This window comes from Centropristis striata, chromosome 3, assembly GCF_030273125.1.
Source record: "Centropristis striata isolate RG_2023a ecotype Rhode Island chromosome 3, C.striata_1.0, whole genome shotgun sequence".
Lineage (NCBI taxonomy): Eukaryota > Metazoa > Chordata > Actinopteri > Perciformes > Serranidae > Centropristis > Centropristis striata.
This window is the reverse complement of record NC_081519.1, coordinates 44469412-44530359: the sequence shown is the minus strand read 5'-3', so window position 1 is coordinate 44530359 and position 60948 is coordinate 44469412. Positions and strand designations below refer to the sequence as shown.

At 37.6% G+C, this 60948-nt stretch overlaps 5 protein-coding genes and 1 long non-coding RNA gene across 6 annotated transcripts; 2 read left to right on the top strand and 4 right to left on the bottom strand.

The window, feature by feature from the left end:
• Positions 1-1819: 1819 nt before the first annotated feature.
• On the bottom strand, positions 1820-3417 carry LOC131968140 (nuclear factor 7, ovary-like). The gene has a single exon (XM_059328883.1). The coding sequence runs from the start codon at positions 3242-3244 to the stop codon at positions 1820-1822; it is 1425 nt and encodes a 474-aa protein (XP_059184866.1). The 5' UTR covers positions 3245-3417.
• Positions 3418-6733: 3316 nt separating this feature from the next.
• LOC131968139 (E3 ubiquitin-protein ligase TRIM39-like) lies at positions 6734-8179 on the bottom strand. The gene has a single exon (XM_059328882.1). It carries the CDS (start codon positions 8156-8158, stop codon positions 6734-6736), a length of 1425 nt encoding a protein of 474 aa, XP_059184865.1. The 5' UTR covers positions 8159-8179.
• Positions 8180-12647: 4468 nt separating this feature from the next.
• On the top strand, positions 12648-15448 carry LOC131968856 (uncharacterized). The gene is made up of 3 exons (XR_009394069.1): positions 12648-12785; positions 13869-14001; positions 15126-15448. It is a non-coding gene; the product is annotated as an uncharacterized LOC131968856 (long non-coding RNA).
• A 4447-nt stretch (positions 15449-19895) lies between these two features.
• LOC131968849 (nuclear factor 7, ovary-like) lies at positions 19896-21415 on the bottom strand. The gene has a single exon (XM_059329895.1). The coding sequence runs from the start codon at positions 21327-21329 to the stop codon at positions 19920-19922; it is 1410 nt and encodes a 469-aa protein (XP_059185878.1). The 5' UTR covers positions 21330-21415; the 3' UTR covers positions 19896-19919.
• Positions 21416-26739: 5324 nt separating this feature from the next.
• LOC131968138 (nuclear factor 7, ovary-like) lies at positions 26740-28253 on the bottom strand. The gene has a single exon (XM_059328881.1). The coding sequence runs from the start codon at positions 28156-28158 to the stop codon at positions 26740-26742; it is 1419 nt and encodes a 472-aa protein (XP_059184864.1). The 5' UTR covers positions 28159-28253.
• A 7052-nt stretch (positions 28254-35305) lies between these two features.
• hgh1 (HGH1 homolog (S. cerevisiae)) lies at positions 35306-47670 on the top strand. Its single transcript, XM_059329896.1, has 10 exons — positions 35306-35440; positions 37122-37243; positions 38823-38961; positions 40950-41087; positions 42204-42355; positions 42938-43038; positions 43590-43688; positions 44640-44731; positions 45334-45456; positions 47156-47670. Exons 2-10 carry the CDS (start codon positions 37134-37136, stop codon positions 47351-47353), a joined length of 1152 nt encoding a protein of 383 aa, XP_059185879.1. The 5' UTR covers positions 35306-35440; positions 37122-37133; the 3' UTR covers positions 47354-47670.
• The last annotated feature ends 13278 nt before the right edge of the window (positions 47671-60948 follow it).

Genomic DNA, 60948 nt, shown 5'->3' with positions numbered 1-60948 from the left:
ACTTCCATCTACGAAACATCAATCGCCTCCGCCCCTCCCTTACCCCCCACACTGCTGCCATCCTTGTCCACAGCCTCGTCACTTCCCGTCTGGATTACTGCAACTCTCTCCTGTTTGGCCTCCCTCACAAATCACTCCATAAGCTTCAACTGGTCCAGAATTCAGCTGCCCGCATCATCACAAGAACCGCCTCTATCCACCACATCACCCCTGTCCTCCAACAGCTCCACTGGCTCCCGGTTCAGTTCCGGATTCAATACAAAGTCCTCCTGGTAACTTTCAAGGCTATATATAACCCCATATCTGTCCGACCTCCTTCATGTTCCCACTCCCTCCCGCTCCCTCAGATCCTCTTCCTCAATACACCTGTCTGTCCCCTCCGCCCGTCTCACCACCATGGGGAGCAGAGCATTCAGCCTCTGGAACTCACTACCACCCCAAATCAGGAACATTGACTCACTCCCCCATTTCAAATCACAACTCAAAACACATCGGTTTAAAACTGCTTATTCCCTCTGATCACAATTACCCTGTCCAATCTATCTTTTGTATTGTATTGTTATTAATTCTGTGTATTTTATTGTATTTTATTGCTGAATCTTTTCTATCTTTTTTGTACGGTGTCCTTGAGTGCCAAGAAAGGCGCCTCCAAATAAAATGTATTATTATTATTATTATTATTAACTACAAATAATTTAGTTTTAACTCAACCTGTGGACACATTTTCATCAGAAAAATGTTTTGACAAACACCATTTTATTTCTAATTATCAAACCTTTATTATTTTTTTAGATTTCCAGAACAACAATTAAGAATCATCTCCAGTAGGTTTCAGAATACAAAGAGAAGATAACATGTAATCAGTTATATACAGTTTACACATCTGCTTTTCCCTGACAGAGTAACTTACAGTGAATTAAAAAATAAACCTGAAGTCTTCACTGTTTAAAATGAAGTTCTGTTACAAATTGACTAACAGTGCAGAATAAAATCAAAACTCTGAACAATAAAAGTAGCAATTGCCCATAAAACAAGATTAAAAATATACAATTGTCTAAAATGAATTATATTCCCTTAAATCAAGCGGCTAAACATACATGTACATAATGTAAGGAAGAAAATAACATTCATGCTAATAATGGTATCCCTATTATCAGAATCATCATCATCGTCTTCTTCCTTATTTTCTTCCCATCAGTTCCTGATTGACACATTTCACATTTTACTTTTTTCAGAGTAACTCAGTTAAAACAGAACATAGATAATAAAACCTCCACCTTTGCCTCATTATCATCACATTATTTCCCCCCATTATCAACATAGTTGTTATTGTTACAGTGCAGATACTCTGAACAGTTAAAAAACTGAAATTATTCAATATTTAGACGAGAAAATCTAAAATAAACAACAAAAAACATCTAGCTGTTTAGTACATTTTAAAAAGTCAATTTGATGTGTGTTGTTGCTAGTTGTTGCTGTTATTTGCTGTTAGTATAAAACAGTGAAGGCTGTTCATTTCTTGTGTACTAACTGCAGAAACAGTTTACCATGAAGATTAATATATAGCACACACTGTTTACAATTAGTTTGTAGTTATACTATAATTGTGACATATCAACACAAAATGATCCCAAAAAGAAAAAAAGACAACAAAGAACCTGTAAGAAATCATATTACAGATTGTTGACCTTTCCTGTGGCAGAAACCCATATATATATATATTTTGTGCATATAATTCTATGTATGGTATCACTGAGATGCCAAATGATGACATTTCTGAGAAGTTTTACTCACATGAAATAAAATGCTGCATTCCCAGCTAAAACCAACGCCATGAGCTTGATGAAGGGACTGTGTGCTGTCCCACTGTGACAGAGACCGTCTCTGGTAATATCTTCATTGAGAGTTTATTCTCAGTGACAATATGTGGAAACAGTCTCTCAGTGAAAGTGTGTGTGAAGGTGTGTATGTGTGTGTTTGTATCAGAATCAAAGAATGACAGTTTTCCTTTGTCAAAGTCCAGATGAACTCTGATCCTCTGTGGCCTCTTCGTCACTGAGAGGACTTTTTTAAAGTGTGGTGGGGAGGCTGCTGTGTATTTTCCATCAAAGAAGTAAATCTCCCAGAAGCCAGTTGGTATTTTACCCTTTCTCCAGACAGACTCCTTCATCACACCTATGGCCCAGACTTTATCAGGTGTAACCTCAACGTCCCAGCTGTGAGTCCCAGAGTTAAAGCCCTCAGAGCTCAGGACAGCGGGGTGGTAATTAAACCTCTCTGGATTGTCAGGAAGTTTCTGTTTCTCTCCAAATCTCACGCTGGTCAGATCTTCAGACAGGATGTATACTGGATGAGCAGTGTTTGGATCCAGAATCAGAGGAGTGTAGGAGACCATCTCCTTCATCTTGTTCCAGATGTTGAAGGCCAGGTTGCCCAGGTGTTTGGCCACATCTATCAGAGCTCCTGAGAGCAGCTGTGGATCCTCCAGCAGGAGGCGCTGCTGGACTCTTTCCACTGCAGCCTTGTAGTTCTGCAGGAATGAGACGTGTTCAGCTCTTAGCTCCTCCTCTGTGGCTCTGATTGTGTCTGAAAGAGCTGCTATCTCTCTGCTCAGAGCATCAATCTTCTCCTTCATCATCTGACTCTTCTGCTCCTCTTCCTCCCTCAGAGCAGAGATCCTGGCCTCCTCTTCCTCTTGTAGAAACTGGTGAAGCTTCTTAAACTGCTCCTTAATCTGCCTCTCTGTGTGTCGGGCCTGGACCTTAATGTGTTCTGCTGTTTGATCACAGTTTCCTTTAACTTGTCCACAGAGCTTCAGTTTCTCCTGTAAGGGCTTCAGGGATTTCTGGAGCTCCTCTTTGTGATCCTGTGCAGCTTCATCGATGGGTCTGAATCTGTGGTTGTTGTGTGTCTTTGAGTCTCTGCAGACGAGACAAACTGGCTGCTGATGGTCCAGACAGAAGACTTTGAGTTTCTCAGAGTGCAGACTGCAGAGAGGCTCTGAAGCTCTCTGATCTCTCTCCAGTAAGAACGCCTCACACAGGTTCTTTAACGCCAGGTTACGAGGTGGTTCATCCTTTGACGATTTTCTCTTACAAACTGGACACTCATGTATCGGTTTCTCTGTCCACCATTCCTGCAAACAGTCTTTACAGAAGCTGTGGCTACACGACAGAACAACAGGGTTCTTAAAGATCTCCTGACAAATAGGACAAGTGAGATCCTCCTCTGATCTGGAAGCCATTTTCTCTCTGAGTGAAGCTGAAAACACAGCACACAAACAAGGGAGTTGGTCTGTCAAGAAAGTTAAAAGATTTACTTTCACTTTGAGTCGTAGCTCCTCTAATTGTCCTGTTTATAATGTGAAATCAGCAGCAGTTGAAGTGGTGATAATCCAGAACGCCAGTAATCCCAGTGTTCCCAGTATTTCCTTCTTTCTCGTCTTCTATCTGTGGTGTCTGATGTTGTGGTGCATGTTCATTGGGCACAAACTGCAAGAGTGTACTATGACTCATGTTACTCCACGCCCAAATCTGTTGAATGAGGAAATCAGACAGCACACACCTTTATCTGTGTGTGTTTACTCAATATGTAAGCACAGTGAAGGTAAAAACACCTTGTCATAACTTGAATCAATTCATTCCCGATCACCAGAAAACAATAGAAATACACTAAATATAAGCCACAGTATCTACTGTGACTTCTAGACTTCTATTCTAGATTTTTTTTTCCACTCGTTAGTCTGTCTCTAGATACTTTCTGACTTCCCTGTTTGTGGCCAAAAGCTTATTTCAGGGGTCATCGACTGCATTTGTCCCAGAGTACTTATACTTAGTTTGCTCATCATTGTTTGATATTTTAACTTTCTGACTGAATTCATGCTATTTTTATTTGCCTATATCAGTGTCAACCAAGCTGCAATCTCGGGTCCGGAGCTGTGAAGCCTATGCGGAAGTACCAAAAACTGCAATTCCTCGACTCGCCGCTTGAGGCTGGCTGCAGAAGGGAGCAAGTTAGATTGACCCTCATGTCAAAATGTCGGATTTCACAGTAGAAATAGACGTGTTTACAGCCTGGTTAAAACGATGCTTCTACTCTCAAAAGCTGATTTCCCCTTCCATGACAACTCTGAGAGGGGGTGAATTATTTTATGTCACTCGTTTAATTTTAGAAAATTCTGCATAATGAAGCATATATATATATATATATATATATATATATATATAATTCTACTGATACTGTAACTTACATTTTTCATTGTATGTCTTGTTTATATACTGAATGCCTGTATTTCCTTCATCGCTAAAAAAAAGCTAACTACTAGCTGCCTTGAGCCGCTAGCTAGCCGCCAGCTGCCTCGAGCCGCTAGCTAGCCACCAGCTGCCTTGAGCCGCTAGCTGCCCCGAGCCGCTAGCTAGTCGTTAGCTGCCTCGAGCCGCTAGCTAGCCGCCGGCTGCCTCGAGCCGCTAGCTAGTCGCCGGCTGCCTCGAGCCGCTAGCAAGCCGTCAGCTGCCTCGAGCCGCTAGCTAGCCGTCGGCTGCCTCGAGCCGCTAGCTAGCCGCTAGCTGCCTCGAGCCTCTAGCACTGCATCTTATTCACTGGAAACTTTACCTGTCAGCTGTCGGGAGTTTTACAGGCAAACATCGGACTAATACCACCACCTGCTTCATGGTGAGCTGTACCACTGCTCCACAAGAAGCCCAGACTCCAGTTGTTGGTGAGTGTTATTCTCGTTTAATTTCATTTATAAATTATCAATTATTAGCATTCACAGTAGTGTGTTAGCCAGCTAATGCTGCCTTCGATGCTAACGGGAGTGAATTAAAGAAGATATTATTAAACCAGTATGGTGACTGAAGTCATCAGTAATACAGAAGTGTTATCATTTATTTTGTAGTACTTGGAATCAATAGGCGTCTGTGTGATTGGAAAATAAAGCTTCACCATGTTAGTATGGTAACATGCAATGTTATACACTCGGCCCAATTTAACGTGTTCATATGTGTGTAAGTACAATAATGTCTGTGTAATTAAAAAGCATCACATTTCAGCATGGCTCAGAAATAACAGAGTTTGTTATTAATGCTCAGACTGTAAAATATTCGGTAAAATTTGACGGCGCACGACCCCAGACTTTATCTTTTTTATTTAATATCATTATCAAAGCAGGCATTTGAATATTAAAACACTTCAGAAACCGACTGATTGTGATCGACTTTAGTTAACACATAACGTTAAGCTGCATTTCAGGAGGAACTGTGCAAAGCATGATAACGTTTGCTAAAATGCTATATTGAGAGTAGTTAATACTGTTGAAAATACTAGTGTGTGACATATGAAGGATAAAATGGAGGAAGGTACCTGCACCTCAAAAATACAAAACATTCTTCTTCAAATTAATTTATTTTTTAGTCCTTTGAAGACAGAATCTGTGATTATGATGTCAGCTGTCTAAAATCAAGATACCAAGACTGGAAGTTAAATTTATTGACAAATGTACTGAAAGAAAGAAATGTCATCTTCTGTGGCAGCATACTAGCAACAAACATTTAAACTGGACTTAACTACAAATAATTGAGTTTTAACTCAACCTGTGGACACATTTTCATAAGAAAAAAAGTTTTGACAAACACCATTTTATTTCTAATCATCAAACCTTTATTAGTTTTTATATTTTCAAACAACAAATATGAATCATCTCCAGTAGGTTTCAGAATACAAAGAGAAGATAACATGTAATCAGTTATATACAGTTTACACATCTGCTTTTCCCTGACAGAGTAACTTACAGTGAATTAAAAAATAAACCTGAAGTCTTCACTGTTTAAAATGAAGTTCTGTTACAAATTGACTAATAGTGCAGAATAAAATCAAAACTCTGAACAATAAAAGTAGCAATTGCCCATAAAACAAGATTAAAAATATACAATTGTCTAAAATGAATTATATTCCCTTAAATCAAACGGCTAAACATACATGTACATAATGTAAGGAAGAAAATAATATTCATGCTAATAATGGTATCCCTATTATCAGAATCATCATCATCGTCTTCTTCCTTATTTTCTTCCCATCAGTTCCTGATTGACACATTTCACATTTTACTTTTTATACAGTAACTCATTTAAAACAGAACATAGATAAGAAAACTTCCACCTTTGCCTCATTATCATCACATTATTTTCCCCCATTATCAACATAGTTGTTATTGTTACAGTGCAGATACTCTGAACAGTTAAAAAACTGAAATTATTCAATATTTAGACTAGAAAATTATTAAAAACAAAAACAAAAAACATCTAGCTGTTTAGTACATTTAAAAAAGTCAATTTGATGTGTGTTGTTGCTAGTTGTTGCTGTTATTTGCTGTTAGTATAAAACAGTGAAGGCTGTTCATTTCTTGTGTACTAACTGCAGAAACAGTTTACCATGAAGATTAATATATAGCACACACTGTTTACAATTAGTTTGTAGTTATACTATAATTGTGACATATCAACACAAAATGATCCCAAAAAGAAAAAAAGACAACAAAGAACCTGTAAGAAATCATATTACAGATTGTTGACCTTTCCTGTGGCAGAAACCCATATATATATATATATATATATATATATATATATATATATATATATATTGTGCATATAATTCTATGTATAGTATCACTGAGATGCCAAATAATGACATTTCTGAGAAGTTTTACTCCACATGAAATAAAATGCTGCATTCCCAGCTAAAACCAAAGCCATGAGCTTGATGAAGGGACTGTGTGCTGTCCCACTGTGACAGAGACCGTCTCTGGTAATATCTTCATGGAGAGTTTATTCTCAGTGACAACATATGGAAACAGTCTCTCAGTGAAAGTGTGTGTGAAGGTGTGCATGTGTGTGTTTGTATCAGAATCAAAGAATGACAGTTTTCCTTTGTCAAAGTCCAGATGAACTCTGATCCTCTGTGGCCTCTTCTTCACTGAGAGGACTTTATGAAAGAGTGGTGGGGAACCTGCCATGTGTTTTCCATCAAAGAAGGAAATCACCCAGAAGCCAGTTGGTATTTCACCCTTTCTCAAGCCAGACTCCTTTATTACACCTATGGCCCAGAGTTTATCATATGTAACCTCAAAGTCCCAGCTGTGAGTCCCAGAGTTAAAGCCCTCAGAGCTCAGGACAGCGGGGTGGTAATCAAACCTCTCTGGATTGTCAGGAAGTTTCTGTTTCTCACCACATCTCACACTGGTCAGATCTTCAGACAGGATGAGTTCTGGATTAGCAGTGTTTGGATCCAGAATCAGAGGAGTGTAGGAGACCATCTCCTTCATCTTGTTCCAGATGTTGAAGGCCAGGTTGCCCAGGTGTTTGGCCACATCTATCAGAGCTCCTGAGAGCAGCTGTGGATCCTCCAGCAGGAGGATCCAGTGGACTCTTTCCACTGCAGCCTTGTAGTTCTGCAGGAATGAGACGTGTTCAGCTCTCAGCTTATCCTCTGTGGCTCTGATTGTGTCTGAAAGAGCTGCTATCTCTCTGTTCAGAGCCTCAATCTTCTCCTTCATAATCTGACTCTTCTGCTCCTCTTCCTCCCTCAGAGCAGAGATCCTGGCCTCCTCTTCGTCTTGTAGAAACTGGTGAAGCTTCTTAAACTGCTCCTTAATCTGCCTCTCTGTGTGTCGGGTCTGGACCTTAATGTGTTCTGCTGTTTGATCACAGTTTCCTTTAACTTGTTCAAAGAGCTTCAGTTTCTCCTGTAAGGTCTTCAGGGATTTCTGGAGCTCCTCTTTATGATCCTGTGCAGCTTCATCGATGGGTCTGAATCTGTGGTTGTTGTGTGTCTTTGAGTCTCTGCAGACGAGACACACTGGCTTCTGATGGTCCAGACAGAAGACTTTAAGTTTCTCAGAGTGCAGACTGCAGAGAGGCTCTGAAGCTCTCTGATCTCTCTCCAGTAAGAACGCCTCACACAGGTTCTTTAACGCCAGGTTACGAGATGTATCACTAAATAAATGTATTTCCTTACAAATCGGACACTCGTGTATCAGTTTCTCTGTCCACCATTCCTGCAAACAGTCTTTACAGAAGCTGTGGCTACACGACAGAACAACAGGGTTCTTAAAGATCTCCTGACAAACAGGACAAGTGAGATCCTCCTCTGATCTGGAAGCCATTTTCTCTCTGAGTGAAGCTGAAAACACAGCACACAAACAAGGGAGTTGGTCCGTCAAGAAAGTTGAAAGTTTTACTGTCACTTTGAGTCGTAGCTCCTCTAATTGTCCCGTTTATAATGTGAAATCAGCAGCAGTTGAAGTGGTGATAATCCAGAACGCCAGTAATCCCAGTGTTCCCAGTATTTCCTTCTTTCTCGTCTTCTATCTGTGGTGTCTGATCTAGTGGTGCATGTTCATTGGGCACAAACTGCAAGAGTGTACTATGTTACTTCACACCCAAATCTGTTGAATGAGGAAAACAGACAGCACACGCCCTTTTCTGTGGGTGTTTATTCAATATGTAAGTGTGGAGGGGGCATGGTGCATCAGCTGCAGGAGAGAGGTGTGGAGAGGGCTCAGGAGAGCAGCGCCAGGTGAGAGTAATTGACACACCTGAGTCTTGTTAGTTACTCACTCTCTCCTTTTTAACACAGTAGCGTGCTGGACCTGGAAGGAAGACTGTTGACAACACGGAGACTGGGACACGAACGCCTAGCAGCGTAACACCTGAAAGGTGCCTGTGAGCAGCTTTGTGTGTAATTAAATGTGCTGTGAATCAATAAAATATATGTAGATCATCTCCGCACTCTGTCATCACTGCTGAGGAACCCACAGTGGCATCAAAGAATGCCACATTGGCGCCCAACGTGATTCAGCAGCAAAAAGGAAGAAGAGGATGACAGAGTCACAGCAACCAGTGACCACGCTTGTGGGAGCGGGGAATATACTCGGGTTGGCTGAGTGTCTAAATTATGACCGGGTTACTTAATGACAGGACTGGGTCATTTAAGGATAGGAAACGTATGTTGGGGGAGAAGCAGAATAAGGAGGGGGGGGACAGGATGTGGAGGCTTCAGCAGGCAACAGACACACACATAAAGTTTGAAAGGTCAGTGAGATGTTAAATCTCCAGATGCTCGGTTAAGGGGTGGTAACCAAGGCATCTCACAAACAAATTGACCAATTGCATTAAAGAGCCCACCCATTGTACGGGGTTTCGCCAAAACCCGAGAAGATATATGTAAAGTTAAGGAAGTTTGTAATCACTCGGTCTTGTGGTGCCATCGAGGTCACATTGCAGAGTCCAGCGCTGAGCATTGCATTTGGCTATTATTCTTTCAATAAATGGTTGACTTTATTCATTTATGAGTGTTTTGTAAGACCAAGTTTAGGAAAAAGAACCCGGGTGAGAGTTGGAAGCTGTAAAAGCTTACGCTCTAACGCTGGCACAGATGTTGGCGGAGGTTGCTGCAATGAGCCGGGACCAGGCTGCGCTCAACAGACAGCAGCTGGCGGCGCTCCAGTTCCAGGCAGAGAGACAGGCCGAGCTGCTGGAGGTGATGGTGGAGATGGTGGAATTTAGGAAATATTTTGGATTCCACAGTTTCTCTCTCCTGAGCCCCATTGCATCAAACCATCTATTTAAACCATCCTGCCAGGATTCTGTTTTTAATGAATGGCACAGGAAGGGTATCATGCGCTTTAAAGACCTGTTCATAGACAACAGCTTGGCGTCTTTTGAGCAGCTAAGTGAAAAATTCAGTCTCCCAAAGTCTAATTTTTTCAGATATCTTCAAGCAAGGCATTTTGTTCTTTCTCATTTATTTGGCTCTTCAATATCAACAGATCTCACCATTGTTGATAGAGTCCTCTCTATAAATCCACTTAAAAAAAAGTTAATTTCAGCTCTTTACAACATGGTATTGGATCTTCGGCGCGCCTCCACGGACAGGCTTAGAACAGCATGGGAGGAAGACTTGGGTCTCCCTTTATCAGAACACACTTGGACTTCCATACTCAAACTGGTTAACTCAACCTCCCTCTGTGCACGTCACAGCTTAATTCAGTTCAAAGTGGTGCACAGGGCTCATATCTCAAAAGCAAAACTATCCTCTATGTACCCTGATATCAGCCCACATTGTATCAAATGCGGTTTTGCTGAGGCTTCACTCATTCACATGTACTGGTCCTGTTCGAGCCTTACCAACTATTGGAGGGAAATTTTCCATACACTCTCTCGGGTGTTAGGCATCAGGTTGGAACCAAACCCGTTGATCGCTATTTTTGGGTTCGTGGAGGCAGAGGTGGAGTTATCCAAAGAAAAACAACGTACTATATCCTTTGTCTCCCTGCTAGCTAGACGACTGATCCTGCTCAGGTGGAGAGATGCCTCCTCTCCAACTCATGCACAATGGCTAGAAGAAATCATGTCCTGCTTAAAATTGGAGAAGGTTAGATACTCGCTAAAGCAATCAAGTGGGAGATTTCAGAAAACGTGGGGTCCTTTTCTTAATGCGTTCCAGACTCTGTGAAGACTGCCATTAGGTGCAGCTTAGCAAAGCTAAGTACTCTGCTTATTTTTAGCGCAGGCTTTAGATGTGGCAATGTGCTCATATTATTGTAGTGTATTGGCAGTGACTAGGGAGGGGTTATTTTACATTTGAAGATTTTATTTCCTTCTTTTCGGTAAATCGTTACATTTGTTTGTTTGTTTTTTTTTTTTTGTTTCTATCTGGACACATTGGTGCTAATTGTTGTACTCATGTCTACCCCATGTCTTTGTAATTACCATTCAGCATTGCACTTTTGTTAAACTGAAAATCCTTCAATAAACAGATTTTGATTTAAAGTCGCAGCGACCAGGTGGCTGCAACCGGGGAACTCTGCGGGCGAGGGGCGGCTGCAGGAAAAAGTCGTCTTGGAGCAGATCGTGGAGGGACTCCCAGCTGCCACCTCAGACTGGGTGCGCTGCCACCGCCCGGTGGACCTGGCGGCTGCCATAACCCTGGCGGAGGACCATCTGGCTGTTCTCTCCTGGGGCTGGGCACATGAGGGTCGACCAGCCTCTCCAGTCTGTCCCACGCCGGCGCCCCGCAAGAGACCGGTGCCGGGTCCCCCGCCCTCCACACCCGCTAGACCCTCTCCTCACCCTCGCACTAATCCTCCTTCTTTTTTTTTTGTCCTCCCCAGGCTCCAGCCGCTACGGCCGCTGCTCTCGACCCACAGAGGGTGCCTCAGGCGGCAGGGCAGGAGTGCTGGAGGTGTGGACAACCCGGACACTTCCGCCGAGAGTGTCCACTCATGGAGGTCGGTCAAGTGGTCAGGGTTGTCGGCCCTCCAGTACCCTCCCTCAGTCCAGGAGGGACGTACATCGTTCTGGTAAGGATCCAGGGAGGTACACATCAGGCAATGGTGGACTCAGGCTGCACGCAGTCCATAGTTCACCAGGATCTGATTCGACCCTAGGCATTGATAGAGGCGGGCTGGGTGGATATTAGGTGTGTGCATGGGGACATCCACAGATACCCTATGGAAATTCGGTTTAAGGGAAAAAAACATAGTTTGAAGGCTGCGGTTAGTTCCCACCTGACACGCACCCTGATTCTGGGTACTGATTGGCCGGGTTTTGATAGATTAGTGGGACAGTGTGTGGGGGTGTGTTCACGACCATCGGGGACATGGGATATGTGCACTGTGCTCAGTGGTGACGCGAGGTTGTCCAACGCTGCAGACGGGGAGGGGGAGCTGGCGTTGCCCGTGTTTGACTCCATGGAAGATTTTCCACTGGAGCAGTCTTGTGATGATACTCTGCGCTTTGCCTTCGACCAAGTGATAAAAAGTGATGGTCACATGGTTCGCCCTGACGTAGTGTTAAAGTAGCCACACTTCTCATTGCACAGGGACAGACTATACAGAGTGAGTCGTGACACTCAGACAGGTGAAATAATTACCCAGTTGTTGGTACCAAAAAGCTGCCGGGAAATAGTTTTCCAGGCGGCTCATTTTAACCCGTTGGCTGGGCATATGGGGTGTGAAAAGACACTTTACCGTGTAATGGCCCAATTCTATTGGCCAGGCATTCGGGCTGACGTGCACCACTGGTGTGCGTCTTGCCCTGAATGCCAGTTGGTTAACCAACTGGCCGTCCCGAGAGCACCCTTGCGCCCATTATCGCTAATTGAGGTCCCATTCGAGCGTATTGGGATGGACCTCATTGGGCCATTTCCCTGGAGCACATGGGGATATCGCTTTGTGTTAGTTCTCGTGGAATACGTCGACACCAAGCGGCAAGCTCCGGTCCAGAGCTGGGAAGCCTATGCGGAAGTACCAAAAACTGCAGTTCCTCGACTCGCCGCTTGAGGCAGGCTGCAGAAGGGAGCAAGTTACGTTGACTCTCATGTTAAAATGTCCGATTTCACAGTAGAAATAAACTTGTTTACAGCCTGGTTCAAACAATGGCTCTAGTTTCAAGAGCTGATTTCTCTTTTCATGACAGCTCTGGGGGGGGTGAATTATTTTATATCTCACTCATTTAAGTTTTGAAAATGCTGCATAATTGAGGGCGCTCCGCTTTGAGTGACAGCTCGGTGCTCTGCGTCATCGCCGCTAGCTGGGAGCTAGCCGCTTGGCCCCTCTACTTAGCTCATGACTCATCTGAATCAGTCACTGAACTTGTCGTTCGCCGTGTGTGTGTGTCATCGTCCTGTTTTTCTGATATTTTCTGCAAACATTGGACTGACATAATGTCTTGCTGTGCTGTTGATTGTACTAACAGACCGTCCAAGAATTCTGTGTTCCAGTTTTTTCGGTGAGTGAAATTCTATAATTACTTAATTTATATGTTAGTAGTAATTATCAGGTATTCGCGCCGGTTCGCGCTAGCTTAGCTCGTTAACTAACGAGCTAATTAACCAGCTAATGCTAGCTTCGGTAAGCATTTAGGTCTTATTCAGCAAGGTTTTTAAAGCTTATGCTTGCCAGTTATTGAATCGGTATGCACCATAGTCGAAATGAAATATAGAAGTTATAATTTACTGTGATTATTACCTTATTTATACAGTCTATGGATAGTAGTTCTTGAACAAATCAAGTTTGTGTGAGTGGAAAATAAGGTACATCACGTTAAGTTAACATTATGCAATATTAACATTTAATTAATTTAATTTCAGCACTATTACAGAAATACGGTTAACCTACCGGTTGCAATATGTTATTGTGTGAGCTGGAGTTGGTTAGGAACGTAAAAATCAGTATATCAGACGGTCTAATCCAACATTATTTTCATATTTATATTTATATTATTACAAAAAAAAACATGCATTCAGACTATAACACTACAGAAGCCGGGCTTTTATGGTAGCGTGCCGGCTGAGACATTGACATTTACCTGTTTCAGGAGCAGTTGTGCCGTGAGAAGCGTGCTGTTTACTCTATGCGTTAATTAATATTAATAATAGATAAATACATTGCTTAACAATATCTGCATTGAGTTAGATGACAGGAGACTGAGTGAACACATAAACAGGGAAAATTATACTGAAAATAAAACACATGTTGACATAGAATCTGTAAGGTAAATTGGAAAATAAAACTCAACACAGTTAACACAGTATTTGTTTTAATTGTTGTAATTATGTTTGGCTCAGGTGAAATTAAATTTGTACATTACATTATTTTTTTCTTCCCATTATTGTCGAAATCATTCCAAATATTTCTAACATAAGTGCATTTGGCACAAAATAAATTTAATTGAGTGTCCCATGAAATAAATAAATAAATAAGTGTAGGAAATATGCCTGCCACTACACAAGAATAGACTGTATGTTTAAAAAAAAGTCTGAAGAAGGTAATCTTACACATATATCCACTGAATCTATTTTTCTGAATGAAGTTTTCCTCTAGGTGATCCAGAGAGGCTGGACCAGTGGGTGCGCAACATTGGAAGACAGAACTGGACTCCGAACAAGGCTTCTCGTCTGTGCAGTGACCACTTTGAGAGACATCACCTCAGCACTGACTCCAGGGTACAGAGACCTTTTTCCCCCTATACCTTACAAAGAATCAGGCAACTAACTGGTTTAACCCATTAAGGCCTAAAGCGCCTGGGAAAAAATGCCTGTAAAACCTCTGGGCGATTTCCAAATGACCCCCTTAAACCTGAAGTTTTTCTGGAAATTCAACACCTACGTAATAATAGATTTTTCAGCCTCTGTAGCAGATAAAAATGAAATTCAAAAAGTATTTGAGAGCTTATACCCGTGGCTTTCATACGAAGTTGAGTTTATTTGTCCAAACCTTCAATAAAGTTTTTTAAAAAATCAACAAACTCAGCAAATGTTACATTTGTCTGAATAAAAAATCCTATGCATAATACTAATACATGCCCATTAGCAAGATGCAAACATGATATGACCACTGGAAGAACAAGTAATAGTTCTCATAAGCCTACTGTAATAAAAAAAAATATATATCATAATAATAATAAATAATAATAATACATTTTATATATTGCACTTTTCAGGGTACTCAACGACGCATAAAGTAATATAAGACATAAACAGTCATGATTTCTTATATCATCATCACAATCAATTATTATTATTATTATTATTATTAATATTAATATATTATTAATAATATTATTATTATCTCCAGATGGCCACAAATCTGTCTGTTCTTCTGTGTAAATGATCCAGTCAGTTCATCTACAGTTACTTTTCATGTAGTTAGTTCTGGATTTGTTCGTCTGAGGTAAGTGCAGTTCAGTAAAAAAAAAAAAAAACATTAAAAAAATGTTCGTTTCATTCACATTCACACAATCATTTTTCATTATCAGTAAAGTTTTGTTTTTTTGTCAGACTGTTCTATTATTTATCGATGGTCATCACATTCACATTACTAGTGATTATCAAACATTTGGCATATTTTTTTTTGTCCCAATTGCTCACCCTCTGAATAGGTTCTCCACTGTCATATTTTCATTTATTTCTCCTTATGTCTTGTGCCCATACGTTTTAGTTTCTTGTATGTTTGTCTCGTGTTATATGTTCCCACTCCTGGCCTGCACCTTGCCGTGGTGAGAGGGCTTTCAACCAAGACAGGCTCTGCTGAATTTTTCAACTTCTTTTCTTATCTTTCTCTCATGTAGGACGCTTGAGGATACGCCTACAACACATAGGCCATAGTGTGATGTGTTCTCCATTGTTAAGATGTTGAAGGCATCAGTACATCAACAAATTATGTTTTTACCAAATTATGACACTGGGGTTGTTATCCAAGTTATATCCTCAGAATTATAATTACAACTATTGCACATATAAGTGTACTTGAACCATAAAAACCCAACTTGTAAATGTGTAACCCTTAAAATGTATTTTCAAGAATGCAAGACTTAAAATTGTTAAACTGTTACTTGTGTACTGGGTGTGATTCTTTTGTCATATATAATATAAAAAAGGCACCTTCTTCAAAGCTGGCATTCATCTGTTTCCTATATTAATTAGAAATTGTCATCCTAACCTTTAACATAATGCAATAGTTCATAATTCTCAATGTTATTATTAGGATTGGATTTGTTTGTTAACATTGACCAGATTTTAGGTCTTCAGAGTAAAAAGAATGGAAAAGCTAGTATTTGCTGGTAAAATATGCATCTATTGTGAAAAAATGTTTTTAGCTGCACACTGAATTGTCTTAAAGCCTGCTATTTTTTCTTAATGTTTTATTAATATGTTTTTGTATAGTACTGTGTGATTTGCTTGTCTTTTCAATTGACATATTTTCTGTCAGCAGTAAGGAGAACTGGAGAACATATAAACATTTATTAATACAAAATATAACATTTATAACAATATATACATATAACACAAGGGCCCAGAGAGCAGCAGACCATACAGTGTGTTGGGGGAAGGGGATAAAGGGTGGAATAGAGGAAGAGCAACAGAACAGGAAACAGTGTTATGGCTACATTTGTTGTGTTTTTTTTACTTTTTAACAAATGTCAACATTAGCCATGACAGTCTGGGCTATTTTAATGCCTAAAATGTGTCCCAAAGGCCAAATTCAAAAGCAGTGACACTGCAAACCGTCAGCAGTTCACTGCATCTGGATGTGGTCTTTCAGGCAGTTGGCCAATGCCCCTAAAAACATATCATTTCCACTAGGTGTGAGATAAACTTTATCTGCCAAAAATATCCCAGGACTGTTGTCTAATGTTAGGGTTCTCAATCATGGCACAATTTAATCCACGGACAAATGTAGCCATAACACTGTTGACAAACTTCCTGGCCTTGTCCATCTGTCCTGGATTTGCACCAGCCCTCCACCGGCACCTTTGGGTCAAAGAAGAAAAAATAATCTTCATCCCAGGGTGCCGGTGGTGGAGCTGGTGCAAATCCTCCATCATGTTGACCAGCTGGACACGGCTGGTTTCCCCCATGTCGTTGCCGCCACAGTTGATCATCAGGTAGTCTGGGGCTGCTCTTCCTCGCAGGGAGTGGTCGAAGAAGGGGAGAAAGCCTTTCCAACGCAGTCCACCCCAGCCAAACCAGCAAACGTGGACGTCAGGTAGGCCGAGGTTGCTTCCACATGTCTCTGCTGCTCTGGGCACCACGCCGGACAAAGCTGTCCCCAACAATCCATACGGTGGCTGTGGGACAAAAAAAAATTACAGTAATAGATTGCACCAGGTAATGAAAAATATAAAGCTACCTATAAAAGGTGACTCAGAACTATTGTCTCACCTGTTAGATGGAACAGGGGGCACTAAATACCAAATACCCCACTGTGAAATACTCACACCAAGTAAAAGTTCTGCATTTAACTTTTACTACTGATACTTTAAGTACACTTTGATACATTTGCACTTTTTACAAAGTTTTTAATGCAGGACTTTTACTTGTAGTGGAGTAATTTCACAGTGTGGTATTAGTACTTTTATTAAAGGAATCTACAAAATGCATTTTAATCAATATATATTTTCTATATATTATTGTAGTGTTGTAATAAATGTATTATATAACCAACATTTTTATGTTTTCAAAGTAGAGGTAATCTTAAAATACTGTTAGTGTGGTTTAATTTATAAAAACGCATAATAGTTTGAATAAACTGATCATGTTTCTTATATTGAATCTTTACCTGAAAGTAAGTTAACAGGCAATGTAATATCAACTGTCAAGACTTAATTAACAAAAACTGGTACTTACGGTTTATCCGGAGTGGAGCAGCTTTGGTGGAGATCTCACTCGCTGCCATTACTGATTTACTGAAATAAATATGCATGTTGTAAGAAACACCGAAGTACCGTTCTTTCTCCACTCTCATTATGACAATAATCACACACAGTGCTGTCAATGGCGGTACACGTGAATAAATAACCCCCCCGCGGACTTTTATCACTGTCAAAACCATTAATATAAGCATTCTAAGCTTTAATGAAACGCATGGCTGTTATGCACTGGTGCATCTGAACTGAAAATCGGCAATAAATCCCGGCGATAATAATTATGATTAAAATTACGCAGGCCATCATCAATACAATATATATAGCAAGAACATTGTGGCTACCAGTAACCTCACATGTAATTTAGCTAGCTTACTAACATTAACACACACACACATATATATATGTATGTATATATATATATATATATATATGTATGTATATATATATATATATATGCCTATGCAATTAACGGTAATAAATAGCATCACTCTGATTCGCGGCCAAATTGCTGCAATCGCCGACAATATGTAGTTTAACCAACTTTAACAGATTGCAATGAAATAATGAGCATATATATTGAGTAATATAATATCAGTCTAAATGTCAGGTCGTTATTATTTCAAGTTTCGTTGTATAGTTTTTGTTTTAACTTACCTTGGTTAAGATAACTGAGAAGGCGGCAACCGGCGGCAAGGGTATGCACCGTTATGTAGCATCCGTAGCATCAGAGTAGCATATAGCCTAGCTTCTTAGCCTAGCTCCTTAGCCTCAGCTATCTTGCTTGGTGGACGTGTGTCAGTGCATGAGCCCGCCTCCACTCCAGCTCTTAGCCAATCACAGGGAGGTGGGCGGAGTCAGCCCTGCCAAGATGGCGACTGGGGGAACGCCCACAAAGCTTCATTTGCGCTCTTCAGAACCCTATGGGTGACGTCACGGTGACTACGTCCATTATTTATACAGTCTATGGTCGACACATCAAATACATTTTCGGCGCAACGCAATTTAATTATTTCACGTGGTGTGTTCATGTAAAGTTAATACTTCATCTCCTCTCTGCGTGTAAGAGTTTTATACTGAAAAAAAGTGAGAAAGAATGACAGTAAAGTGTTTATCCTTCATATAAGATCGCTCTCAGCAGTCTCAATGAATTTACCGTAATTATCACAATACAGGCGCACTACATTATATAGGGACGGCTGGTTTGACTACGGAGAAGCGAATGATGGCTCACTTGACCGCAGTCAAACTTCCGGGTCACGTAAACCCGACCAATTAAATATTAAAATCAAATTCATTCCTGGTGCCCGTTTTTCCATTTCGTATTTTTGATCTGAGCCTAAGATTGAAATATGAAAAAGCAAGCTTTTTTTTTTTCGGTTTTTGTTTCATAGTAGACAACAAATAACAAAATAACCAGTCAATTTTTCATTATTTGATTTTGATTGCCAATTGAAAATGGAAAGAGCGAATGATACACAGATTCTCTGCCTCTGTCATTTTCTGTGGCAGCATATTAGCAACAAAAATTTAAACTGGGCTCAACCTGTGGACACATTTTCATCAGAAAAAATGTTTTGACAAACACCATTTTATTTCTAATTATCAAACCTTTATTAGTTTTTAGATTTTCAAACAACAATTAATAATCATCTCCAGTAGGTTTCAGAATACAAAGAGAAGATAACATGTAATCAGTTATATACAGTTTACACATCTGCTTTTCCCTGACAGAGTAACTTACAGTGAATTAAAAAATAAACCTGAAGTCTTCGCTGTTTGAAATGAAGTTCTGTTACAAATTGACTAACAGTGCAGAATACAATCAAAACTCTGAACAATAAAAGTAGCAATTACCCATAAAACAAGATTAAAAATATATCATTTTCTAAAATGAATTATATTCCCTTAAATCAAACGACTAAACATACATGTACATAATGTAAGGAAGAAAATAATATTCATGCTAATAATGGTTTCCCTATTATCAGAATCATCATCATCGTCTTCTTCCTCATTTTCTCCCCATCAGTTCCTGATTGACACATTTCACATTTTACTTTTTTCAGAGTAACTCATTTAAAACAGAACATAGATAATAAAACCTCCACCTTTGCCTCATTATCATCACATTATTTTCCCCCATTATCAACATAGTTGTTATTGTTACCGTGCAGATACTCTGAACAGTTAAAAAACTGAAATTATTCAATATTTAGACTAGAAAATTATTAAAAACAAAAACAAAAAACATCTAGCTGTTTAGTACATTATAAAAAGTCAATTTGATGTGTGTTGTTGCTAGTTGTTGCTGTTATTTGCTGTTAGTATAAAACAGTGAAGGCTGTTCATTTCTTGTGTACTAACTGCAGAAACAGTTTACCATGAAGATTAATATATAGCACACACTGTTTACAATTAGTACTTAATTATACTATAATTGTGACATATCAACACATAATGATCCCAAAAAGAAAAAAAGACAACAAAAATGTAAGAAATCATATTACAGATTGTTGACCTTTCCTGTGGCAGAAAACCATATATATATATATATATATATATATATATATATATATATATATATATGTATATATATATATATATTGTGCATAAAATTCTATGTATAGTATCACTGAGATGCCAAATGGCGACATTTCTGAGAAGTTTTACTCCACATGAAATAAAATGCTGCATTCCCAGCTAAAATCAACGGCATTAGCTTGATGAAGGGACTGTGTGCTGTCCCACTGTGACAGAGACCGTCTCTGGTAATATCTTCAGGGATGTTTGATTCTCGGTGACAATATATGGAAACAGTCTCTCAGTGAAAGTGTGTGTGAAGGTGTGTATGTGTGTGTTTGTATCAGAATCAAAGAAGGACAGTTTTCCTTTGTCAAAGTCCAGATGAACTCTGATCCTCTGTGGCCTCTTCGTCACTGAGAGGACTTTATTGAAGTGTGGTGGGGAGTATGCTATGTATTTTCCATCAAAGAAATTAATATCCCAGTAGCCAGTTGGTATTTCACCCTTTCTCCAGACAGACTTCTTTATCACACCTATGCCCCAGAGTTTATCATGTGTAACCTCAAAGTCCCAGCTGTGAGTCCCAGAGTTAAAGCCCTCAGAGCTCAGGACAGTGGCGTAGTAATCAAATCTCTCTGGATTGTCAGGAAGTTTGTGGTTTTCTCCAAATCTCACACTGGTCAGATCTTCAGACAGGATGAGTTCTGGATTAGCAGTGTTTGGATCCAGAATCAGAGGAGTGTAGGAGACCATCTCCTTCATCTTGTTCCAGATGTTGAAGGTCAGGTTTCCCAGGTGTTTGGCCACATCTATCAGAGCTCCTGAGAGCAGCTGTGGATCCTCCAGCAGGGGGCGCTGCTGGACTCTTTCCACTGCAGCCTTGTAGTTTTGCAGGAATGAGACGTGTTCAGCTCTCAGCTCCTCCTCTGTGGCTCTGATTGTGTCTGAAAGAGCTGCTATCTGTCTGTTCAGAGCATCAATCTTCTCCTTCATCATCTGACTCTTCTGCTCCTCTTCCTCCCTCAGAGCAGAGATCCTGGCCTCCTCTTCCTCTTCTAGAAACTGGTGAAGCTTCTTAAACTGCTCCTTAATCTGCCTCTGTGTGTGTCGGGCCTGGACCTTAATGTGTTCTGCTGTTTGATCACAGTTTCCTTTAACTTGTCCAAAGAGCTTCAGTTTCTCCTGTAAGGTCTTCAGGGAGTTCTGGAGCTCCTCTTTGTGATCCTGTGCAGCTTCATCGATGGGACTAAATCTGTGATTCTTGTGTACTTTTGAGTCCCTGCAGACAAGACACACTGGCTGCTGATGGTCCAGACAGAAGAGTTTAAGTTTCTCTGAGTGCAGACTGCAGAGAGGCTCTGAAGCTCTCTGATCTCTCTCCAGTAAAAACGCCTCACACAGGTTCTTTAACGCCAGGTTACGAGGTGTATCACTAAAAAAATGTATTACTTTACAAACTGGACACTCGTGTATCCGTTTCTCTGTCCACCATTCCTGCAAACAGTCCTTACAGAAGCTGTGGCTACACGACAGAACAACAGGGTTCTTAAAGATCTCCTGACAAACAGGACAAGTGAGATCGTCCTCTGATCTGGAAGCCATTTTCTCTCCGAGTGAAGCTGAAAACACAGCACACAAACAAGGGAGTTGGTCTGTCGTGGAAGTTGAAAGATTTACTTTCACTTTGAGTTGTAGCTCCTCTTAATTGTTTATAATGTGAAATCAGCAGCAGTTGAAGTGGTGATAATCCAGAACGCCAGTAATCCCAGTGTTCCCAGTATTTCCTTCTTTCTCGGTCTTCTATCTGTGGTGTCTGATCTAGTGGTGCATGTTCATTGGGCACAAACTGCAAGAGTGTACTATGACTCATGTTACTTCACGCCCAAATCTGTGGAATGAGGAAATCAGACAGCACACACCCCTATCTGTGTGTGTTTACTCAATATGTAAGCACAGTGAAGGTAAAAACACCTTGTCATAAGTTGAATCAATTCAGTCCCGATCACCAGAAAACAATAGAAATATATAGATATAAGCCACAGTATCTACTGTGACTTCTATTCTAGATTTTTTCCCCACATTTTCTTAATCTCATAAAGACCAAAACATACAATATGTTAGTCTGTCTCTAGATACTGTCTGACTTCCCTGTTTGTGGCCAAAAGCTTATTTCAGGGGTCATCGACTGCATTTATCCCAGAGTACTTATACTTAGTTAGCTCATCATTGTTTGATATTTCAACTTTCTGACTGACTTCATGCTATTTTTTTTTTGCCTATATCAGTGTCAAACAAGCGGCAATCTCGGGTCCGGAGCTGTGAAGTTATGTGGAAGTACCAAAAACTGCTGCAATTCCTCGACTCGCCGCTCGAGGCAGGCTGCAGAAGGAAGCAAGTTAGATTGACTCTCATGTTAAAATGTCCGATTTCACAGTAGACATAAACGTGTTTACAGCCTGGTTAAAACGATGCTTCTACTCTCAAAAGCTGATTTCCCCTTCCATGACAACTCTGAGGGGGGTGAATTATTTTATATCTCTTTAAGTTTCGAAAATATTGCATAATGAAGCGGCTCTCTGCTCTGAGTGACAGGTGATGTAGCCGCTAGCTGCCTCGAGCCGCTAACTAGCCGTTAGCTGCCCCGATACGCTAGCTAGCCTTTAGCTGCCTCGAGCCGCTAGCACTGCAGCTAATTCACTGGAAACTTTCCCTGTCGGCTGTTGGAGAGTTTTACAGGCAAACATCGGACTAATACCACCACCTGCTTCATGGTGAGCTGTACCACTGCTCCACAAGAAGCCCAGACTCCAGTTGTTGGTGAGTGTTATTCTCGTTTTATTTCATTTATAAATTATCAATTATTAGCATTCACAGAAGTGTGTTAGCCAGCTAATGCTGCCTTCGATGCTAACGGGAGTGAATTAAAGAAGATATTATTAAACCGGTATGGTGACTGAAGTCATCAGTAATACAGAAGTAAGTAAGTAAGTTTATTTTGTAGTACTTGGAATCAAAAGGCATCTCTGTGTTTGGAAAATAAAGCTTCACCGAGTTGGTTACCGAGGAAACTATTGGAGTCTCCATAAATACATAATCATAATTATTATATGTTAATTATAAAAACCTGTGTAGAATAGTCTTTTTTTGAGATATCTTCATCAGTTTTGAATTGGGAGTAGGTCAAGAAAAGACACAAAATGATGAAATGGACATAAAAAGACACAAAAAAATGACACAAAATTACCAAAAAAAGAAATATAATTATCAAAAAAAGACACAAAATGATTAAAAGAAAGAAGACACAAATTGACCAAAAAGGCTGTTACTGTGCCTGAGTTGATATTCATGCTACATATCAGTGAAAATTTTAATATTTTAAGATACAACCTTTTTACAAACATGTTTCCTTTCATTAGAGAACAGAGTGATGACTGTGTGGACATTTGGTCCGTCACCATGGTTACCAAGGAAACTATTGGAGTCTCCATAAATACATAATCATAATTATTATATGTTAATTACAAAAACCTGTGTAAAATAGTCTCTTTTTTGAGATATCTTCATCAAATCTGAACTGGGAGTAGGTAAAAAAAAAAGACACAAAATGAGGAAACAGACACAAAATTACCAAAAAAGACACAAAATTACCAAAAAAAGACACAAAATGACCAGATTTACTCTATCCAAGAACAGCTTTAATTTACATTTTCAATGTTTTCTTTAGGCGTTTTAAGGTTTATTTGCAGGAACCGTTTGGGGTTTTCATCGGAAGACCAGCGCCGCAGGTTCCGGCGGGCCAAGCTGGGACCCGCTGATCGGCCATTCGTTTTTGCTCAGCAGCTGAAAGTCGCAGCGACCAGGTGGCTGCAACCGGGGAACTCTGCAGGTGAGGGGCGGCTGCTGGAAAAAGTCGTCTTGGAGCAGATCGTGGAGGAGCTCCCAGCTGCCACCTCGGACTGGGTGCGCTGCCACCGCCCGGTGGACCTGGCGGCTGCCATAACCCTGGCGGAGGACCATCTGGCTGTTCTCTCCTGGGGCCGGGCACATGAGGGTCGACCAGCCTCTCCAGTCTGTCCCACGCCGGCGCCCCGCAAGAGACCGGTGCCGGGTCCCCCGCCCTCCACACCCGCTAGACCCTCTCCTCACCCTCGCACTAATCCTCCTTCTTTTTTTTGTCCTCCCCAGGCTCCAGCCGCTACGGCCGCTGCTCTCGACCCACAGAGGGTTCCTCAGGCGGCAGGGCAGGAGTGCTGGAGGTGTGGACAACCCGGACACTTCCGCCGCGAGTGTCCACTCATGGAGGTCGGTCAAGTGGTCAGGGTTGTCGGCCCTCCAGTACCCTCCCTCGGTCCAGGAGGGACGCACATCGTTCTGGTAAGGATCCAGGGAGGTACACATCAGGCGATGGTGGACTCAGGCTGCACGCAGTCCATAGTTCACCAGGATCTGATTCGACCCGAGGCATTGATAGAGGCGGGCTGGGTGGATATTAGGTGTGTGCATGGGGACATCCACAGATACCTTGTGGTACCAGTGGAAATTCGGTTTAAGGGGAAAAAACATAGTGTGAAGGCTGCGGTTAGTTCCCACCTGACGCACCCCCTGATTCTGGGTACTGATTGGCTGGGTTTTGATAGATTAGTGGGACAGTGTGTGGGGGTGTGTTCACGACCATCAGGGACATGAGATATGTGCGCTGTGCTCAGTGGTGACACGAGGTTGTCCAACGCTGCAGACGGGGAGGGGGAGCTGGCGTTGCCTCCACAGGAGGCTCTGCAGGTGCCCGTGTTTGACTCCATGGAAGATTTTCCACTCGAGCAGTCTTGTGATGATACTCTGCGCTTTGCCTTCGACCAAGTGATAAAAAGTGATGGTCACATGGTTCGCCCTGACGCAGTGTTAACGTAGCCACACTTCTCATTGCGCAGGGACAGACTATACAGAGTGAGTCGTGACACTCAGACAGGTGAAATAATTACCCAGTTGTTGGTACCAAAAAGCTGGGCATATGGCTGGGCATATGGGATGTGAAAAGACACTTAACCGTGTAATGGCCCGATTCTATTGGCCAGGCATTCGGGCTGACGTGCACCACTGGTGTGCGTCTTGCCCTGAATGCCAGTTGGTTAACCAACTGGCCGTCCCGAGAGCACCCTTGCGCCCATTATCGCTAATTGAGGTCCCGTTCGAGCGTATTGGGATGGACCTCATTGGGCCATTTCACCGGAGCACATGGGGATATCGCTTTGTGTTAGTTCTCGTGGATTACGTCGACACATCAAATACATTTTCGGCGCAACGCAATTTCATTATTTCACGTGGTGTGTTCATGTAAAGTTAATACTTCATCTCCTCTCTGCGTGTAAGAGTTTTATACTCAAAAAAAGTGAGAAAGAATGACAGTAAAGTGTTTATCCTTCATGTAAGATCGCTCTGAGCAGTCTCAATGAATTTACCGTAATGATCACAATACAGGCGCACTACATTGTATAGGGACGGCTGGTTTGACTACGGAGAAGCGAATGATGGCTCACTTGACCGCAGTCAAACTTCCAGGTCACGTAAACCCGACCAATTACATATTAAAATCAAATTCATTCCTGGTGCCCGTTTTTCCATTTCGTATTTTTGATCTGAGCCTAAGATTGAAGTATGAAAAAGCAAGCATTTTTTTTTTCGTTTTTTGTTTCATAGTAGACAACAAATAACAAAATAACCAGTCAATTTTTCATTATTTGATTTTGATTGCCAATTGAAAATGGAAAGAACGAATGAAACACGGATTCTCTGCCTCTGTCATTTTCTGTGGCAGCATATTAGCAACAAAAAATTAAACTGGACTTAACTACAAATAATTGAGTTTTAACTCAACCTGTGGACACATTTTCATCAGAAAAAATGTTTTGACAAACACCATTTTATTTCTAATTATCAAACCTTTATTAGTTTTTAGATTTTCAAACAACAATTAAGAATCATCTCCAGTAGGTTTCAGAATACAAAGAGAAGATAACATGTAATCAGTTATGTACAGTTTACACATCTGCTTTTCCCTGACAGAGTAACTTACAGTGAATTAAAAAATAAACCTGAAGTCTTCACTGTTTGAAATGAAGTTCTGTTACAAATTGACTAATAGTGCAGAATAAAATCAAAACTCTGAACAATAAAAGTAGCAATTACCCATAAAACAAGATTAAAAATATATAATTTTCTAAAATGAATTATATTCCCTTAAATCAAACGGCTAAACATACATGTACATAATGTAAGGAAGAAAATAATATTCATGCTAATAATGGTTTCCCTATTATCAGAATCATCATCATCGTCTTCTTCCTTATTTTCTTCCCATCAGTTCCTGATTGACACATTTCACATTTTACTTTTTTCAGAGTAACTCAGTTAAAACAGAACATAGATAATAAAACTTCCACCTTTGCCTCATTATCATCCCATTATTTTCCCCCATTATCAACATAGTTGTTATTGTTACCGTGCAGATACTCTGAACAATTAAAAAACTGAAATTATTCAATATTTAGACTAGAAAATTATTAAAAACAAAAACAAAAAACATCTAGCTGTTTAGTACATTTAAAAAAGTCAATTTGATGTGTGTTGTTGCTAGTTGTTGCTGTTATTTGCTGTTAGTATAAAACAGTGAAGGCTGTTCATTTCTTGTGTACTAACTGCAGAAACAGTTTACCATGAAGATTAATATATAGCACACACTGTTTACAATTAGTAGGTAGTTATACTATAATTGTGACATATCAAGACAGAATGATCCCAAAAAGAATAAAGACAACAAAGAACCTGTAAGAAATCATATTACAGAATGTTGATCTTTCCTGTGGCAGAAACCCATATATATATATATATATATATATATATATATATATATATATATATATATATATATATATATATTGTGCATATAATTCTATGTATAGTATCACTGAGATGCCAAACGTCGACATTTCTGAAAATGCTGCATTCCCAGATCAAATCAACGCCATGAGCTTGATGAAGGGACTGTGTGCTGTCCCACTGTGACAGAGACCGTCTCTGGTAATATCTTCAGGGATGTTTGATTGTCGGTGGAAATAAATGGAAACAGTCTCTCAGTAAAAGTGTGTGTGAAGGTGTGTATGTGTGTGTTTGTATCAGAATCAAAGAATGACAGTTTTCCTTTGTCAAAGTCCAGATGAACTCTGATCCTCTGTGGCCTCTTCTCCACTGAGAGGACTTTGTGAATGTGTGGTGGGGAGTATGCCATGTGTCTTCCATCAAGGAAGACAATCACCCAGTAACCAGTTGGTATTTCACCCTTTCTCAAGCCAGACTCCTTCATCACACCTATGGTCCAGGGTTCATCATGTGTAACCTCAAAGTCCCAGCTGTGAGTCCCAGAGTTAAAGCCCTCAGAGCTCAGGACAGCGGCATCATAATCAAACCTCTCTGGATTGTCAGGAAGTTTCTGTTTCTCTCCAAATCTCACACTGGTCAGATCTTCAGACAGGATGAGTCCTGGATGAGCAGTGTTTGGATCCAGAATCAGAGGAGTGTAGGAGACCATCTCCTTCATCTTGTTCCAGATGTTGAAGGCCAGGTTGCCCAGGTGTTTGGCCACATCTATCAGAGCTCCTGAGAGCAGCTGTGGATCCTCCAGCAGGGGGCGCTGCTGGACTCTTTCCACTGCAGCCTTGTAGTTCTGCAGGAATGAGACGTGTTCAGCTCTCAGCTCCTCCTCTGTGGCTCTGATTGTGTCTGAAAGAGCTGCTATCTCTCTGCTCAGAGCCTCAATCTTCTCCTTCATCACCTGACTCTTCTGCTCCTCTTCCTCCCTCAGAGCAGAGATCCTGGCCTCCTCTTCCTCTTGTAGAAACTGGTGAAGCTTCTTAAACTGCTCCTTAATCTGCCTCTCTGTGTGTCGGGCCTGGACCTTAATGTGTTCCGGTGTTTGATCACAGTTTGCTTTAACTTGTCCAAAGAGCTTCAGTTTCTCCTGTAAGGGCTTCAGGGATTTCTGGAGCTCCTCTTTGTGATCCTGTGCAGCTTCATCGATGGGTCTGAATCTGTGGTTGTTGTGTGTCTTTGAGTCTCTGCAGACGAGACAAACTGGCTGCTGATGGTCCAGACAGAAGACTTTGAGTTTCTCAGAGTGCAGACTGCAGAGAGGCTCTGAAGCTCTCTGATCTCTCTCCAGTAAGAACGTCTCACACAGGTTCTTTATCACCAAACTAATAGGTGGTTCAGGCATTGACGATTTTCTCTTACAAATTGGACACTCGTGTATCAGTTTCTCTGTCCACCATTCCTGCAAACAGTCTTTACAGAAGCTGTGGCTACACGACAGAACAACAGGGTTCTTAAAGATCTCCTGACAAACAGGACAAGTGAGATCCTCCTCTGATCTGGAAGCCATTTTCTCTCTGAGTGAAGCTGAAAACACAGCACACAAACAAGGGAGTTGGTCTGTCAAGGAAGTTAAAAGATTTACTTTCACTTTGAGTCGTAGCTCCTCTAATTGTCCTGTTTATAATGTGAAATCAGCAGCAGTTGAAGTGGTGATAATCCAGAACGCCAGTAATCCCAGTGTTCCCAGTATTTCCTTCTTTCTCTGTCTTCTGTCTGTGGTGTCTGATCTTGTGGTGCATGTTCATTGGGCACAAACTGCAAGAGTGTACTATGACTCATGTTACTCCACGCCCAAATCTGTTGAATATGGAAATCAGACAGCACACACCCTTATCTGTGTGTGTTTACTCAATATGTAAGCACAGTGAAGGTAAAAACACCTTATCATAACTTGAATCCATTCAGTCCCGATCACCAGAAAACAATAGAGGTTAACACATAACGTTAAGCTGCATTTCAGGAGGAACTGTGCAAAGCATGATAACGTTTGCTAAAATGCTACACTGAAAAAATGGAAGAAGGGGGTTGTTCAATTTACATTTATGCATTTTGTATATGCTACATAATTGATTTATATTTCTCTCTAAAACATGATTAAATCTTTAAAAAGCATTTCAATATTGAGGAATTTAAAATCTACATGTCTCTGTCATTTGAAGAAGAAAGGATAAAGTTATGTTTTATCAGCCGGAAGTTGAAAAGCCCGCCTCCTATAGGGCGGGCTCATGGACAGAAAACGGTTACTGAAGACCTGCAGGATCCGCCATTTTCTCCCTCGCAGTGATATTTTCTGTGGATTTGGACTGCTCAGGACACATAAAGGTAATTAAAAACTTGTCAAATATGAGTCTGTGTTAGAAGCAGGGTGTTTATAATCATGGTTTGAATTGGTTTGGCTTTTTATCTGCCGGTAATATCAAGTAAATCCAAGCCAGTCTTCATGCTAACGTTTTCGGTCATTAGCTGGTTGCTAATGGTAGCAGGAATATCTTTGCATTAGTTTTTATGTCTAGTAACGTAATGTGTGCAGAGAAACTAGTATGTAAAGGGGAAATTCATAGAACATAGGCCTAGGTCTATTCTATTTTTAAATTGGCACCGTTGGAGGTATTAAACAAGTTAATGAGTGTGGGGGATGGGTAACTCTGACATGCTAATTTATTACATGCTGCTGCTTATTTTCCGAAAATAAATTTCTCCACTGTGAGAGGGAGAGTAATGATTGACTGCGGACAGCCAGGACAGTCCGTGACTTTTCATAAATATATGTGTTTGATTTGGGAAGCCTACAACTTAATAAAATCAAACACTCTTTTTTTGAGTATTTATTCCTCGATTTTTTTTGGTAGACAGGCTTGTGATTATTTTTTTTATAAGGAGGGCAATACCAATAGTTTACAATAGCGTTTTTAACAGCGTTTCACCGTCTCTCATATCCGTCAGTCAGCCCCCCTTCCCTGCACGCGCTCTCTCTCTCTCTCTCTCTCTCTCTCTCTCACGCACTTACACACACAAACATGGGCACATGGACAGGTCGCGCTGTAGTGGTGATAAACCCCCCCCCCCCCTCTCGTCGACAGTCCGATTGTACCCATTGTCTCCTGAAAACCTGTGGGAAACACTGCCTTTAGTTCATTATAAACTATAGCTCTTTTGCAATTGTTATGTCATGTCATTGAGTTGAGTTTAACATTTATTTATTTTTTCTGTGTAGATATCCTCCGGCCAAGGCCAATATTTGATATAATGTATGTCTGTGGGTGCTGTGTCAGAGGCTCTGTAGTAGTGGTGAGTATTACTGTTCAATTGCTTTGGTTGGTTTACTGGATGTGTTTAATTATGAATGGATTTCTCAGCATGATGATGATGATATTATTTTCAAAAATATTGTAATGATAATTGCTGTAAATCCTACTGTATTTAAGGTTTTAATGTACCTTTTTGTAGAAACTATTTTGGATAAGTGTTTCTAATAATTAGTCTCTCAGGATAACACAAAATAATTTAACGGCACCACAAACTACACCTTTTTTGTAAGTTTTTCAACAATTTCTAAATTATATTACTATAACTTTTATGATGGTAAAATTAATTGATTTCTGGATTAGACTGCATTGGTTTAGGATTAGAGGGTGCCCTAATAAACTGGCAAGATTATGCATTTTAAATTATGGTAAAGATTTGCTCTGTTTGTGTAGGATGTGTGTCAGTGAGTTGAACTTCCATTTGTTTCTCTCTTTCTCTAGTGAATGTGGCAGTGTAAAGGGTGTTCAGTCGCTGTGCAAAGTAGGTCTTCATGAAAGAAAACTATGTCCAGTTGACTTGATTCAGTAGCCTAGAGATGCATTTTACTTGAACAAATGAGAATTTACTTAGACAAACTCAAACAAAGCAACTTGTGCTTCTGCTTTTCTGCCTCAGGATGATGACGTGGATCTGGGAAGAGAATGTGTCATAAAGGCACTCTGCGTTTACCTGAACGAGGACCCGGAGAATCTATTGAGAGAGTATGTGGTAAGTATTACTTAGGTTTAGTGTGTTGAGATGTTATCTTTCATATTTTATATAAGCTTTAAAACATCTACCCATTGTAATTACTTTACAGTCAGCTAACTTGTAAGATAATATGGTAGTGATCTTAATAAATTACTCAATACAGATATGCAGTATTCCCCATATGGACATGGCATGTAGTGTAATCACACTTTGATTCTTTTTGTGCATTGTACAGGCAGCATATGAATCCCTCCTCCAGGAATCCATTGAGGAAACCACTATGGGTATATATGTCTGGAAACACAGAGATGCCAGTGAAAAACCAGAGGACATCGGCATTGTCCTCGAGTCCCAGGTTGTGATGCAGGATTTGGACAATGTTCCCTTAGCTGCTGCCATGCTGTTTGGCCTAATATATTCTTTGAACTTAAACTACCCTGCTGAACTCAAGTATACCTTTGAAGTGCTGCAGAAGGTGGTCATGGAGCTTGAAGGCAGTACACTGTCCAAAAAAGCCCAAGTCCTGAAGAACAGACTTTATCAGTGAACTGGCTATCCTGGCTCGCGAGCTTGATTCTTTGTCAAGACATGCACTATGTCTCCTACCTCTTCCAGTTGTTGGACTTAACAACTTAGCTTTGGCTTTGGGTTCTGCTAAATGGTGTGCACAAATCTCCCTCTGTTATCCACACGAACCTGCACACATTTCTTACTCCACTCTTTGTTGGCAAAAAAAAGCCTATCCAACTTATTTGCTTGATTTTTTTTTTTTGTTAAGACATGCATTATGGCACCTAGGGTTTGAGGTGATTTTTGTTAATTGGAAACAAGCCAATAATTTTCTTCAGTGTTCACATTATGGAACATCGTGTCCATCATGTGTTGTATATACATAGATGAGTTTTAATGTGTGGTCAACGTAGCTTTGGCTTTGAGTTTTGTTAACCAATAATATTCTGTCTTTGTTGAGAAAAAAAAGGGCTATCCAACTATTTTTCTGGTAATACTGAATGCATTGTTTCATCTACCTCTTCTAATATGATTTATTTGGGCAAGTGGGAGGCTTTATTTTTCCACTATTTTTCTTTAATCGAACTGAAACAGACTACTACCCCGATTTTTAGGGTTTGGGGTGATTTTTCTTTATTGTAAACACTGATACATACTCACACACTCACACCCACACACCATATTTTCTACACTGCAATTATTTGGAACTGCCTTCCTCCTTGAATGTTCTAATAAACATAAATGGAAATTTTCAATTAAATAGTGTTTACTTTTTCCACAGAATTGTCAATATAATGTGATTTACTGTACATTACCCGGGTAGTACACAGCAAGTTGTATATTTAGTCATTATGGATGTTTATTATGCACTGTCTAGAGTTGATAATTGAAGATATGTTGGTCTATTGCCACATGTCCTTTTTTAGTTTCAGCTCGATTAAGTGGGGGTGTAGAAATTAATTTCTTAAATTACCAATCATCTTATAAAAGTAATTTAAATATTTAAAGTATACCAAACTTAATAGTGTGCAAGTTACCTGTGGAAGTTATGTTAGCTTTACACAAAAATTTTATGTTGGTCCAACTGATGATAATTAAATATCATACACATTAAAAAATAGCGTTCATTTAACATAAAAAAAATCAGTCGATTTAGCAGAAGATAATCTAATATACTTAACATAAAAGAAATATTTTGAATTTATGTAAGAAAGTCATGTTGGTTTAACAAATAATAATTTAATGTACAGAACATGAATATATCAATTTGAGTAAACATAACTTTAATATGTGCAACCGATGTCCATAATTTTATTATGTAAATCCAACAGACTTTTTTTTCAGTGTATATTGAGAGTAGTTAATACTGTTGAAAATACTAGTGTGTGACATATGAAGGATAAAATGGAGGAACATACCTGCACCTCAAAAATATAAAACATTCTTCAAATTAATTTATTTTTTAGTCCTTTGAAGACAGAATCTGTGATTATAATGTCAGCTGTCTAAAATCAAGATACCAAGACTGGAAGTTACATTTATTGACAAATGTACTGAAAGAAAGAAAGATAAATATAAAATGTCCTTTCTTTCTTAATTGATATTTGAGATAATAATCCCAGACAGCCTGTCAGTGTCACATCATAACGGTAAATAAATACTGTTTACAGTAGTGCTGTTGGAAATTATCATTTTACATGTTAACATGCAAACTGACACATCTGCACTGAGAAACAACCCGCAGATTTTTGTAATATATTAATTTTTGCTATTGTAATAAGTTTGTGATACTCATACCTATGAGTTGAAGTTATTAATAGGCAAAAAAATAAAAAATTATAAGCCAGTATCAATCCAACATCTACGGTAAGAATACTAACTTAATGACATATCACTCAGCTCATCATAAAGTTTAATTTAGGGTCATCCAAATAAACAACCTCTAGCAAGTAAAATTAAATTAAAATTCAGGTCAACCTGTTTGCCTCATGTAAGTATTTGTCCGGTATTTCAAATTACCCCAATTATATATCTAAAACAAGTTGAAGCTGTTGTGGTAAAGTTTTAGAGTAACTTACTTGTTCTTTCTTTCTTGTGATTCTATTCATTAAAACCACATTTTAACATCTTAAGATACAACCACAGCAGCAACATGTTTCCTTTCATTAGAGAACAGAGGATGTTTGGTCCGTCACCATGGTTACCAAGGATACTATTGGAGTCTCCATAAATACATAATCATAATTATTATATGTTAATTATAAAAACATGTGTGGAATAGTCGCTTTTTGAGATATCCTCATCACATTTGAACTGGGAGTAGGTTTAAAAAAAAGACACAAAATGATCAAAAAAGACACAAATTAAAAAAAAAAAAGACACAAAATTACCAGAAAAAGACAGAGTGACCAAAAAAAGACACAAAATTACCAGAATTACTCTATTCAAGAACAGCTTTAATTTACATTTTCAATGTTTTCTTTAGGCGTTTTAAGGTTTATTTGCAGGAACGTTAAGGGGTTGAGAAAATGAGTTAGCGAGGACATATGTAAACGGTTTTGATGAATGTTTGTTTTTGTCTCAAACAAAGATGATGTTGTGTGTCTAAACAGTTTTGTATATTAGCCCGAGGGTCGTAGGTTTGAGTCCCTGCAGCTCCTCTGTGTTGAGTTCTCCTCGTGTCTCCTCCCTCCGGCTCCCCACCGGAGACATGAAGCTATTTTTAGAAGTGTCCTGTGAAAAACAGCTCCAATATTTACTGTGGTGACTCTGGGACAAAAGACTCTTTCATGATCTGAGCTCAGTTCTCTCATAGGAGTCAACGGAGCTGCTGTTAGTCTGAACTGAACATGTGACACAGATATACTGTGGGTCAGTGAACCGTCTCTGGTGTCCCCTATGTGAAGATTTAATGTGATTACATATGTTTATAAATTAAACCACATAACCACATATCTATTTTTGGTTATTTTGTCTTTTTTGGTCATTTTTACATCTTCTTTTTGTCATTTTGTCTCTTTTATGGTAATTTTTGCATCTATTTTTGGTCATTTTGTGTCTTTTTTGGTCATTTTCACATCTTTTTTTTTACATTTTGTGTCCTTTTTTGTCATTTTTTACATCCATTTTTTATCATTTTGTGTCTTTCGATAATTTTGTGTAATTTTTAGGTCATTCTTGCATTTATTTTTGTCATTTTGTGTCTTTTTTGTAATTTTGACATCTATTTTTGGTTGTTTTGTGTCTTTTTTGTTGTCATTTTTGCATTTATTTTTGGTTGTTTTATGTATTTTAAAAAAATAATAATTTTTGCACACATTTTTGGTCATTTTGTGACATAAAATACAATTTAAATACTAGGAGAATAAATAAATAAACACATTTTTGAACAATATATAGTGTCTAAAATCAAGATAAACCTCTTAATTGACTGTAAAAGTGTGATAATGTATTTTGTCCATAGAGAAAATGACATCAACTTTATTACAAACCTGTTCATTTTGTATGGCAAATTTCACATACACAAATGCAAATACTCCAAAACTCCAGCCAACTTTAGAAGTTTCTTACAAGAGTTTAAAGAGTACATGAAATCCTTTACACTAATGGACACTAAACAAAGAGGTTTTTCAAAGAAGAATAATGTATTTACACTCTGTTCCCTCATTTTATTTATATTCTCTACTTTTTTAAGTTTACTGCAATTACTAATGATAACCCTGATTTACTATGATTTATTTATAATTTAATTATTTGTCATTATACATATAAGTTGGAGCACTTGTCTGCTGTTCGATATATACAATTGTTTGTATGTGCAACCTTTTTCAATAAAGTTCTTTAAATGAAAAATAAATAAATAAACATATTTAGAGAAATAAACATGTGGTTAAACTCCAATTAAAAGTACATAAATGTATATAAAATATAAAGAAAACAATGGATGTTGTGTAAGTTTACTCACAATTAAATCAAACATATTTAATTCTGTTTATTTCTGTTTTATTCTTAAAGTACAGAATGTCCTCACAGTGAATGTTTCCAGCTGTGGGTGTAACACCGCAGAGCGCCGCGCGGTGGCGGACCAGCAGGGGGCAGCAGCGGGCACACGAGCTGCGGGAATAAAGACCGCGAAGAAGAAAAACCGGAATATGATTTTTCCACATGTTTCCACTGAGTGACGACACACATGTTGTTTAAAGCGAAATAAAGGGAATAAAACAGCGATTAAAGCAGATAAAACAGCGATGTAATAACTGGATAACTCCTTCAGCTCGATAAAGGTAAGATAAGGTTATTATTTTATTATAAACAGGCGGGAAAATGTCCGAGAATTCAGCTTTTAGTGGGAACTTTAAACCGCAAATCTGAAAATAAGGCGAACTATGTTTAATTATCTAGTTATTATCTAGTTATGACATTCAAGCTGCTGTTGATAACATTTAATGAATTCAACGTTAACATGGCAGAAACGTTTTATCTGTGTAAAAGTACCAGAACAGCCCATAAAACCATAAATGATCCTTCTGTTTCTTTATTTGTCTTTTTTTGAATTAACGTTATTATTGAGTCTTTTTCTGGTTAATCAGCTAAATGACACAGATCTCCAGTTTAATGAAAAAGGTAGAAGATGAAGCTAATCACAACCAAAACAGCATCTCAGTATTTGGAACTACTGATCTCAGTTTGCTGATATTTCTCAGGTGGATCAACAGGAACTAGTCAGCTGTTAACAAGGTGTCAGATGATGATGATTTATCAAATATTACCCTTAAGTCACACAACAGGGGCCCAAAACACTGTAGGGTTTCAGCTACAACCAGAACTAAAACAAAGGTTCAAATCACATCTAAAGTGTGACACTAACTAACCTGAGACCTGAACATGACTTTTTATTATTTATTATATGTTATATCCTGTCTGAGTCTGTGTGTCTATTTATATTTAACTATTTACTTGCTGTCTTTTATATTTGTTATATTTCTTTTTTAATTATTTTTAGGGACTATGGATGCAAACTAGCAGCTTTGCTATAATCCGGCATGTTTACAGAGATGTTTTCAATGTTCATTAATGCATCATTTTTGGTCATTTTGTGTATTTTTAGTCATTTTTGCATTTATTTTTGGTCATTTTGTGTCTTTTTAGTCATTTTTGCATCTATTTTTGGTCATTTTGGGTCTTTAAAACTATAAAATAGAATAAGATAAAATAGTAAAAAAATAAAAATGCCTTGCTCAAGGGCACTTCAGTCCTTGACCTGTCAGTACTGGGATTTGAACCGGCGACTCTCCAGTTACAAGCCTGATTCCTGACCTCTAGGCCCTACAGCATTAACCCTATAAAGCCTGAACCGTGAAATAATTGCCAGAAAATTCAAAATTTTCAAAACTGGAGTGTTTGTTGAACCAGCTAACATTTTTTTTAATACAATATCAGTTTTCATATATGAATTTAATTTGGATCATATTTGATACATCAGGTCTTTTTGTGCAATTTGTTGCTCACAATTAGCTTTTCTTGAACTCACATAATCACATAAAACCTAATATTTTTAACCAAATAAAACTTTGACTTTCCTTTTAACATTTTCCTCAAACATACAAAATATTCTTTTCCATATAAAACAACATCATACATCTGCTGATATGAAGTTTTCACGCAGCAATCACAGATCCACCAGTGGAACCAGCAAATCATTTTTGTTACATCTGGTATTTTTGTTGCTCAGTTTTTTTAATCATCAATTCATGTATTCATCAGGTTTTTCAGGAAAAGAAAAAATCACACTGATGATGTAGAGGTCTTAAAAACATATGTATCAAATATGATACACTTGGCTTCATAGGGCTAAACAAACAAACAAACAAACTGATTGTTGCTCCAGTTTTCTGCCAACCGTTCTCTCTCTGTGTGCTGTTGTCTGAACTGATGTTTGTTTGTGTTGTTGTTGTTGTTTACCAGTAAGTGATAAAGATGCTGAGTGATTGTGAAGCTGCTGAGCTGCTCTCCTTCCTCTCCCCCGACACTCGTCCTGATGTCAAAGGTCACACCACCGAGTACCTGCTGGGCCTGTCGGGACACAGGTAGGACCTGCTGATGAAGATGAGGATGATGAGGATGATGATGATATTAATACAAACAGTGATCTAGTCCTGAATCACTGTGATGTCACTAGTTCTCTGCCGTCCAGTGGGATGAACATTTCATTTTAAATGTTCTATTAATTAATAGATTTTTTTAACCACTAACAGAAGATCAGGTTTAGATCACAGTTAGAAACATCAACATTTATTTTATCGGTGTTTGTCTGTTGATAACTTTCCAGGAACTGCATAAAAATGTCCAATATTTCTCTTAAATGATTGTATTTTCCTCTGACCACATATGTCCAGACTGGACGCCTTCTCATAAGATCCATAAGAATGTAATGATGATCTAAAACTCTTTATATAATTGAGTGTGAATCACTTTGATTCAGACATAAATCATCATCATCTGTCACATGTAATAAACAGAGCAGATCTGCTCCACAGTGTGTTAGGATTTATTATTCCTGAGTCATTTAAAATTATGATACTTCATGTGCAAATCTTTTGGATCTACAGTATTTCTTCCTTTTTATTTTCTGATTTGTCTTATTACCTGTTTAATCTGTTTAAATGTTTATGTAAAACACTCTGAAACAAATAAACTTGCCTCACTTAATTATTATTATTATTATAAACTGTGCACATTACAGATGTTTTTATATCACAGGTGACTATAAAAGGCATTAAAGTGTGATTCTAGACATGAAGGATGTTATAACATCGTTTCTCCTGCAGGTCTGATGAACTTCTGAACCAATCCACTTTATTTATTCAGCACCAAAAAGATAAACACAATAAATAGATAACACAATAAAAGCACAATAAAAAACATAAGTAGACACTATAACGATATAATAGAATAAGATAAAATAGAATAAAAATCGTATAAATTAAAAATAAATATAATGCACTGCACGCACAAAATAAAATTCATTATCATGAAAACCATGGAAAATGTCTAGCATCTATTTTTGGTCATTTTGTGTATTTTTAGTAATTTTTGCATCTATTTTTAGTCATTTTGAGTCTTTTTGTGGTCATTTTTACATGTATTTTTTGACATTTTGTGTCTTTTTAGGTCATTTTTGCATCAATTTTTTGACATTTTGTGTCTTTTTAGGTCATTTTTGCATCTATTTTTGGGCATTTTGTGTCTTTTTTTAGTAATTTTTGCATCTATTTTTGGGCATTTTGTGTCTTTTTTTAGTAATTTTTGCATCTATTTTTGGGCATTTTGTGTCTTTTTTTAGTAATTTTTGCATCTAATTTTGGGCATTTTCTGTCTTTAAAACGCTAAAATACAACAAGATAAAATAGAATAAAAATAGAATAAAATAAAAATAAATAAAATGCACTGCCCGCTCAAAATAAAATATGCATGTATTCACATAAAAACATTAAAAACCCATAAAATCAACTCTCTTCATGGTGTTAAAAGCCAAAGAGAAGAGGTGGGTTCTTATTATTGTTCAGAAGGTGTAAATGACGTGTTTAACATGAAAATAAAAGTATATTCTTAATAAAAGCAGCAGACAGTAACTGTTGAGTCTGTGTTTGTGTTTGTGTGTTTCAGGGACGGCTGTCGCTTCCTGCGCTCTAAACCCGACCTCCTGGCCGCTCTGTTCGCTCTGACCTCTGACCCCTCGGTGGCCGTCGCTAAGGACTGTTACCACGTCCTCATCAACCTGTCGACAGACGAGACGCTGCACCAGGTGATCACCGATCAATCAGCCGTCTGGAGGAACTCTTATTGATCACTTATTAATGAGGAACAGACTCTTCACAATAAAACCAAACAAGAATAAACTGATCAGCCCTCACAGTTCCACCTGTCACCATAATAACACGTTTATTAGGACGATATATTTTCCCAGAAACTCTCCTGATAAACGACAGTATCGTTGTATCCATGTTGTTTTAGTTTTATAAACATATTAGAGCAGAATAAGTTCATCCTTTAACACAACAATGAATTTTTAAATCAGGAGAATATTAAAGATTGGAATTAAAATGTGGAAAATAAATATTAAAATATCCTAGATAAATAAAACATAAATAAATAAACTACAACCAAAACAAATAAAATAGACCTTCAGGCACTGAGATAATCATTATGTATTATATTATTTTATTATTAAGATAACACATAAACAGCTGGAATGGCTGCTTGGGAAATATAGGTTATTTTTCAGCAGTTCATGCTTTACTTTAAACACAAAAAGTCACACATGTAAACAACAACTTAAAAAAATATATTGTGTCCATTTTTATATATCAAACGATAACTCGATAGTAGGCGGCTGCGTATATGAAGAAGAAAAAAATACAATCCTGAAAAAAATCTACCAAAAGGTTTCTGAGCTGTTTTTTGTGGTGTTAGATGTTCTTAATAACATATTAAAAGTTTAATCTGACCAGTAGAAAGGAAGCCACCAACACTAGACAAAGATATACGAGAAAGGAGAAATCTGTCATTACTGAAGGGAAACTGTACTTATTTTTTTGCATAAATATGCTCGTAAACAATTGCTTTAATATTTATTTGTACTTGTTATCACGTATCTATCATGCAAATGTGCTAATTAGAATATTACATGACCAAAACATGTATCAGGCAGCAGTATTTCTGGTCCAGGAGATAAACCAATAGTCAGGCGTCTTAGGACCAGATTTGAGAAGAATGGGGACAAAAGCAGCACTTAGGACCTGAGATGGAAATAACGTAAATACAAAATGAACATATCTATTGGATCCAATAATCATCTAGTGATATTCTCAAGAGCTTTAAATGATTCTTTGACCCAGAAAATGTAGATTTTGACACCCAGATTGACCTTCTGAGTGGCTCGGAAGATTTATTGGTTCTCATAGATTTTATATGGGAGCCGTCTCCAATCCACAATCTTGATGAAGTGTCTCCCATCAAAAATAGAAACTTATGGTGATAGAGAGCATGTGGAAAACATGTGTTTCTTTTGTCTGACGTGTCCCTTTACTTAGCTCCGCCTCCTGACTAGAAGGAGTAACGGTCATTTTAAATTGCAGATTTAAAAGATTAAAAGTGGCAAATTTGCATGAAAAAAGTTGCAGATTTACAAGATTAAAAGTGGCAAATTTGTGTGAAAAAAGTTGCAGATTTACAAGATTACGGTGATAGAGAGCATGTGGAATAAAAAATGTGAAGCTTTAGTCCGGCGTAAAAGACCTGGAGGTTTAGAAAATGTTGCATTTCTTGGAGTCAGAAACTGGTTTTTAACTTTTAGTCTGTTTTTAAGTCCATCTGATACTGTAAACCACTGAGAAACCTTTTGGTAGAATTCTTTTAGGGTTAAACCATATTTGCACCTGACTATATAGTAGTTCTGCCTACTGCAGATGTTTTGGTGTTTATTGTTGTTGTTGTTGGTTCTGTGTGCTCCAGGTTCTGGTGTTTATTGTTGTTGTTGTTGTTGGTTCTGTGTGCTCCAGGTTCTGGTGTTTATTGTTGTTGTTGTTGTTGGTTCTGTGTGCTCCAGGTTCTGGTGTTTATTGTTGTTGTTGTTGGTTCTGTGTGCTCCAGGTTCTGGTGTTTATTGTTGTTGTTGTTGTTGGTTCTGTGTGCTCCAGGTTCTGGTGTTTATTGTTGTTGTTGTTGTTGGTTCTGTGTGCTCCAGGTTCTGGTGTTTATTGTTGTTGTTGTTGTTGGTTCTGTGTGCTCCAGGTTCTGGTGTCAGATGTTAAAATCGTCCCGGTGCTGCTGAAGAAGCTCCAGGATCCAGACTACCTGTTCTCGGACCAGATCTGTGCCGTCCTGTCCAACCTGACCCGCCACCTGAAGACCTGCAGGACCGTGTTCCCGGTGGGTCCCGGGGCTCCTCCTCTAGATATGTTTACATGTCAACATGTTCATTACACTGAATCACCTGTTAGTGTTTATCTTAATAACTACAGTAGCCTCGTTGAAAGACATTTAAAGCATAGTCAAATATTTAAACCCCACTTTCATATTTCACTTCTGTCAGAAATTTAAAAATACATTTTTAAAATGTCTGGAATGAGCTTGAATGTGTTTTTTAAAACATGCAGTAAGATGTTTGTGTACAAACTGATTGTTTTACTTCATCAAGTCAGATGATATTTTGCTATAAATGACCATAATTATGTTTAGTGAGAGTTTTCTATATAAGGGAGACAAATCAGGATGAAAAACTGTTTCTAAATGTGTCACTGTCCGAGTTTTATATCATGAAAGTAATGCAACTACAATTTCAAGCATTTTCACATCTATTTTTTGTCATTTTTTGTCTTTTTTGTTCATTTTTACACTTATTTCTGGTCATTTTGTGTCTTTTTTGGTCATTTTTACATCTATTTTTTAATCTATTTTTGGTCATTTTGTGTCTTTTTTGGTCATTTTCACATCTATTTTTTTATCTATTTTTTGTCATTTTGTGTCTTTTTAGTAATTTTCGCATCTGTTTTTTGTCATTTTGTGTCTTTTTAGTAATTTTCGCATCTGTTTTTTGTCATTTTCTGTCTTTTTTGGTCATTTTTACATCTATTTTTTAATCTATTTTTGGTCATTTTGTGTCTTTTTTGGTCATTTTCACATCTATTTTTGGTCATTTTGTGTCTTTTTTGGTCATTTTTACATCTATTTTTTAATCTATTTTTGGTCATTTTGTGTCTTTTTAGTAATTTTCGCATCTGTTTTTTGTCATTTTGTGTCTTTTTAGTAATTTTCGCATCTGTTTTTTGTCATTTTGTGTCTTTTTAGTAATTTTCGCATCTGTTTTTTGTCATTTTCTGTCTTTTTAGTCATTTTCACATCTATTTTTGGTCATTTTGTGTCTTTTTTGGTCATTTTTACATCTATTTTTTGATCTATTTTTGGTCATTTTGTGTCTTTTTAGTCATTTTCGCATCTATTTTAGTCATTTAGTGTCTGGAGATGAAGAGTGTTGTTGTGTTGCAGGTCCTGCAGGAGGAGCTGGGTCTGGCTCAGCTGGTGGAGATCTTCTGTACTGAAGGTTTCAATCAGAAGGCCAAGCTCCACTACCTGAGTCCTCTCCTGTCCAACCTGACCCAGCTGCCTGAGGCCCGCAGCTACATGATGGACAGAGAGCGGTGAGTTATTTAACCAGGCGGTAACCTCCTGGTCTGAGCAGGAGGCAAACCAGGAAGTGCCTTAAGCTGCATTCTACCATAAAATCCAGCAGGGGGCGCTGACGGCTGCAGAAGCATTTTGGTCCATTCATTTGAATACAAAATAACTTAAAGTAAACCTACCATTAAAATCATAGACCGGCCATTTATTTATCAGTGGGAAAATTTGGCAAAAATCACAAAATCGGCAAGGGATCAAATTCTTATTTCCCTCACTGTAAATATATATATAAATATGTGTATAAATATACATATAAATATAGTCTACCAAAGAATATATTCTGCTTCGAGCCTAAATCCTCCAGTTTTATACATGTTTTTACAATGAGTGTGTGTTTGTCTCTGAGTGCTGCTGAATGAACTGGATGAGCCCTTTAAACAGCAATCAGCTCTGATTTACAAGTGTGTGTGTGTGTGTGTGTGTGTGTGTGTGTGTGTGTGTGTGTGTGTGTGTGTGTGTGTGTGTGTGTGTGTGTGTGTGTGTGTGTGTGTGTGTGTGTGTGTGTGTGTGTGTGTGTGTGTGTGTGTGTGTGTGTGTTCCAGCTGTGTGGTCCAGAGGTTGCTCCCCTTCACTCAGTATCAGGCCTCAGTAGTGAGGAGAGGCGGAGTCATCGGGACGCTACGCAACTGCTGCTTTGACCACGGTGAGACACACACACACACACACACACACACACACACAGAGACACACACACACACACACACACACAGAGACACACACACACACACACACACACACATAGAGACACACACACACACACACACACACACACACATAGAGACACACACACGCACACACACACACACACACACACACACACACACACTCACACACACACACACACTCGTCTCTCAGCTGTTATCACATCAGTTTCCTCTACAGGATAAAAATCCTCTGAGTGCTAAAGTAGACAGGAAGAATAAAGGTTGATACACCATCTCTGGTAACAACAGTCCAACATGACTTCCTGATCCTGATCCTGATCCTCAAGACTGTTCTTTTTATTTTTTACATCTGTTTTGTCATTGTGTTCCTTTTTTTGTAATTTTTACAACTATTTTTGGTCATTTTGTGGCTTTTTTTGTCATTTTTACATCATTTTTGTGTCTTTTTTTGGTCAATTTTGCATCTGTTTTTGGTCATTTTGGTCCTGATCCTGATCCTGATCCTGATCCTGATCCTGATCCCCCTCAGCCCACCATGACTGGCTGCTCAGTGACTGTGTGGACCTCCTGCCGTTCCTCCTGCTGCCGCTGGCCGGACCAGAGGAGCTGACGGAGGAGGAGAACGACGGTGAGACTCACACAAGCAAATATTTACTCTGTTCAGTCAAACATGAACTCCACAATGAGTCTGGTGATGCTCTCTATGTTGCTTTTTGTCAACAAACCCCACAACAACAACAACAACAACAACAAACCCAGTGAGTGTATCAGCAGTGATTATATCTACTCACTAGTTGTTTCTGTGTGTTAAAACCTGACGTCTGAATCTCCTCTGTTGTTAAAACACACTGAGACAGACTGTAGCTGGACCATGTTCCCTCATCGCCATGGAAACACACTGAGACAGACTGTAGCTGGACCATGTTCCCTCATCACCATGGAAACACTGTAGTTTATTTAATATCACTCCTACATATGAACTCTGAATATAATCCCCAATAAACACACTATAACGTCCTGATTGGGTGAAGGTCCTTAAAGACAGCAGTGAACAGCTGTTTTAGGAAATGACTGAGACTTTTTTTAAATAATACAATGTTTATGAAAGTTAATAAAGATTTATGTCTTTAGAATGAACCAGTGGGCTCAGAGAACTGAGGCTGAGTGGACGAGAAAGAGTTGATATATTGAGATACTCTGGTCATTTTGTGTCTTTTTTAGTCATTTTAAATCTATTTTTGGTCATTTTGTGTCTTTTTTAGTCATTGTAAATCTATTTTTAGTCATTTTGTGTCTTTTTTAGTCATTATTACATCTATTTTTGGTAATTTTTCTTCCTTTTTTGATCATTTTTGCATCTATTTTTGGTCATTTTGTTTCTTTTTTCTGTCATTTTTACATCTATTTTTGGTCATTTTGTGTCTTTTTTGTCATTTTTAACCAATCATTATGAATAAAACCATGTTAAATGTCTAGATATCAGCTCTCAAATTAAACTCTAAACTCTATACTCTATTTTAGTTGTTATCAATATAAAACCCCAGGTTGTGATTGTAATAAAGGTGTTTGTGGTGTCCAGGTCTCCCGGTGGACCTGCAGTACCTCCCTGAGGACAAGAAGAGGGAAGAAGACCCCGACATCAGGAAGATGCTGCTGGAGACTCTGCTGCTGGTAACACAACACTAACATCTACTCTTCACTGCTTTTTAAAGGACTTAGAACCACACAAAGACAATAAAACAACAGGACAAATAAAGAACTAGCCATCATCCCAACAGTTTACTATAATTAACTCTCCAACACCAAGATGACTTTAAAAACCAGAACAGGTTTTATTGAACATGTAGCTGCTGTTTTTTCACATTTTAATAACGGCACATATCTGGCAAACATCAGATATATCACATATACAACACATTTTCTATATTATATACATCATGTACAACTTATATATTTAAATATATTCACTGATGTTTCTACTACCACATGCAACAACTTATTCAACCTATTTAACCTGCTAAAGTATATTTTCTCTAATGTGCAATATCTGTAAAAATGCAAAGTACTCTCAGGAAAACAAACAAACACAAAACATATATATTAATAATAATAAATGCCAAATATCAGAAAAGAATGTACATAGAATGTATGTATCTGTCTTATTGTTTATATTCTTATTCTGTTCTTATCTCTATGTGTCTGTATCTGGAGCTGTCTGATCCTAACTTATATTATATTATATTATCTTAACTCAACTCTCTTCTGTGTGTCAGCTGACGGCGACTAAATCTGGGCGTGAGACGCTGAAAGACAAGAACGTTTATCCGATCATGAGAGAATATCACCGCTGGGAGAAGGACGTCATCGTTAAAGCTGCATGTGAGAAACTCGTACAGGTGAGAAAACATGAATAATTATCATCTTTAAACTGTTTAATACAATAACTAGAACTCTGACCACCAGATCATAAATCATCTCCTTCACTGGGAGTTAAATGTCCATATTACAGCAGCAACCTTCCCCTTAAAATATGTTGTTACACTATAATAAGTAAAACTAGAAAATGTACTTCAACGTGTGTGTGTGTGTGTGTGTGTGTGTGTGTGTGTGTGTGTGTGTGTGTGTATCTGTAACTGTAATCACATCAAAGATCAAAGCAATCAACAGAATTAACTGACACCTGTTCCTGAACAGTGACAGCAGCCAGAGGTGGACAGACTGGAATTTCTGGCCTCGAACAGAAAGCATTTTTGGCAAATCTACATGTGTTTTTTTTTAAGAAAAATGAAAAAATAGCTTTGTTAGAGCGATCTAAAAAAACTGTTCCATCTCCCTTTTTCAGAAATCTCCCTGCGTTTTTAATATGGGAGCCAATGAGGCTGTTGGTGGTGTTGGTGGATCATCTGTGCGTCCTACGCCCAAACTATAACTCTGACAGCTTTACCAGAGGATTGTGAGGGAGAAGACTAATTTTCCTACGTTTCTATGTATAAATTATTTCTGTAGAGTGGAATTTGCGGCCTGGAGCGCAGTTTTCAAATTTGTTTTTTGACAGTTTCTTCTCTCCCTCTACACTCTGGCGATGATGTCACACACTGTGGCACGAACATTCCGTGCAATACACACCCATTATAATCTCAGAATTTCTCCAAAAATGATCATGGTCATTGAACAGGGATTGATAAAAAACTATATGACCTATCGAAACGTGGATTAATACACCGATACACAAGACTTGTGTCTACTGTTTAAAGTTTAAATGGAGTCTCTAGGTGAAATTATGCCGGAGAAGTAGACGTTTAAAAATCTAAAATTATTGTTCTTTTTCGCTCATTTTTTGTCGGCCGTCCCATTCACTTCAATGCTAAATTTTGGGCAGTTTTTCGCGACTTACGTTGCGAAAAATTCGTATTCTGTAGAGAAAAGTAATAGCACACCGATCCCGATCAAACCGCACGTTTTGATATATAATTTGTCCTGCAACTCTTCAAGTTGTAGGACTAGTAGCGGGACGAAATTGCGTCCAGAAGAGGAAGAAGAAGAAATCCACAGTATAACAGTAGAGCAGCACTGGTCCCATCAGATATTGCTGTATGGGACCAGTAGGGACCAGTAGAGACCAGTAGAGACCAGTAGGGACCAGTAGGGACCAGTAGGGACCAGTAGAGACCAGTAGAGACCAGTGGGGACCAGTGGGGACCAGTAGGGACCAGTGGGGACCAGTGGGGACCAGTAGAGACCAGTGGGGACCAGTGGGGACCAGTGGGGACCAGTGGGGACCAGTAGGGACCAGTGGGGACCAGTAGGGACCTGTAGGGACCAGTAGGGACCAGTGGGGACCAGTAGGGACCTGTAGGGACCTGTAGGGACCAGTGGGGACCAGTGGGGACCAGTAGGGACCAGTAGGGACCAGTGGGGACCAGTGGGGACCAGTAGGGACCAGTAGGGACCAGTAGGGACCAGTGGGGACCAGCAGGGACCAGCAGGGACCAGTAGGGACCAGTAGGGACCAGTAGGGACCAGTAGGGACCAGTGCTGGTGAGATTGCCCCGAGGCCCTAATAAGATGTAGCAATAAATGAATCGTCTCCTCCAGGTGCTGATCGGAGACGAGCCGGAGCGGGGCATGGAGAACCTGATGGAGGTGGAGATCCCCGAGGAGGTGGAGGAGAAACTGAAGGAGGCGGACGTCAAGGAGCAGGAGGAGCTGGAGAAGGAGCAGGAGGAGCTGAGGCAGGAGGAGGAGAAGAAGAGTGAGACAGACAGAGAAGAGGAGAGTGGACTGACACGATGAAGACCTTTAAACTGACTGATTCATCTTCATCATCATCTTCATCCAGACGTTCAGACAGAAACCAGATGTTTGTCAGCAGGAGGAGAATCTCTGCTGGAGAACTGACAGGAAGTCAGTAACGATAGAGGAGAAGAAGAGTTTCTGCTCCTTCATCAGTGATGGATCATAAACTGATTTTACTGCTGCAGCCGTTAATAAACCGTGAGGTGACAGATATTAATCTGCTTCTCCGGTCTGGAGTTTGTTTTTTACAGCGTCATTTGGAAAAGAGTCCATAATTATCATTCAACTTATTAAAAGTGTGAAAGAAAACTCGACTCCTGCTCCTCTTGGCTCTGTGTTCATGTTTTAGATCAGTAGTTCTCAACCTTTTAGAGTCACGACCCCCAATTTAACATGCATGTTGTCCAAGACCCCCACTCACTGAACACAATCTCACACACACAGTTCAGATCACCCAAAAAAGAAACAAAATGACCAAAAAAGACACAAATTGACCACAAAATGATAAAAAAAGACACAAAATGGCCTAAAAAGACACAAAATGGCCTAAAAAGACACAAATTGACCACAAAATGATAAAAAAAGACACAAAATGGCCTAAAAAGACACAAAATGGCCTAAAAAGACACAAAATGACAAAAAAAGGAAACAAAATGACCAAAAAAGGAAACAAAATTACCAAAAAAGGAAACAAAATTACCAAAAAATGATTAAAAAAAGACACAAAATGGCCTAAAAAGACACAAAATGACAAAAAAAGACATTAAGTGACCCAAAAGACTAAAACACATTAACACATTAACACATGAACACTTTAACACAGTGGAGACAGAGCTGACTTCCAAAATGATTTGGCGACCACCAGAAATCATCTCGCGACCCCAATTGGGGTCCCGACCCCAAGGTTGAGAACAGCTGGTCTAGAGAATCTCTGGATGACGGAGGATTTTATCTGACCATCACAGAATCACTAATCATTTCAGATACACACCACAAACATTCAACATGTTTTACAAAAAACACATAAAAACACAAAGAAATGACAAAGAACACAGATAAAAACACAGAAGTTACAAAAAAACACACAAAAAAACCCCAAATACTGCATTAAAATGCTGAATGCACACTGCAAAATTATAAAAAATCTCTGCAAAAAAAGTGAAATCATGTTTCTACACTTGGTCGAGGTGTTTTTAACCTTTGCTGAAAAAAGGATTAATGCATTAAATTTGACATGGAAACTTTCTCCGGAGCTTTCATGGATTCCATTTTATTATTATTTTTAATATTTAATGCTCTATTCTTTGATTTACGGCAATTAAAAGCATCTACTACGGTGATACTACATTTTTAATTTTACACCCTTTTTCTGATACAGTGATTTTTTGTAATTTCTACAAACAATTTTTACTCACTAAGACTTATTAATCCATGAATTCAACCACATTATGGTAAACAGATTGTATAATAAATAAAAATATCTTGTGTGCCTCTGAGAATATTACTGGAGTTGGTGATGATCCTGTAAAATAAAATAAATCTGCAGCTTCAGTCTGCTTGAATTTTGTTTTTTTATATATAAAAAAAATAAATATATATATATATATTTTTTTTTTTAAATAAATAAAATAAATAAATATAAAATTAATTAAAATATTAAAATTATTAATTAATTAAAATATTTATAAAATAAATAAACAGAAAAGCTAAATATATATATATATATATATATTTAGCTTTTCTGTTTATTTCCTTTTAAAAAAAAAAAGGCTCTCCAAGTCTATAAACAGTTCCTAAATAATATAAAAATAGAAACAATTATATAATATAGAAACTGAATAAAATAAAAATTGTAACAATGACTTCCTAGGCAGCAAACACGTTCACAAAATGAAGTTAATTTTTTTTTTTCTTGCATTTAAACCGAAATAAAAGATCAGAAAAGACAAATTGTGCTGAAGCGACAGATTATTTCAGCTGAGATGTTTTTCTATATGTGGATAATATTTATTATTTTTCACATCAGAATACTGACGGACATTTATTGAAGAAGAAATCTAAAGTTTAAATAAACTGTAAAAAAAAAAAAAAACAACAACCTGTTTTTACAGTAAAATGATATTAGCACTGTTGATTTCACGTTTCAGATTGACATTTTATTCCATTTTTTACCTTAAAAAATAAAAACTTTTTCCATCCAAAGAAACTCTGTTCTGCCATATAATTGACCAGAAAATACTTTATAAATGCTGCATAAATTAAAGATTTTTACCATTAAATATTACAGTATATTTCTGTTAGAGATATGGTGTTTAGTACATTTAACAGTGAGAAAAAGTAGTTTTATTAAAAAATAAATGCAAAATTTACAGTGACGGCTTACACATTAAAACTTTATCTCAGAATATCAGTTGCTTTATCTTAAATTTGCATCTAAAATCTCTGAATTTTTTTTTTTTTTACTTGTGAATTTTCTGGTTTTGATCTCGAAGAATATCTGATTAATTTTTCTCAGAAATTTGAGTTTTTGTCTTTTGCCACTTTCATCTTTATTCATGATATTCAAGTTTGTTTATATATTACAGTATATTTTTGTTACAAACACGGTGCCAGAGTATTACATTATATTTAGTCATATTTACATCTATTTTTTGTCATTTTGTGTCTTTTTTAGTCATTTTTCCTTTTTTTTTTTTTGGTCATTTTTTTTGTCATTTTTGTGTCTTTTTAGTTTGTTTTTTTTTTACATCTATTTTTGGTCATTTTTGCATCTATTTTTAGTAATTTTGTCAAAATCTCAGAAAATATTCTTTATGTTACTCGTAAATGTACCAGTTTTAATCTCAAAGTATATCTGATTCATTTTTCTCAGAAATTTGACGAAAATGACAAAACATTTTTTACTAAACAAAGACAAAATTACTACAAAAAAGACAAAATGACAGAAAAAAACTAAATCACCTAAAAAATAGACAAAATGACCGAAAAAAGACACAAAATTACCAAAAAATAGACAAAATGACATTCCATAACATTTCCACTTCTTGCAGTAACAATAACACAGCAGACAATAATAATAATAATAATAATAATAATGAACGGTCCAGTTTTTTACCTTTTGCCACTTTCATCTTTACTCATGATATTCACGTTTGTTTATATATTACAGTATATTTTTGCTACAAACACAGTGGAGTAATGGATTTAAAAAATATCTAAAAATGTAAAAAATATTATTTTGTCTGATATAAACATTTACAGTGTTTCATTGTTACTGAAACTGAATTAACTCATTTATCATTTTACATATTTTACTGTCATGGTTTAGCAGTTTTTCAGACATTTCTTACAGTGTGACTGTAACTGTAACACTGGTTTCTGCTCAGATTTTCTCCATAAACATCAGAACCATAAAGATGTTTCTCCTGTCTGTCTGTGACTCTGATCGTCCAGCAGGAGGCGCCACCGCGTCTCCTCCTCCTCCTCCTCCTCCTCCTCCTCCTCCTCCTCCTCCTCCTCCTCCTCACCACCAGCAGGAAGTTTAACCTGCAAATAAACACACCAACGTTTAACAATCATTCTAGTGTCTCAGAGTGAAAAAGTCACATAAACACACACACACACACACACACACACACACAGCGAGAGCTTTAAGGTGAAGCTGTTTAACTTAATAACAGTTAATGTTGTTGTTGTTGTTTAGTGCTTTATGTTCCAGATTCCTCAGATTAATTCAGATTATCTGAGAATGAAACGACTTCATGTAAAAACTGAGCAGCAAGAAAACAAACTGCAGTGAACTTTGACCTTTATAGATCAAACCAGGAACTACAGAGTGTGTGTGTGTGTGTGAGTGTGTGTGTGTGTGTGTGTGTGTGTGTGTGTGTGTGTCTTTACTTTCAAAACTGTTCTGACTTTATTTAAACTCTCCAAAAAAAGGAGAGTAAGAGTGGCTTTTTAAGAAATGTTTTCAGTCTGAAGACGTCAAACTGGTCCTCACAAGGACACACGAACAAACTGCACACACACACACACACACACACACACAGTAGTTCCTGTGTGTGTGTTCTTGTTTTTCGTACATGGTGAGGAACGAAACACGGTTTTAACCAACCTTGTGAGGACATTTTTGCGAAGTGAGGACATTTTGGCCGGTTTTTACTTATTTAAAGGCTGTTTGAGAGTTCAGACTTTGTTTTAGGGTCAAAGGTCACAGTTAGGTTTATATTAGGGTTAGGGTCGGTGGTTAGGGGCCGGGAATGCACTATTCTAATGAGGGTCCTCACAAAGATAGAAGTACAAGGATGTGTGTGTGTGTGTGTGTGTGTGTGTGTGTGTGTGTGTGTGTGTGTGTTTGCTCTGTGTTTGCTCTGTGTGTGTTTGTGTGTGTGTACTATGTGGACGTCAAACTGGTCCTCACAACGATAGAAGTACAAGGGTGTGTGTGTGTGTGTGTGTGTGTGTGTGTGTATTCTTGTTCGTGTGTCCTTGTGAGGACCAGTTTGTCGTCTTCAGACTGAAAACATTTCTTAAAAAGCTAGAAAGTTCTTGAGATTAAATTTCTTGAAAACCTTTTTTTCTGGAGAGTTTTGGAGACTTTAAAGAAAGTCAGAACAGTTTTGAAAGACAATATAAAATATATTTTTTAATTTTTGGGGTGTAAATGTTGCTACTTTTGGACTTTATTGAACCTTTTCAGCAGAGTGAGGACACGTTTACAGGGAGGAAAGACATTTCTGTGAAGGGAGAGAGTGAGGACAGGTTGAACAGATGAGGAGATTTTTATTTAAAGACTTTCTTCAGAGACGGGACATTTTGTCCTCATTTCTCTGATGACTCAGACTGAGTGTAAGGAAACAGGTTTAGGTCCAGTTCAGGGGACACGTGATGGTTTTCTTTTTCTCGTTCATTAGGGATTTTAACCTTTTACACATACACTAAATGAGAGTCAACACTGTAAAAAATGTCTGTAGGTTTTAGGGTGAAAAACTGTTAAACCATGACAGTAAAAGACGTAAAATGATAAATTAGTTAATTCAGTTTCAGTAATAATGAAACACTGTAAATGTTTATATCAGACAAAACTGGATTTTTTACATTTTTATATATTTTTCAAACACATTACTCCACTGTAAAATACGTAAAAATATACTGTAATATATATACAAGCATCATTTTTGCATTCATTTTTTAATAAAAATACGTTTTCTCACAGTTAAATGTACTAAACACCATATCTCTAACAGAAATATACTGTAATATTTAATGGTAAAATCTTTAATTTATGCAGCATTTATTTGTTATTTATTTTATTTATTTATATTTATGTTTATATTTAAGTATTCTCTTGTAAATTATATGGCAGAACAGCGTTTCTTTTGATGGAAAAACTTTTTATTTTTTAAGGTAAAAAATGGAATAAAATGTCTATTTTAAATGTGAAATCAACAGTGTTAAAATCATTTTACTGTAATATTATAAAAAGTTGCACCGTATTTATTACGGTAAAGTTCTGCTGGTTTTTACCATAAAAACAACAGTTGTTGGTTTTTTTTACAGTGTGCAGTTTTACTGTTTTTATTGCTTTTATATTGTTGTTTCCTCCACTGTAAAAAAAAAAAAAAAAAAAATCTCTTTAATTTACAGTAAAATCCTGTCAGCTGTGGTTGCCAGAACTTTACAGTAAAAACTCCAGTGAGTGAGTTTTCTACTGTAAATTTAAATGTAAATTTAATCATCAAAAACTGTAATTTAGTCTGAATAATCCTGTTATTTTTAGGGTAATTGTGTCTTTGTGACATTATGGTATTTCTCCATTTTATTTACAGTTTAAGTTTCGTACCATTCCTTGATTTATGGTAATTAAAACTGTCTACTATGGTGATATATGATGGAAAACATGATCAGACCTCCTTGTTTTCTTCAGGTTCTTCTTCATTTTAATGTCTGGTTCAACTAAAGGTTCATTTGTTTGGACAAATATAATGATAACAACAAAAATATCTGATAAGAGTTTAATTTAAGAGCTGATATCTAGACATTTAACATGGTTTTATTGATAATGATTTTGGTTATTATCAATTGTTGACCATTTAAATAAAGAATACATTTTTAAAAAATGGTTAAAAAAAACCCCATTAATAATGTATGTTTAGTATCAGTCCATTGTTGACCATTTAAATATTGAATAAATAAAATAAATAGCTAAATAAACAACAGCATTTACTGTAAATAAAATAAAATAATAAAATAGCAAAAATAAACATTGGTGCTTTATGTTCAGTATCAATCCATTGCTGACCATTTAAATAAAGAATAAATAAAAAATGTTTAAAAAAACCCCTTCATAATGTATGTTTAGTATCAGTCCATTGATTACCATTTAAATACAGAATAAATAAAATAAATAAATGGTTAAAAAAACCATTAATAATGTATGTTTAGTATCAGTCCATTGATGACCATTTAAATACAGAATAAATAAAATAAATGGCTAAATAAACATCAACAACAGCATTTACTGTAAATAAAATAAATTAATAAAATAGCAAAAATAAACATTGGTTCTTTATGTTCAGTATCAGTCAGTTACTGATTATTTAAATAAAGAATAACACGATGACACAAACTAACTGAAACTTGGATAAAAATGACATCTGCTTCTTTGGTTTATGACCAAATACTTGCAAAACTAATTCAATTTCTACTAGTGCTAAACATTAGCAGATATTAGCATGTAAAGAGAAGAAAAGGAGAAGAGAAAGAGAAGAGAAGAGAAGGAGAAGAGAAGAGAAAGAGAGTGGTTTCTGTGTTTCTGTGTGCAAAAAAAAAGAACTTTCTCCATTAAATCATCTGCAAAAACATGTTAGTAAATATTAAAACAGCAGCTAAGTTTCAGATGAAAGCTGTGAATGTTTTCCTCTGTGTCTTGTGATCGTTTCTCCATGAAATGATCTTTTATTAGACAGACTTTGCCCTCAGCTACTTCTCTACAGCAGTAGTTCTCAACCTTTTTGAGTCGCGACCCCCAATTTAACATGCATGTTGTCCTCGACCCCCACTCACTGAACACAATCTCACACACACAGTTCAGATCACCCAAAAAAGAAACAAAATGACCAAAAAACACACAAATTGACCACAAAATGACCAAAAAAAGACCCAAAAATGACACAAAATGATAAAAAAAGACACAAAATGACCAAAAAAAGACACAAATTAACCAAAAAAGACAAAATGAACAAAAAAAGAAACAAAATTACCCAAAAAAGAAACAAAATTACCAAAAAACACACAAATTGACCACAAAATGACCAAAAAAAGACCCAAAATTACCAAAAATGACACAAAATGACCAAAAAAAGAAACAAAATTACAATAAAAGACACAAAATGATAAAAAAAAAGACACAAAATGACCAAAAAAAGACACATATTAACCAAAAAAGACAAAATGAACAAAAAAAGAAACAAAATTGCCCAAAAAAGAAACAAAATTACCAAAAAAAGACATTAAGTGACCAAAACGACTAAACAAAATGACCAAAAAAAGTAAACAAAATGACCAAAAAAGACACAAAATGACCAAAAAAAGAAACAAAATTACAATAAAAGACACAAAATGACCACAAAATGATAAAAAAAAGACACAAAATGACCAGAAAAGACACAAAATGACCAAAAAAAGAAACAAAATTACAATAAAAGACACAAAATGACCACAAAATGATAAAAAAAAGACACAAAATGACCAAAAAAGACAAAATGAACAAAAAAAGAAACAAAATTACCAGAAAAGGAAACAAAATGACCAAAAAAGACACAAAATGATAAATAAAAAAAAAGAGACATTAACACAGTGGAGACAGAGCTGACTTCCTAAATGATTTGGCGACCCCCAGAAATCATCTCAAGACCCCAATTGGGGTCCCGACCCCAAGGTTGAGAATAGCTGCTCTACAGTAGAACTGCTTCCCTTCTCACATTACGGGGACCTGAGGAGGAAACTGGTGCTTCAGGTCCTCTGATTATTGATCTGCTCATTAATTTCTCTCATGACTCGGTGCAGGAAATGTTCCTGATCTTTCCAGGGATCGGCTGTGTGAAAGAGACTCATCGTCCTCGTAAAGAACAAAAAAAAAAGCAGAAGTGTAAACCTTTTTGTTGGTGTCAGCAGATTACTGCTGATCTACTTTCTGTTCAGTTTTTAACTCTGTAACTCTCTAATTTAACCCTTTCACAGCCTTCGGCCTGAAAATGTCCACCTCCAAAAAATGTGATAAAAACTTTACAGATTGATATTTTTTCTACTTTTTCTGCATAAACCTCTTAAACAACTTCCGCTCTGCTCAAAACTACCAAATGTTTCAACATTTCTGGCATTTTAACCCTTAATAACACAAAAATTTAGTTATTTGTCATATCATAAATCATTTCTGGCTGATAGTTTTGATCAGGACTGAAGTTGATTGAAAGATTTAACCCCAAAAAGTTGGAAAAAATGTATATCAGTAATATTTTTATAGTGTTTTTTGGAAGTGGACATGTCTGCCATCTAGTGGCCAAAAAGTGTTTTTTACATTTTAAATCTGACACAAAAACTAAAAATGCATCAAAATCAACTTTGTTGCTAATTGTAGACATATTCAAGGCTGTGATAAAAAAAATGCCCCAGCCCAAAAAAATATTTATTGTATTAAAAATAACTAAATTTTTGTGTGTTTTTTCTTTGAAAAACAGTGACATCATGTAATCAAACTGGCATTTAAAGGGTTAAAATGCCAAAAATGTTTAAACATTTGGTGGTTTTGAGCAGGATGGAAGTTGTTTAAGAGGTTTATGCAGAAAAGTAGAAAAAAATATTAATCTGTAAAGTTTTTATAGCATTTTTTTACGTGGAATTTCAAAATTCAAAATATATCAAGAGGAAAACCCTTCTTCCAAAAATCATGTAATTTGCAGTATCACAGCCAATTATTCCTAACTTGAGCTGTGTGTGTGTGTGTGTGTGTGTGTGTGTGTGTGTGTTTGTGTGTGTGTGTGTGTGTGTGTGTGTGTGTGAGTTTTTCCACCTGGAGGTCAAAGCGTCCAGGAACACATGAAGTTATAATAATAGTTATTAGTTCTTTTCTATGATTTATAGGAGAGTTTTGACCTGAGGAGGAGGATGATGATGATGATGTTCTTCCTCTTATCAAACCTTTGATCTGTCACATGGAAACAGAAGCACAAGTCAAGCTCCTTAAAACAGACCAGAGGAAGATGGCTTTCTGTTTTGCTTGTTTCTTATTATACAACAAAGATTTGTGCAAAAAGTCATTTTACCTAAAATATTGAGTCAAATAACAAGATTCATAGTTAACTCTGTTGTCTTTGTTGTCTTCACATAAAATTATTTCGCAGCATCAACACTCAAATATTTAAGTTGAAACAACAAGTTGGGTTTTAACTTTATGGAGTCTTAAAGGGCTATTTAGTCCATTTTTAATCATTTTCATGTCTTTTTTTTTTAGGTCATTCTGTGTCTTTTTGTGTCTTTTTTAGGTCATTTGTGTCTTTTTTGTCATTTTGTGTCTTTTGTGGGGTTTTTTGGTCATTTTGTGTCATTTTGTGTCTTTTTGTGTCATTTTTTGTCATTTTGTGTCTTTTTGTGTCTTTTTTTAGTCATTTTGTGTCTTTTTTGGTCATTTGTGTCTTTTTGGTCATTTTGTGTCTTTTTTTAGTCATTTTGTGTCATTTTGTGTCTTTTTTAGGTCATTTTGTGTCTTTTGTGGGGTTTTTTTGTCATTTTGTGTCATTTTGTGTCTTTTTTTTTGGTCATTTTGTGTCATTTTGTGTCTTTTTTTAGTCATTTTGTGTCTTTTGTTGGTCATTTTGTGTCATTTTGTGTCTTTTTTAGGTCATTTGTGTCTTTTTTGTCATTTTGTGTCATTTTGTGTCATTTTGTGTCTTTTTTAGTCCTTTAGTCCAACATAAAATGTGATTTTGAATCTTTTTTTTACTTTCTAAACACTATCATGCTCAATAAAGAATGTTAAATGTGTCAAATGTGACCAAAGGTGTCAAATCTACCATATAAGAGGGTTCCATCCAGTTCTATCATTTGATACTAAATCTATTTGAGCTTGTCTCCAGTTTTACTTGGTATATCATCATCAAACTGAAACTGGCCTCATGGAGTTTACAGCCAGAACTTTAGAGGTAAATGTACAGTAGGGCTCCACGCTGCTTTGTTTTATACTCTGATGGAGGCAACAAGTCTTCTGGAGCTCCACAGGGTTAAAGTGAAACAACTAGTTGTGTTTAAAGTGTAAAGTTCATGTTTTATTCCATGTCTGATGACTCTCTGTCCAGCTGCACAATCAGCTGCAAACTGTCACTTTTCATCAAAAACTTCTCCTGAAAATAAACTTCTGGTTTCTGGTTTTAGTTCAACTTTAGTTGATTCAGTGTTTTTAAACGTGCAGCAGTGAGACAGTGGTGTGTGAGCTGGAGACAGTAGATCTGTTAGTAGTGAAACATCAGATACATAATACAATAAAGCAACATTTGCATCATATCTCCTGAGCTGTAACGTGTGTTATCATGTGTTGATAGTCAGTAAATGTTCTCCTCCAGCCGTGATCAACGTCTACTGCAGCTGTTCTCAACCTTGGGGTCGGGACCCCAATTGGGGTCGCGAGATGATTTCTGGGGGTCACCAAATCATTTAGGAAGTCAGCTCTGTCTCCACTGTGTTAAAGTGTTCATGTGTTCATGTGTTTTAGTCTTTTTGGTCATTTAATGTCTTCTTTGATTATTTTGTGGTCAATTTGTGTCTTTTTTGGTCATTTTGTTTCCTTTTTTGGTAATTTTGTGTCTTTTTTGTGTCATTTTGTGTCTTTTCTGGTCATTTTGTGTCTTTTTTGGTCATTTTGTGTCTTTTTTGATCATTTTGTGTCTTTTTCTGGTCATTTTGTTTCTTTTTTGTCATTTTGTGTCTTTTTTGGTCATTTTGTTTCTTTTTTGTTTATTTTGTGTCTTTTTTTGGTAATTTTGTGTCTTTTTTGGTAATTTTGTGTCTTTTTTGGTTATTTTGTGTCTTTTTTTGGTCATTTTGTGTCTTTTTTGTTTATTTTGTGTCTTTTTTTGGTCATTTTGTGTCTTTTTTGGTCATTTTGTGTCTTTTTTGGTTATTTTGTGTCTTTTTTTTGGTCATTTTGTGTATTTCTTTGATCATTTTGTGTCTTTTTTGGGTCATTTTGTGTCTTTTTTGGTTATTTTGTGTCTTTTTTTGGTCATTTTGTGTCTTTTTTTGGTTATTTTGTGTCTATTTTTAAATCTTTTTTGGTCATTTTGTGTCTTTTTTGGTTATTTTGTGTCTTTTTTCAATCTTTTTAGGTCATTTTGTGTCTTTTTTGGGTGATCTGAACTGTGCGTGTGAGATTGTGTTCAGTGAGTGGGGGTCATGGACAACATGCATGTTAAATTGGGGGTCGCGACTCAAAAAGGTTGAGAACTACTGGTCTAATGAACAACACAACAACATGATAACTGTCAGTGTGGAACACGTCGCACACGTACTGTGTGTGTGTGTGTGTGTGTGTGTGTGTGTGTGTGTGTGTGTGTGTGCATTGAGGAAGTGAAAGAGGAAACCTCAGCGTGTGATTGGCTGTCAGGACTCACTGACCTGCCTAGTAACAGAGTGACGCTGTAACAAGTCGTCTTCCTGCTCAGAGGACGAGTCAGCAGAGAGGTTGTCTCAACATGTCCTGCAGCTCTGCAACAACTTTATTCTCCTCATTAACTCTGTGATCCCTGCTGTTTAAAACCAATAACCTATAACTCTTCTTAGCATTAACATTATTAGTATTATTATTATATCCTCTGTGAGTGTTTGTGCTTATGTCCACAGTGTGTGTTTTTTCTCTGGTGATTTTAATCAACTAAAGTTGAACTAAAACCAGAAACCAGAAGTTTTTTTGAGGAGAAGTTTTTGATTAACAGTGCCAGTTTGCAGCTGATTGTGCAGCTGGACAGAGAGTCATCAGACATGGAATAAAACATGAACTTTACACTTTAAACACAACTAGTTGTTTCACTTTAACCCTGTGGAGTCTCCACAAGACTTGTTGCCTCCATCAGAGTATAAAACAAAGCAGCGTGGAGCCCTACTGTACATTTACCTCTAAAGTTCTGGCTGTAAACTCCATGAGGCCAGTTTCACTTTGATGATGATATACCAAGTAAAACTGGAGACAAGCTCAAATAGATTTAGTATCAAATGATAGAACTGGATGGAACCCTCTGATATGGTAGATTTGACACCTTTGGTCACATTTGACACATTTAACATTCTTTATTGAGCATGATAGTGTTTAGAAAGTAAAAAAAAGATTCAAAATCACATTTTATGTTGGACTAAAGGACTAAAAAAGACACAAAATGACAAAAAAAAGACACAAAAAGACACAAAATGACCAAAAAAAGACAAAAAATGTTTACAAAAAGACACAAATGACTAAAAACGAGACAAAATGACCAAATAAGACACAAAATTATTACAAAAAGACACAAAATGACCAAAAAAAAAGACACAAAATGACAAAAAAAGACACAAAATGACTAAAAAAAGACACAAAACGACCAAAAAACGACACAAAATGACAAAAAAGACACAAAATGACCAAAAAAAGACACAAAACGACACAAAATGACAAAAAACAACAACACAGAAGAAGACAGAGAATGAGAACTCCATAGAGTTTAATGCTGCTAACTAACTAAGACTCACTTTAAATGTCTTAAGTCTCCAGTGATATTTCCTCTTTTATTCTTTGAAATGACTAAATGTGATTATTGGTGTTTCACTTACTGTCAGCAGTGATGAAGAATATTCAGTAAAAGTACTAATACACACTGAGAATTACTCCACTACTCCTTAGATACAGTTTTAATTAGTAACTTTACACTGTGTTACACACACACACACACACAAGCAAGCACACATAAACACACACACACGGACACACACACACAAGCACGCATGCACACACACACACACACACACACATACACACACACACACACACACACACAAGCACGCATGCACACACACACACACACATACACACACACACACACACACACACACACAAGCACGCATGCACACACACACACACACATACACACACACACACACACACAAACACGCACACACACAAGCACGCATGCACACACACACACAGACACAAGCATGCACGTGCACGCACACACACACACAGACACAAGCATGCATGTGCACGCACACACACACACACACAGACACGAGCATGCACGTGCACGCACACACACACACAGACACAAGCATGCATGTGCACGCACACACACACACACACACACACACACACACAGACACGAGCATGCACGTGCACGCACACACACACACACACACAGACACGAGCATGCACGTGCACGCACACACACACACACACACGAGCATGCACGTGCACGCACACACACAGACACAAGCATGCATGTGCACGCACACACACACACACACACACACACACAGACACGAGCATGCACGTGCACGCACACACACACATACACACA

What these genes read in the sequence shown, in the direction of transcription:
- LOC131968138 (XM_059328881.1), bottom strand. Translation starts at nt 28,158, where the DNA reads ATGGCTTCCAGATCAGAGGAGGATCTCACTTGTCCTGTTTGTCAGGAG.
- LOC131968849 (XM_059329895.1), bottom strand. Translation starts at nt 21,329, where the DNA reads ATGGCTTCCAGATCAGAGGACGATCTCACTTGTCCTGTTTGTCAGGAG.
- LOC131968140 (XM_059328883.1), bottom strand. Translation starts at nt 3,244, where the DNA reads ATGGCTTCCAGATCAGAGGAGGATCTCACTTGTCCTATTTGTCAGGAG.
- hgh1 (XM_059329896.1), top strand. Translation starts at nt 37,134, where the DNA reads ATGCTGAGTGATTGTGAAGCTGCTGAGCTGCTCTCCTTCCTCTCCCCC. An exon ending in GACGGAGGAGGAGAACGACG is followed by an intron (nt 43,689 to 44,639) that starts GTGAGACTCACA and finishes TGTGGTGTCCAG; the next exon opens with GTCTCCCGGTGGACCTGCAG. An exon ending in TGCTGGAGACTCTGCTGCTG is followed by an intron (nt 44,732 to 45,333) that starts GTAACACAACAC and finishes TCTGTGTGTCAG; the next exon opens with CTGACGGCGACTAAATCTGG.
- LOC131968139 (XM_059328882.1), bottom strand. Translation starts at nt 8,158, where the DNA reads ATGGCTTCCAGATCAGAGGAGGATCTCACTTGTCCTGTTTGTCAGGAG.